This window comes from Athene cunicularia (genome assembly GCF_003259725.1).
Source record: "Athene cunicularia isolate RWA chromosome 1 unlocalized genomic scaffold, athCun1 chr1_part1, whole genome shotgun sequence".
Classification (NCBI taxonomy): Eukaryota; Metazoa; Chordata; class Aves; order Strigiformes; family Strigidae; genus Athene; species Athene cunicularia.
The window spans coordinates 68,947,267-69,019,355 of NW_020799091.1; the positions used below are offsets into that span (position 1 = coordinate 68,947,267).

General features: G+C 37.5%; 2 protein-coding genes across 3 annotated transcripts in view; one reads left to right on the forward strand and one right to left on the reverse strand.

The window, feature by feature from the left end:
* The first annotated feature begins 8,477 nt into the window (after positions 1-8,477).
* REV1 (REV1, DNA directed polymerase) lies at positions 8,478-54,964 on the forward strand. Its single transcript, XM_026848548.1, has 22 exons — positions 8,478-8,589; positions 9,400-9,532; positions 11,281-11,449; positions 17,588-17,737; positions 19,503-20,224; positions 22,070-22,177; positions 23,340-23,456; positions 28,141-28,270; positions 29,237-29,365; positions 30,011-30,165; positions 32,516-32,635; positions 36,056-36,276; positions 37,267-37,439; positions 41,585-41,687; positions 43,600-43,756; positions 44,115-44,317; positions 46,858-47,091; positions 51,207-51,227; positions 51,522-51,848; positions 52,022-52,181; positions 53,010-53,112; positions 54,542-54,964. The coding sequence occupies exons 1-22, from the start codon at positions 8,533-8,535 to the stop codon at positions 54,651-54,653; spliced, it is 3,804 nt and encodes a 1,267-aa protein (XP_026704349.1). The 5' UTR covers positions 8,478-8,532; the 3' UTR covers positions 54,654-54,964.
* Positions 54,965-58,421: 3,457 nt separating this feature from the next.
* EIF5B (eukaryotic translation initiation factor 5B) overlaps positions 58,422-72,089 on the reverse strand; it is a 43,751-nt gene continuing 30,083 nt past the window's right edge. For both annotated transcript variants that reach the window (XM_026842132.1, XM_026842122.1), the window contains exons 13-26: positions 71,386-71,493; positions 71,134-71,244; positions 70,191-70,258; positions 68,919-69,060; positions 67,380-67,511; positions 66,551-66,733; positions 66,274-66,435; positions 63,792-63,923; positions 62,366-62,497; positions 62,183-62,259; positions 61,903-62,067; positions 60,814-60,952; positions 60,102-60,263; positions 58,422-59,212 (exon numbers count right to left, since the gene is read on the reverse strand). In XM_026842132.1, coding sequence (XP_026697933.1) covers positions 59,105-59,212; positions 60,102-60,263; positions 60,814-60,952; positions 61,903-62,067; positions 62,183-62,259; positions 62,366-62,497; positions 63,792-63,923; positions 66,274-66,435; positions 66,551-66,733; positions 67,380-67,511; positions 68,919-69,060; positions 70,191-70,258; positions 71,134-71,244; positions 71,386-71,493 — 1,821 coding nt within the window. In that variant the 3' untranslated portion in view covers positions 58,422-59,104. The remainder of the gene's footprint in view (positions 59,213-60,101; positions 60,264-60,813; positions 60,953-61,902; positions 62,068-62,182; positions 62,260-62,365; positions 62,498-63,791; positions 63,924-66,273; positions 66,436-66,550; positions 66,734-67,379; positions 67,512-68,918; positions 69,061-70,190; positions 70,259-71,133; positions 71,245-71,385; positions 71,494-72,089) is intronic.

Below are 72,089 nucleotides of genomic sequence, written 5' to 3' on the forward strand. Positions count from 1 at the left end.
AGTTTTATGTTTTCAAATACTATAGACAGCTAGATGTAAGGGCTTGAAGCAAGACTACCCAACTCATATACTCATCTCATTTATTGTTTCAGATACTCAAGTCCGAGAGCGAAAGATAATTTCCTTTTGGTGATTGACAATCCATTCACTGTGTTGCTATTGAGAGTCTTAATTCCGCAAGCTATGCTTCTTATTCTGATTTTACTTAATGGATTTTATTCTGGAATCTAGGCATTTTGAAACTGACATAAAGATTGTGTGTGCTAAGTCCCTTTGGTGTCAAAGCCCCAAAAGAATATAAGTGCAGAAGAGAAATAACGAAGCCAGTTGCTGAAGTCTGCAGAAACTCGCCAGTGTATTGCGGCAATAAGAACAGTTGTATCAAAGAGTTTATATTTGAACTAAAAAGTGAATTGAGCTACATGATTAAATAGAACAATGAAAATGTATGAAGAAGAGCCACTCATCACTGAGGTACTCTGAAGAAGGGGGGAAGCTTTACAAAAAAATACAGAAATGTTGAAACTGAAGCCAGAGTCTTCTGTGAGCAGAGGAAAATTCAACCAAGTTAAACCACTACTTGCGACAAGCTCTAAATGGACTGTAGCTGCTTCTGAGTGTTATTCCGAGAGGGGAATGAAACACTGACAGTTGGTCTCAAACGGAATCTGGCTTGCCATTTTTCAGAGAACTAACCATCTCAAATGTCATGTATAAAAGCAAAGAAGAGTATCTCCTTGAAAACAGATTGCTCGAAGCTGGTGCAGACTGTGCAGTGATGCTGTTTTCTGTATCTCGTGCTCATGGTTCCCTAAGTTGTGACAATTAAAGCAATCATCTGTCCCAGACTCCAAGTCAGTTGTGAAGAGGTCCAAATACTTTTGTCCTTCACAGCTCTCATATAAATGGTTACATGCTGTGCAACTGCTTTAGGTGATTGTGATGATTTGCCAGCAAAAGAAATGTATATTTCTTAGTTGTTAATTGTATGTAAAGTATTTAGTTCTTGATGTTAAAGTAAACTGATCTGAAATAAAGACCATTTTGAGTTGAAAAAATAGTCCATTTGGAAACTGGATTAGTTTAGCAAAGAGTTTCTGTGTCTCTTTCTGCGGGAGTGATTGAACAGAAGGTCAAGAGTATCATTTCTGTGCTGTCAAACTCAAATGCAAGTATGCATGAAACACAGTTTTAGAATAGTCATCTACACATAAGGAGTTGATTCTGAAGGACTTGGGTTTTTCCATGCTTTATGTGGGTTGTATGGTATTTCACCTTTCTAGCAAATGCCATGGATGTTCATTTTTTAAAAAAATACTATTTCTAAATTTCTTTGTCTAATATTTCTATTTGCCCAAGATTTTAATGATTGTTCTTTCCTAATTTATACTCTTTGGTTTACTCAGAAGAGATAGGGATGGTGTTTGGTGTTTATGGGGACAGATATTTTTCAAGTGGTTTTTCAGTTTATTTAATTTCTGTTGCTTTTAAACATCAAAGATTGAACTGTAAACTAGAGCTTGATATTATAACATCAGGTGCTTGTAGTTAGAAGTATGGGCACAAGTGGCCTAAGATGGGGAGTAGTTCAGTTTTAACTTTCTTTGAAAACTTACTGGGTGGAAAAGGGTAGCCTGCCGCTCTTGTTTATTGGGGAGACAAAAAAACGTAAGCAGGGCTTGTTAGGGGAGAGTAGATAGCTCATTGCAATTCTGTATCGACATTTACACCACAGTTGGTAAGTTATAGCTGTGACCCTAACAGTCAGTTTCTAGAAATGGCTAAGATAAGAACAGTCCCATCCATTCCTCTTTTCTGGCCTGTCTGCTTTGGCTTTGTGTGATGCTCTTGTGAGTCAGCTTGCTGAACTGACGGGAAACTACCCTGTAAAATGATGTCAATTTTCTATTGATCTAGTGAGCTGAATTGCACATAGCACCAGTATGAACGTAGGGGTCATGTGAGTTCAGAGGTAATGTAGAAGTTGGGAAGAGGGGATGAAGCCTTTTAGGCCAGCAGAAGTTGAAGAGCAGAACCATTCCTTTTTGGTGGCAGTCAGCCATCAAGTTGGGTCAACCATCTTTTGAAACTTCACCCCGAGAGTTTATTTCCCACCTAGAAATTCAGTTGCTTTGCAACGTACTAATAAGTTTATTTTAATATGGAAGAGTAGTGTTAACTCCGAAGTGTCTTCAGATCACAGGCATTTAAAAATACAGTATCTTAAAAAAAACTTCTGAACTATCTTTTTTTATTTTTAAATTTTTTTGATGGATTCTGAACTTTCCAATATGTGGTAGAAAACAGTTTTAGACCCTGTAGGCAGCAGCTCTTTTCCAGAAGACTCAGCCAAGAATAGGACTCTGTTGTGCTGAGAAATGTGTAAACACGTAAGACAGTCCTTTCCTCAAAGAGCTTGCAGTCTAGTGCCAAGTAGAGTGGTGAGTTTGATGTGGGAGCTGGAATGCAGATGCATGAAACTCAAACAGGCCACAAAATACCCACTTGGTGGAAACAAATTTTAAGCCTTTCTGGTCTGGGATGGATTCAATCTGCAGTTCAAGCAGAAGATTCTGATGCTCATTAGCAGTGGCCTGAGATATCCATACTTCTGTTAGCAGTAGAATTACACCTTCAAGAGTAATGCTTGTGGTGTTTGAATATGTTAATTAAATCAACTTCTTTTGCATTAGAGGACATTGACAGGATGTTCACTGGGGTCAGAAATGCAAAATAACTGTTACAATATGTTATACTTTCACTCAGCTTTTAGTTATTTGAAATTGGATTATCTGGATTAAAGTTGAGTCACAGTACAGCCTCATTTTGGTTTTGGAAATACTTAATATGCTTTCCTGTAGTGCAGAGCTATAAAGTGTATATTCTGCCAGATTCAAGTTGGCTACTCGAAGAGGCAGCAAAAATGTCACTGCATCATATACCTGGAAAAGGGAATGCTGAAGAGTATGGCAGAGACAGCTCAAGTTTGGGCAGGGCTAGTACTGACCTGGAATTAAAAAGCCCATTGAGGATCTGTGTTCACTTACAGAGTCATCGAGATACGTATTCTGCACTCCCAAGCATTTCTCCCTGTAATGCCTGTGGTTTTGGTCTGGGTCTGTCTGTTATCTGTGTTATCCCAACTGTCTGAGATAATGGAAAGCCACTTGTCTTACAACCACACCATCCTGAATTTAAAGTATTTTAGAGAAATAACTTCCCTGCATCAGGTGTGCTATAGATGAGATTAAAACAAATATTAACATCAACATTCACATCTACATTCCTTGGTTTTGATCTAAAATCTTGTAGTTGCTGTACAACTCTTCTATACACACAGACATGTTTATAGAATTCATAAAATGTAGACTTAACATTTCATTTCATTACCTGATCTGTAGGCTTTGATTAACAATCTTTAGTAATAGGATTAAGTGATTGTGGATTGGGAAGTATAATGCTAGGCCATTATAGCAGTGCACAAAGAGATGTTACATATCTTTTCCTAGTGTTTCTGAGCCACCAGTCATGTACAAAGTATCACAACTCTTAGTTTCTCTTCTAGCTTTAGTTTTGAAAAGGATTGCCCAATAGAAATTTGAATTTTCAGTTAAATAACCCTATTTTCTAGAATAGTAAGATTTTACGATTTGTATGTGATCTACAAAGAGATGCAGGGCCAGTTATGTTAATTTTGATAACACAAGTTCTTGACTTTTTTTTTTTCTTGAAAGGTTGTTTTTCTTGCACTGAAACTTGAATTCTATTCCTAGGATACTATTTCTACCTTCACAGGCTTTTGTGCAGTTTCAGAGTTTGTTGGGATATTTTTTTTCTTAATTGCTGAAGATTTCTTTGTGTTCACAGGTCCAGAATATGAGCATTTCAATTTTATTTAAAAAGCTTTTATCGGGGCAAAGGGTCACTTTAGCTTGTCCTTCAGTCTCTAGAGATACCCTGAAAACTAGTAACTATGGTGGTTCATTTTCACCGAGTCACTGTGCATTTGTGCCCTTGAATTTGTGAAGAGAACACTGTTTTGAAACAAGTTATATACCATAATAACAAGAAAAATTAATTCTTTTCTGAGATTGGCCTGCTTGTGATGGGTGTTTAATTCCCCTGTCTTGATTCCCCTCCTGCCCCCACTTCAGGGGTTCTTTACATAGCATTTCTCTTACTCATCCCTTCATCATGATTCCTATAGAGGGAGAGTCATGTCATCCTTATTATTTCTTATTTCATGAACCGGTGAGCATGTTTCAAATCTTGCTTAAATTTTCCTCTGATTTAATATATCCTGTGCAAGATGGCTCTCATGCTCATTTGTTCCTTAGGTTTCAAAAAGGCAGCTGTAGTTATCTTCATTCTCAAGGAAAAAATCGCACTGTAAGCACAAGTCTTTAGCAGTGGGGATTCTCTTTAGTCCAGAAACCTTGATTCATCATTCAGTTCCTGGAACCACAAAGGGAGAAATTAGCTCCCAGGCTTTCATATCAGCATTAAGAAAATAATCCACAACTCTCAAGACTTGAGCCAAAGGCATCTAGTAATCACTAAAGTACCATGTTCCTAACTTGTGTGTTTAGAATTTAAGTGGACTGGCGGAGTCAAAAATGACATCTGCCAAGGAAACGGTAGATCATTATCAGATGTTGTGAGCAGGTATTACAGACTAGCTTCTCTAGTTTTGCAGGCTCTAGGAAGTCAACTTTTGAGCAGTTGATATGTCATGTTTTTAATACACTAATGTAGTTTTGTTTTTCTGATTTCTAGTTTTAATCAAACTAGGACATACCTATGATTTTGATTGGCTCCGCTGGTTGTGGTGTTCTGATCTAATGGCTTTTAGACTAGAGATCTTTCCTCCTCACCTGTGTACTAAAGAAATATTAAATGTGTTTCAAGGTTTTAGAAAAGCTTACCCTCATGAAGGCAGTACTTTAGTTTATCAGACATTAGATATTTTAGTTTAAGCAAGAGGTCGTTTATATCAGGGTCAGCATAACTACCTATCAAATCCTATCTTCTCAAGAACTTGATGTTTGGAATAAGTCTTTGTTAGACTGATGTGATTACTTATAGTGCACATTTCATACAGTCTTGAAGGTTCTTTGGTTTGGTTTTTTTTTTCAGAGTAAGAGCTTCTTTTCATATGAGATTTTATTTTTGATAGACTTAGAATCATAGAACAGCCCCGATTGGGGGACTTCAAAAGACTATCTAGTTCAGCCTTTCATGGGTGGGGAAGCCTAGAGGAGCTTGCCTAGTACCTTGTCCAGTTTCAGCTCAAAAACCTCCACTGATGAGGACTCTACTGTGTCCCTGGGGAGGTTGTTCTATTGATTGATAGTTCTCACTGTAAAAAATTTCTTTCTTATATCAAGATGAAACCTCTCCTGGTGCAACCTGTATATACTGCCTCTTAACTTCTCTGTGTGGCCTCTTCTGAAGAGAGACCCTCTCCTTTTTGTAGCCACCCTTTAAGTCTTTGTCATCCTTTATTAAGAAGGAGAAAGGGTAATCAATAGTTAAAATTCTGGTGTCTCTTATGAACTCATACACCCATACCTATAGTATCTAAAAACACTAGATGACATTTTAATGTTTTTCTTGAACTTACACTTTTCTCCAAGAACTTCTTAGCCAGAAGTGATAGATTTGAACTACAGTTGACTTCAGCTAATGGAAAAATACAAATTTTCTAAATGAAAGAAACCATCTAGCCATTTCCAGTATGTACTGGCCTTTAAAGGAAAAAAGTCAATTTTGTATTTCATGTGGTCATCTGGCTAATCTCCTCTCATTTTTCTCACTGCTTTGTAAGAGTTCTGTGGTATCTATTAGGTATAATTCAAACCACTGAAAATTGACCTCAGAAAGCACGATGTCTTGGAAATTGGTCTCTGGGTAAGAAACGCAGGTACCTGGAGAGAAAATTGAACATACTGAGGAGGGGTTGCTTTGTTTCAATTATTGGTGTAGAGTTCATCTCCTTGACATGTGATTAATCTTCATAATTATATACATGTGTAGGTTATGTATCAAATTAAAGCAACTATAAGAAGAATAGAACCAGGTGTATCATGATCTTCCTGTGTTTGCAGAAGTCCTGAAACACAAACCTGAAGCTTGTCTTTTCAAGGTGGTTATACCCACTTTGACTATAATTCTGTGGTTGCCTAATTTGTCATATTTGCAGCATTCCATGGAAACGATCATATTTATGAAAACTTTCCTGCAGCTGTGCCTTGTTCTGCAACCAGACTTGCCTGCAGTCCAGGGTGGTTTATCTGGATTTCAGAGTATACCTACTTGGTAGCTGTAGAACAAAAGGGGTTTAAGAGACCAAAAACTAGAATTCAACTTTCAGCCAGGTTCAGAGGAAACAAAATCGTAATGTGACAAACGAAGCAGTCTCCAGAACAGTGCAGCAGAAGGCCTGCATAGGAAAATGGACCAAAATGCATTGTTATCTCAATCCACAGCTGTATGTGCTTTCTGGTAGGCCAGAGAGCTGTGCTCCGTTACTGGACGACACTATGGATAGCCCAGAGAGTAGGTATCTTCTCAAAAGTGGACAAGGATGAAAAAAACCCAGTTGACTTCCTTCTGTGTATTAATGTAAAAATTAAATACTTAATAAAATAAAGGTGACTGGCTTAAATTTTCCTCCTTTTAGTTTCAAAATCCTATCCTCACACTCTTAAGAGCTGATAACACAAAGCTGATAGCCCTAAAAGACTGTCACGGTCCACTTGGTGGACTCATGGTGGACTCATGGTTCATTTACTATGATCTCAAAAGTACAAAACTAAGGTGACCAACAACAAAGGGAATTGTATCAATCAAACAGTGAAACTTTATTGTGTTTCCTTTGAAACGGCACACGATAGAGATGGGTGAAAGAAAGAAGAAAAGTAAAGTTTAGTTTAGAGAGGAGGAAGAGAGGTTATAGCTACCACCACTGATCTCAAGAAGTCCTGGGTCCAGCTGATGCTGTGTTGTCAATCATCGTGATCCTTGTGGGGAAGCTTCAAATTTTCGTGGCCTGGAAGTTGTCTTTTATGCATAGTGACACAACTGGCTCCACCTCTGCCTCAGGGATCTCCACCCTTCTTCAAGCGAGGCTATCATGCATGCGCAGGGGGGAGTGTCTGAGGTGTGGCCAGTCTCGGAAGCAGGTAGCCTTCAACCAGGAGGTGTCTTTTGGTATTATAATGAAACAAAGTTCGTCTAAAGTTCATGATTTCTTCATCTATGTTATGGCAACAGTTGCAATCCATCCTTTTTGACAGTAGCTATGCAGTTATCTCTAAGGACTCTGGCCAGGTCCAGGTCCCAAAGTACATCAGAACACTCTCTGTACCACACAGTTCATATTCCACTCTCAGGATTGGCAGCTGTGTTTCAAACAGGCCATTGTTGGGTACCCTACTGTCCATGTCCCCAATGACAATGTTGAGACAATGCTGATCTTCTGACCGACTCTTACAGTGTTTTTATCAGTGTTTTTATTTAGGTGTTTTCATTTAGGGAACTGGTTAGAGTAGAAAGTGAGAGATGTAATAGCAGGCAGTGACCTCATGATCTTACTACATCATTAATCAATATTTTAAAATCAGCGTTACAACAGCTATAGTTAATGTGAATCACTTGGGTGTAGTGAGCAATTGGCCACAGTCCAAAACACTTATTTTTCTCTCTACCAGTTCTGTTCTAACCAACTAATAGCTCATCTGGGGACACTGCTGTGTACAGCTCATGGTCCGGGGATAAGTGTCTTGCACTTATTGCACAATTTGACTGGTTGGGTCTATTTGTTTATTATTTATTAAGCAGCATGAACAAACAAACAACCCAAAGAAACAAATCACAACCCTAGCTATAGATCATACTAGATCATTTAAACAACTGGCTTTTCATTGACCATGAGATGATGGCCTTTGGGTTTTTTTGCTTTTATGTGATGTATTGTGTTGGAGCTACAAGTGTTTGGATTTTTTATGATTATCTGTAAATCCACTGGTGAGATTAATCTTGTCTCTAGTACCAGGAGGTGTTTGCCTGTATCCCACCATGCAGATAGGATCAAATAGGAAATAAAAGATTGTTCCTGACTTGGGTAATATTTTGCAGGAAAGGTAGCAATTGTATTTAAGAATCTCTTATTGCTCCTTTTTTGTAGGACATGTGTGATGAACAGGAAGAATTTAATAAATTGTAATGGAAACTGAACATTGTAATGAGTTTTTTGTTTTCTGGGTGAATAGAACAAAATGCACACGTGTGGTTTTGATACATAGCAGCAGCTAGAGTATGCATTACTACAAAACTGAGGAACTGGGGATTTATGCAGTTTTTCATTTCTAGGTTAACCATGTAACTCATATACTTTAGTGAAGTTCATTGAAAAACGTAACCTTTGTGATCACCTGTAGATGGCCTGTAATGCATCATTGAAATGCCACTGATGATAGTACTAAACATCTAATTGATCAAGCATTGTTCTTCCCATGCAGAAGCTTCAGTATGAGGCGGGGTGGATGGCGGAAACGGGCTGGCGATGGCGATGGCTGGGGAATATGGGTATGTTCAAAACCAAGTGGTTTGGTTTTATTTTTAAGAGGTAAATGGCACTGTTGGTTAAAAAGGGTTTACAATTTTATTATATATGTTAAAGGTATGGTATACTATAAATTAAACCCTTTCGCTTTGCTTGAAAACACATAATTAAGTTCCAAAGAAATTTTTTTAAATTACCAGGTTCTGAAGTCTTTGTTTACAATAATCCATTAAATTGCATTATTAATAAGTACAGACCCTTGAATAGCTTTAAATCACCATTTTAAAATTAAACTAAAGAATTTTAAAACTGTTTATGGTTGTCTCCAACATATACTGTGTAGCTGGACAAACAATAACTGAGGCACCTAATTTACATAAATATTTTTGATACTGCTGTCTCATGTATATTTAAGAACTGAAAATACATGGAGCTTAATGAATATTTCCTACATTGTTTCTTTAGGCAATGAACCTCCAATTTAGCATCCAAATTTCCATCAGTCCCTTACTTCTTTTTTCTTCTTTTTGTTCTATAAAATATTTTATAAAGATAGAATCTTTTTCTTACAGAATAAGAGAAAAGAAGTATGAAATAAATCCTGCCATGTTGGTAACAAGATGCTCTTATCTTGTAGATAAGAATTTAGGGTGAAGTATTTGCTATTTTTCATTTGGAAAAAGAATATGTCTTTTGTATGTCAACCAAAATAAATTTGAAGGAATGCTGCTTGCCTTTCCAGTCTTGTAATTGATCAGTTCCTGTCTGTAAAGGTTAGAAAATAAGACTAGCATCATGGGGTTTGTTTTGTTTTGTTTTAACTTAAAAACTAGGGCGGATACATGTCGGCAAAGGTTAAGAAATTGGAGGATCAGTTCCGGTCAGATTCAGCCATACAGCACCAGAGGGATGGAAGCTCATCAAGTATCTTTAGTGGAGTTGCCATCTATGTCAATGGCTTTACAGGTGAAGCTTTTATGTTTTTAAGGATCTGTTCTGTTTTGTTCTAGTGTCTGTTTACCATCCTGAGTGGAGTAAAGAACGGTAAAACACATGAGTTTGCAGCTAAGTAAATACATAACAATTACTGTATATCTTTTGTATATTATGTTCCTTTGTGCTTCATGATTAAGGTTTTCAATATAATAATTGAGTTCTGCATATAAATATTACTTTATTAAATCATTTACATGAATAGTCACTGACAGAAATAGGAGTAAATTCTTTTACCTTTCTGCGATCTTATTATTTGAGCTGAAACCTTTTAACTTCCTCCATACTTCTACATATTTAAATTTTTAGTTTTCCAAACTATTGATGGTTGGAGTGTATGCATTAAATTTATGTTTGGGTGGATATGTTGGGTTTTTCTTGCTCAGAGTGGTGTAATGCTTGAGACAGCAAACCCGTTAATAATAGAAGGAAGAACAAGAGGAGAGGTGAGACATATGTATTCATTGTCTGTGATGGACTGATGGTGCATGTTAACCGGAGTAAGATTTTTAATCTACCGTACTTACGTTCATATTTCTCCTGGGTTCTGTAAAGCACCTTAATAACCTTTTTGAAACTTCCCAGAAGTCTTTTTCAGGGACCTATGCCAGGAATGCTGTGCCTGTTACATACCTGATGCATACAGCTTCTATGATACAGAGCAGTGCTGGTTTGAGCACAGGGCTCAAACTGTCTGAAAAAGGTTAAGGTGGACAAGTTAAACTATTAGTACCTCTGAATCAGTTATTTAATACAGGCAGTTCCCTTCGTGAAAATCTAACATTTGCATATTCTTCAAGGTACTGCTTCCTAAATAGAGCTCTGCAAGGTGGTTGTTGAACAGGCTGGAGTAGGAAGTATAACACTTGGAGAAAATGTGTGCTATTTTTAGTTAAAAGTTAGAGGTATAATCAAGTGTTAGAAATCTTCTGAGGGTTGCCAGTAGGCCGCTGGAAGGAACTGTAACTATTCTTTAAAAAATTTTCTTCCTTCCTGTATTGATAAATATGGGGCTTTTAGTATCTTGTGCCAGATTTTTTTATTCAAAACATTCTGCTTGTGCTGACCCAAACCTTTTGGTGCCAGCGTGACACCAGTGCAGAGGTTTTCTAAAAGCTAAAACTTTGTCTTTTTTTTTCCCCACCTTTGCTTGCAAAATAAATAATCTTTTTAGCATGATTGAGGGAAAAAGAAGAGATGTTAGTTTTTAAGGTATTCTCTATTCTCTGTAACAATGCAAGAATAACCTGGTAAGAAAGGAATGAGTTAACTGCTTCAGTAAATCAGAAATTGTATAGAAGGAGTTCTGTGCTGTTGCTTAACCCTTTTGATATTCTTTTCTATTACTTCTGGGTATAAAATACTTTCCCAAACTCTGGTGAAAAGATAAGTGAGTTAATCTAATATTATGTTATATTGATGTAAAGTGTTTTTTAATAGATCTACTTGAATATTTTTACACATCCCCTCCACTATGTAATGGAATGATCCTCTGTAACAAGTAGAATGTTTACATTTTGAATCAATCTCTTCAGAAACACAGTTTTCTACACTTACTAGAAATGCTTTTCTGATTTGTTCTTTGAAGAACTTGTAAGGTTTTTCAGGAGAAAAGCAATGGTTGGCACTCTTTCTGATCATAGCATCATATTTCTCAAAGTTGTTTTTCTTACTCTATTTGCTGACACAAAACAGGAATATTTCTGATTTTAATTTTATAGATCCCTCAGCTGATGAATTAAGACGGCTAATGATGTTGCATGGAGGCCAATACCATGTGTATTACTCCAGATCAAAAACAACTCACATCATTGCCACAAATCTTCCAAATGCCAAAATAAAAGAGTTGAAAGGAGAAAAAGTAGTTCGGCCAGAGTGGATCATGGAAAGGTAAGTGTAGGTCTACTGCTTTTGAAGGTTTCTCCTTTTGGAAAAAAAAAAAAAGACGAAAAACTTCGAAAAACAGCATTATCGAAGATTGCATTTTGAGATTATGGTTTAGTTTGAAATAAATTATCCTTGCAACAGCTGAGTGAAAGTACTACTGTTACATTGGAGATATGCATCTTAGTGATTGTTCCTTAGAAACTTCACTAAGAACTTTCAGAAAGTCTCAGGCATGTCAGGAAACAGAACGTTATCCTGTTAATTCCATTTTATAACCAATGAATTGACCAGCCTTCATCTCAGTATGTTTAAATAAGTACAAGGTCATTGTTTTTTAACCTCTTGCCTTGTGCATTGTGTAAGTTTCATTTCATCTGTAAATAAAGAAGAATGTCAATTGAAAAACATTTTCATAAAATTGAAATGAATTCATCTAAACATTTATTATGTTGCAACTTTACAGCAAAACAAAAACAACATTTAAAAAAAAAAGTTTTACTTACAAAGGATTTATGTTCTTCAGTTCCTCTGTATCCTGGAATGCATAGAAGCAACTAAAGTTGTCCTCAGGTCCTTGAAAAAGATGATAGCATGGCTCAGAGCAGTTAATCTGGCTTGCATCTGTCTTATTCCATCTGAGGAACCCATGGGAAATAGAACAGGCAAAAATACATTCTGGAAATCATTCTATCAGTGTCGTGCTAGTCTTAAGTAGCCTCTTTCCTAGATGACCAGCAGAAACAGGCAGGGAACTGTTCTGCATACATACTTGTAGAAACCTATTTGCAGTTGCTATTTCCAGTTTATTGATTTTCAGTCCTTTGGATTCGGCTGTTTCACATCCTGTATCTTTAAGGTAAAATTTTTAAACTTTAGGCAGAAATTATAGGTTCCTCAGTTTGAAAAATATTTTAGGTACATTTTTTAAACAGTTTTAGGACCTCACCCATAAGTTTAAGGACTTGGAAAACTGGTGATACGTGTGGTTTTATTTGAAAGATGGGGCTGTTTTCACTGATGCCATTAAAGGTGGTTATGATTTTAACCAAGTTGGAAAAATTGATTTGTATACATTCAGTAGAGACTTGCAGGAACCTGACGTATGAAATCTAAAATTTTCCTTATGATGTCTTGTGTCTTCTGCATCTCCTGGTTCTGGAAGGTTGTACTGTAGAAAACGTCAGAAGAACTGAGTATAGACAGATAAATGGGGTTGGGCACAAGGAGACAGGGAATTCACTGTCTCGGTAGAACAGGACTTGTGTCAGAATCTGGAATAAAAGCTAATTTCACAACACTGCATCATTTTTTCCCTTCCTCAACAATATTGAAGAACACTCATTGGTTAAATACTCCATCTCTGTGTATGGAATACCAAATTATGTTCTCCTCAGTAGATCAGGTAGTGAAAATCAGTGCAGTGGATACAGAGATTCCAAATTTGTTCAAAATTCATGTGCACATCATGTTAGTGCAATATGATGGGTTTGGGAGTTTTTTAGTTTGGTTAAGCGTCAGGCCTAAAATGTTACTGTCACAAATTGCTAGTAAAGCAGTGTTTTTAGATCTTCAGTCTTGCCATCCAAGGTTGCAAAATGAAAAGGTCATTTGTCTGTGGAGGTTTGATTTATTTCTTTGTGTGCACACTTTATGATCTAGTCCTTCATTATATGATCACATGCCATCTTTTTTCACTATGGTACCTGCCACATTCTCTTCACAGAAAAGATAGAGTTGAGGTTGTAAATTGTTAATTCAGTGACTTGTTCTTTGCTTCCTGTCTCTGTAACCCTGCATGTGCTGCATGTGTCTAGAATTCTTTGCTGATAATGGAATGAATAATTAATTCCTGTCTTTTATTGGTGCTTATCACTACAGCATCTGTCTGCGTTCCAAAGATTAATGAACTTACCACAACACTTATTACAGTGGCTATTATTTTCATTTTTTGTTTGAGAGCCACCAAAAAGACATTAAGGTAAAACACAAAAAATGACAATAATTTGGAATATGCCATGTGAATGATGTAAGATCAGATTTTTCGTAGTTAGTTATGAAAAGATGGTAAGGTGTATGTTGAAGTTTATTGCTGCATTAAAAGCTTTCTGTATTCTGAACTGTGAGCATTCTGAACTAAGGTCTAAAGGCAGACTCTGTAAATCTGTTGTTAAATGCAAGTAGCTCTAGAATTTTTGTTTAGTTACCATCACATAGAGATCAGGCAGTAACAGTAGTGGCAAAATCCATTATTGCAGTTTAATGTGTGATTGCTTTAGTGACAAAATCCTTCTTTCTGCACTCTCCTTGTTGCATGTTTTAGCTATCTCTCCATTTCTGCAACAAATGGAAAGACTCAAAGGCAGACCTCCTTTCTGAATTTTTCTTCCTTTATTTGAAAAATATCCAACACAGTTATGTAGCTTGGAAAGGTTGTTGTGCATGTCCAGTGAAAGACAAACTAAAGTGATCCGAGAACTTCACTTTCAAATTTGAATATTCTTTTAACAAACATTCTTTGACATTCATAATAAAATCAGTTTTCAGAGACTGAGGATAACTAACCACTAAAATGAGCTACCAATAGAATTTGTGGATTCCTTATTTTGATTTTTAGATTGAGTGAGATCTGTGTTAATCTAACACAAATGCGAAGAAAATAGTTTAAAATCATTTCCTCAGAAAAACAAAAAATTAATCTGGTACATCATACTTAATTTCCTTTTTCTGATGAGGATTCAGAATGCAAAATGCTTGAATAAATAAAAGCTACCGGTCTTAAAATAGTACAGCTTTCAGAAGAGATAACACGTTATTTTAACACAGTACTTTGTTTTGGAAACTAGTAAAGCATTGAAGGGGGAGGAGATGGCTTTTTATAGCTGTACCAGAAGCAAATGGAGCAAGCCTGCTGTTGAATGATGGGGCAACCTCATGACAAAGGATATGGAAAAATTTGAGTACTCAATACTGCCTTTTCTTCAGTGTTTAGTGGCAAGGTCTACTTTAATGCCCTGAAAGCCTAGTGGCAGAGTTTAGAGAAAGAAATGCTACCAGAAGTATAGGAAGCATAAATTACAGTTCACTTAAGGAACTGTGACATCCACAACTCTATAGGACCAGATAGAATGCATCCAAGGGAGCTGAAAACACTGGCTGATACCAGTGCTACGCCACTCTGTCATCTTTGAAAATTCATGGCAATCAGATGAGATTTTCCAGAAGACTAGATAAAAGGCAAATGTCATGCCTGTATTCAGAAAGGGAAAGAAGAAGGATCCAGGGAACTGCACTGTGATCAGCTTCACCACAGTCACTGAAGATTATGGAAGATACCTTCCTGGAAACTATATCTAGGGTGACAAATCATGCCTGACCAGCCTGGTTGTCTTCTGTGGTGAGATGACTGGACAACAGGAGAGCAATAGATGTCATTTGCTTTGACTATAACAGGGCTTTGACACAGTTCCCCATTGCATTTTAGTCAAATTTGGGAGATACAGTTTGGATAGTGGGCTGCTAGCTGGGTGAAGAACTGCCTCAACTGAGTGGCTCAGACAGTAGTGGTCAGTGGTTCAGAACTGAACTAGCAGATGGTTACAACTGTCATTTCTGAAGGGTTGATACTGGGGCAGATGCAGTTTAATGTCATTGTTAACCATGTGGACATTGGTGATGAGGTGGAAAGTACCTGCAGCAAGTTTGTGGATGACAGCAAATAGAAGGGAAGTTGATATACTGGAGAGCAGGACTGCCCTTTGGAGAGTCTCAACAAGCTGGAGAAATGGGATGACAGAAAATTAATGAAATCTGACAAAGTCAAATGCAGAGTCCTAGATATGGGACAGAATTAATTATGTGCAATCAGACAGTCTAGGGACTCACTGGCTAGGACACACCCTTGTAGGGAGCAGCAGTTGTGCCCTTGCGGAGATAAAGGCTAACATCATACTGGGTTGCATTCGCAAGACTGTAGCCAGCAGGTCAAGGGAAGTGATTCTTCCAATCTTTTTGGCACTTCTGAAGGTACATCTGGAGTTGTGTATGATTTTGGGCTTCTCGGTACAAGAAAGATACTGATAAACTGGAGTGAATTCAGAGGAGAGCCACCAGCATGAATAGAACCTGGAACATGTGATCTATGTCAAAGAGACTGAGAAAGCTGGTTTTGTTTTACTTGGACAGAAGACTAGGAGGGGATCTAATTGTTGTCTTTTGTTACCTATATGGAGGTTGCAGAGAGTATGGAGGCAGATTTTCCTTCAAGATACACAGCAAGAGGGTAGGAGGCAGTAGTCACAAGTTGCAACAAAGAAAATTTTGACTGAGTATAAGAAAAAGATTTTTCTCAGTGAAAGAGAGTAAGCAGCAGAAAAGCTGTCTAGAGAGGCTGTAGAATCTCTGCTCTTGGAGATCAGCCCTGGACAACCTGATCTGACTTTAACGATAACCCTACTTTCAGCAGTGTTTGGACTAGAGACCTCAAGGTCCTTTCCAACATAATTTTTTAGTGATTAGGAATTCTGTGATCCAGGGGGTGTAGAATGGGCAAAGATGTTGAATAATGCATCTAAAATAAGATTCCTGTTGTTGCATCTTAATACAGTTTTAAAAAACCCCAACCAAACCAACTGTGCATTGATCTAGTAATGAAACTACTCCAGTAGCTAAAATCTTAGCCTGAACAAGTTCTTAAATAAATGTGGGTTTTTATCATCTTGAAGTTGCAGTGATGATTATGAAATATTACCTGGGTGGTTATGCACCCAGGTTCACATGGTGATATGAGAAAGAGTCTAACCAGTCATTCCAAAATCTAAGTTGCTGCATCACAACTTTCTGTACAAGAAAGCTTTGGAACTTTACCACGTGTGTTTTTAACTCTGTTTGGCAATGTTTAATGCAAATGATGTTGCTTTGTGAATGCTATGTATTCATGTATCAAACAATATTTAATGGATATATTTTTAGGGCTGTTTTTACTATCCTATTCCCATAGAAACTTTACTAGGTCTCTACATATGTGCCTAACTAGTTTTAATTTATCTAATTGGGAAATGTGATCTCCCACCCCATTCTTCTCTAATTGCAGCAAGAAAGCTCCTAAGAGCTTTTGTTCCACTGTCCAGCTCCCTTGACAGTAGCAGAGATTTGAGCTAGTTAAAAACCACATATACAAGAGAAAGCATTCAGGTGTTGGAGAACAGAAAAACAGTACCTGTCACTGAGCTAAATTCTCTTTAAAAATTTGAATCCAATTATATCTTCAAAACTGAACACTGTTACTAAGCTTCTTTGATATGAGAGAGGTTCCTCTGCTGTTAAGAAGTTTCAGCATCTCTGACCCAGTGTCCAGTATGAAGAGTTATATGAAGAAGAGGTGAAGTATAGGCTGGGGAGACTGTTACCTCTACTGCCAGCAACAGGCATTGGGGTGGAGAGGTGAAATCATGCTGTGGTATATTTTTGAGAGGATTCCACTTCAAAGTCCATGACTTCTCTAAGGAATTTAGCAGTTATTGAAGTATAATTGCAGTTTCAGTGGAAGAAGAGGGAGACACAGTGGAACACATAGGACAGAACTAGAATGATTGTAGTAGATATTTATGGAAGGTTTATTTGGAAATTATTCTTCTGTCTAGCTTTCTTCAGTGAATTTTCTTACAAGAAGGGGTATTTATCCTTTTGGAATGGAAAAAGTAGTTCCTCTTTAATACTGAACCACATCCTAGCTGACTGACTTCTTTCAAATTCTGCCCAAATTTGATTGGAACACATGCATTTGCATTGTTCCAAGTTAAAGAGCTCAGTCAGCATTGTTCAGTTAGAATAACCTCGACCACTCACCAGGGTTTTTTGACCGGCATTGTTTATTTTGGTTTTGAAATTAAATATTTGGGGTTTGTGTGTGTCAATTGTAGAATAGAAATGGATGTAGACAACTGACCAACACAACTGTGCAAATATGTTTTGTAGTACCAGTCACTGCATCACAAATTACTTTTCAGTTCAGTCCAGTTAGTAGTGGGAAAGGGGAAGTAATAGTTTATTGCACCTGAGATATTTTTTAGCATAGAAGGTTGTGGGTGTTTTTTTTAAAATGTCTTAAGTAGTAACCTGTTTCTTTTTGTTTGTTTGTTTCAGCATTAAAGCTGGACGTCTCCTCTCGCACATTCCATATCAGCTTTACAGCAAGCAGTCTGGTGTTCAAAAAGGTCTCAACTTCAATAGCATATGCAAACCTGAAGATGCCGTGCCAGGTCCAAGCAATATAGCTAAAGATCTCAACAGGGTGTAAGTGTTTCTGATCTTGTAGTGCAGATGCTAATCATTCACCCATAATGGGTTTGCATTTATAACTATATAGCATTTTTAAAATTCACTTCAGCTTTATAAGAGGGAAGCTCTGAATCACTGAAATTTAAAAACAAGGTATTGCTGTATAGATAGTTAAGGACAGAATTGCAATTACCTTGACTCCAAGCCTTGTCTCTAGTCTTTGGGCCACACTTTGCCTGGTAATGTGACCTGGGAGTCCTAGGATACAGCATATCTATATGGAGGCTACAGGTATACATTAAAGGATTCTGACTAGTGACACTGAAAAGTAGGTCTTTATTTTTAAAAAAAGCTGGTATGATTTGACTACGTTTGTTAAAGGTGCGTAGGAACAAATGTAAATGCATACTAGTTGTTAAGTTCTTTCTTTAGCTTCTTTTTGAAAAACAGTCACAGTGTACCTTATGTATCGTAACACCAAAGTTTAAGTCACACTTCATAGAGAAGAGGGATTAAAAAATCCAATTACAATATAAAAAAATTATCTTCAAACAACTTGAGAAGGTAATAGAACAGAAAATACCAGCAAAACTTTTAAACTGACAGAGAAATTGGAATTTGGAAAGAAACCTTCCACTTGAACAGATTGTTCTGTAGATGTTTTTAAGAAAGTTCCTGCATCTTTTTCAGAAGCACATATTTGTTGTTTAGAGGCAAGAGTCATGAAATTATAGAATGGTGAGGTTGGAAGACACATCTGGAGGTCATCTGGTCCAATGCTACTACTCAAACAGGGCCAAGGATACTGTACAAGATACTGTACTTTCTGATTTGTAATGGTGATCTGTGTTCTTCCACAGTCTAGTGATTTATTTAAAAGCCAGTCCTGTCTAATGCTGAGGAGACTTTACCACATGAGTGGGGTTTGTCTATATTTAGGAAAAATAAAACCAGTACCACAAAATTAATATCCTAAGCAGTATTTCTTACCCATATTTTCAACAATGAGTGATACAATCGCCATCACCTCTTATTATTGCATTGTTAATGTTTTTAAATGGGAAGAATGTTCAGACTTCCCAAAATACCAATTTAGTCTGAAAAGTATGAGTTTACAAGCCTGCCCTACCCACTGATACTAAATATGTACCACTGGATATACCGCATTCAGCTGTGCAGCTCCTCAAACATACTATATTAAATAGAATTTATGATTCTGGTAATCTTAACCAAATTGTTGTCACAGTTAATTGGCTTTCTGGTTTCACTGGTATACAGGATAGCTAATTGTTTCCCACCCTTTTTTTGTGTACTTAAGTTGGAAGTGATGGTTGGGGATTTTTTCAACAGATCAAGAGTATGTACGATTCTTGAAGGCTTTGGTTTTAATTCCACTTAGGATTTGTCACAGATGTAATTTTTTGAATAAAAGCTTTGCCTCTACACTGTCAAGAGTAAATGTAAATTGCCAGTTCACTTACGGCAGAATACATTGTTTTATATGCTTGAAAGATGAAAAGTAGTTTGGTTGGGTTTCTACCACCTGGTAGTGGTGCATTAATAATACACCAAGTGTGTGAAATCTTTTGTACAGCAATAGAATTCTGTGACATTGAGAGGACATGGCTCATAGTTTGAGATAATTGTCTTGAGAATGTGAAAACTACTTTAAATATAAACTGATAACAATTAGGGAGATAAATACTTAGCACTTGAAATGACCTGTTAATGTGCCACTTTGTTTGAAAGATGCGGTATTAAATAATCGTATTTGTTACAGAAATCATATTAAAAAGTGTGAGATGGAAAACGAGATCACACCGAATGGAATAAGTAGCTGGAATGAAGAAGAAGAAGAAGAAGAAGAAGAAAATGACGTTTTTGGATTTACGGAGCTGGAGCAGATCCTTCCTGGACGGAAACAAAATGGGATTCAGTCTCGCAAAGACAGCACTGCCATTTTTAACGGACACACACACACTTCTACCAGTGCCTTAAAGACACAGGATTGCTTGGTGCCCTCTGGCAACGGTGTTGCAAGTAGGTTCTCTCCAGGCCCTTTGCAGGAGGAGGGGAAGGCTGAAAAAGGCATGGTTGACTTTAGAGACTGCACAATGCAGCAGTTGCAGCAAAGCAACAAGAATACAGACTTTTCGTGGAATCCACATAGGACTATGAGAAATTCATCCTCGTCTTCATCTTTGCACAGTAATGCTAAAATAAATGGTGCTCACCACTCCACTGTTCAGGGGCCTTCAAGCACAAAAAGCACTTCTGTACCTACTCTTAGCAAGGCAGCTTCCTTGCCTGTGTCCAAACCTTCAGATTGTAGTTTTATTTCTGACTTTTATTCACGTTCAAGACTGCATCATATATCAACATGGAAGTGTGAATTGACAGAGTTTGTCAACAGCCTTCAGAGAAAAAACAGCGGTGTCTTTCCAGGAAGGGAAAAATTAAAAAAATGGAAAGCAGGCAGGTCTGCACTTAAAACTGACACAGGTAGATACTTGTTTAAGAAGGTTTATGTTGGGAAGGTGCCTTATATCTTTGTACATTAAATGTCTAACTAAGTAGGTTAGCGTTCAATATTCACATTACAGTCAGGCTGTCTGGAAAAGCTTGATGACTTTGATGTGCTGATCCAACTACTTTTGGTTTTGTTTGTTTGGGTTTTCCTAACTTAAAATGTGACTTAATGTGATACTCTGATCTATATTCAATTCCTTCTTGTAGAAATAATATTCCTGATTTTACCAAGATATGTGGATTGATCAAGTGAAAAAAATAGTATATATATCTAAATACACAAGTCTGTACTTGCTGTATGAAAATCTAAAGGGAAAAAACAGAAGAAAAAACCTTTCTGCTTATAGTTCAGTGTGAAAATTTTAAACATAGTAACATGTAGAAGTGAACTAGAATCTACTTTTTTTTTTGTTGTTAATAAGAGTTTTATATACCTCTGGGTCTGTTTAAACGAGTAGAAGTGTCATATGAGACTTTTGAACCTGGCTTGTGACAGAAGAGAAATGTTTTATGTCATTATATCAAGGGCCAAAATAAAAAAATGTGTCATTCATGAGAGGCAAAATGTTACCATTATAGATCAAGTATTTTACATCTTTAGTATCTCTCATTTATAGTCTTATTCAATTAAAAAGCTAGCACTATACTATCAAAGAAATTGTCTCTGTTTTGCTGTAAAAGTACTCACTTGTAATCATATGAAAATATGCTTGACTATAAATTACTACATCCAAAAAAATTTCTGTCAGATAAATAAACTGATTCTATGTTTGTGCTAGGACACCACAGTTATAAAACATGTTAGCTTACAAACTACCTTAATGTGGGGGGGGGGTTTCATCAAAATATGGTCTAAACTAATATATTTTTATTTTCTCTTTGATTGGGCCTAGAGTATTCAAATAGTTAATGGCTGTGTCTCAGGTGATAAGTAGCAGCTTCTTAAGCATTAACTTGATCACTTGCTTTGTAAATATGCCCTTTTTAAGACAGTCCTTTTTTCAAAAAGTTACTTAAATGGTAAATTGTTAACAATAAGGAAACATTTTTTTGATTATTCAGTAATTAACTCAGATGTTAAGCAGAACAATTCACTTGATCTATCAAAGTATTTTTTTCACTGTTACACTTTATGCATTGTTCAAATTAAGATTTTGGGGGAGGGGGGTTTGGTTAGATACAGCCTCCTGGTAGGACAGCAATATGGACATGCACTTGAACTTCTAGAATACTTGACACAGGTATTACTAGTGCTTTAGGCATGTGAGTTTTTCAGTCTGGAGCCATTTTGTTTATCTTTGCTGGATATTTGTGTGAGTGTAGGTACAGCAATGACAAAATCCTATTGCGTGGGAGGTTTAAAACTAATTTTGGTGTGTTTCATGAAGAATTAATGGTAGCTCTTAGTGCAGCTAAACTTTTTTTAATCTTTTGGAACAGTATTCTGATTGGTGAACAAACAGGAGTAAGGTTCTCTGTTCCACATTCAGTGTTAACATAGCAAAATTAAGATCCAGTTCCCACAAAATGCATTAATCTCCTTGGGTTGGGGGAACTTGTTAGGGAGAAGGTGTTAATTATGAGAAAATAAAATAGAAACTTTTAAGCTGATGCACTGTTTAGTCTGTTAGTCTACTATTTATTTTTACATTTCTCTGAGAATTTTGTAAATTTAAATATCTTCTTGGTGAGAAGAAACAAAAATCTTTATAATTTAAGGTGGTAAGAACTTGATAATAGTCCTTGATGACTACTGTGAGTAGTACCAAAATGTATAAATTAGGGTTCAAGTTTTCTGTTGGTGTATCTTCATACTAGGTAATGTGTCTGTTGCGAGCTCAACCAAGCCACAGAGCTGTATAATGCACGTGGATATGGATTGCTTCTTTGTGTCTGTGGCTATCCGAAATAGACCAGATCTCAAAGGTCAGTATTTAATTCTACATGTTACAGTTTACTCAGTTAAGCCTTTAAAAACAAAGCCAAACTTTCACACTTACAAAATGAACTTCACATGTTAATCTTTTTATTCCTGTTTACTTTCTCACAATCCAAAAGGAAGTGGAAGAGAGAACTGGAATTCTCCTTGCTGTCTCCTTTCACTATCTAGAGAAAAGAAAAGTAAAATCTGGAGTAACATTCTCTGTAACATTGCACATATCTTACTGAGACTTAAATCTACCATAATAGAAATCAGAGCTCAAATTCTAGTTGTACCAAAAGTAGATTTTGGTCACTGTGTTTAAAAAAAAAGGGATATCCTAATAATTTTCCTGAAGTGATGGAAGGAGCTTTGTTTTAACTAGAAAAGTGGAATGTTCAAGGTTGAGAATTGTCTCTTTGCCTGATGCATCTTTTTCAAGGGAAATTTGCTTCTCCTGTTTGCTATCTTACACATGAAGTACTACAAGACCTGGAGGCTTAACAATTTAGTTAGCATTTAGAAGTCTGAGTTGTGTGATCATCCTTGGGGCATAGGAAGAGTTAGTGGAGCTCCTTAGCAAGTTTGGTGGGTTCTTTTACAAGTGTACCATTTAGAAGTGGAGATACTAGTTGTTCTGTGCAAACACTGAACTTCGGTGCTGTAGAAAAATTATGGAGGAGTTGATATTACTAAAAAGTCAAAAGTTTACTGAAGATTTGATTTTGTACAGTTAATTAAGTGGAAGCGAGTGTGTTGTTATGCGTATACTCTTCTAGTTTACTTAAGCTAATAAACATGATAAAGTATTTAAAATTAGTACAGTGTTTGCTGTGTCTTAAACTAATGAATCATTAGGCATTGGTGAAGTTTCACAGCTTCCATCTATACTTTTTATTAAAGACAAACTAGTATGGCTGTATTTTTATCTTTTAAAAGCTTTTCTTTACATGTGACTTCAATTAAAACAACAAATTCATAGTCACAATGCAAAGTCACTTTCTTAGCTGTTTCCTTCTTAATGCTGTAAAAGTATATAAGCTTGAAAGAAAATATAAAAAAATAAAGCAGACATGTTTATGATCTCACCTACTGTAGTTGTGCTCTTATTAAAATGTAAGTTATAGATGTTGACTTGTAAGCAGTACATTCATTTCTTCTCCACAGGAAAACCAGTAGCTGTTACTAGTAACAGAGGTGCAGGAAAGGCACCACTGCGCCCTGGTGCAAACCCCCAGCTTGAACAGCAATATTATCAGAATAAGCTATTGAATGGCAAAGCAGGTACAGATAAGTCTGTTTGTTTGTTTGTCAGTATGTTTTTAAATTTTGTTATTGAAGACTTTTTCTTAAAGCTATTAAAAAGTGTGCAGTGGATAAATTTGTTTAATTCATGTGGGGAATTTCAGAGAAGAAATAGCTTTGGACAACATGGTGCTCTGTGGCCTCAGTAATAACATGCCACTGTGACTACAAAGTTAGCTTTGCTCAGTATCGTGAATTATTTTAGAATAATTTTAGGTTTTACTGACTTTCATTGAGGTTGAGTATAAGATACAATGTTAAGTAATTATTTAAAACAGGAAATAAATACAGGTTGTCTGGGATCACTTTGTTATGAATAAGTCTATTATACAGAAGGCTACTAAATTTTTTTTACTATAAAAGTAGAAATGACAATACATGGCCAGTGAGAAGTTCTTTGAAGTTGGGTTCTGAATTGCGTGTGTACATTGTATCTGTGACCGAGAGTTAATTTGTGTGGTCCTTAGAGCATCTTAGGTTTCTGGAAAGTCTGTGCAACTTCCATGAGTTCTGTCTCCCCAGTATTTTGTTTCTTCAAATCCAGGGCATCTGTTGTAGTTTGAGGATTCCTTACTTGCCTGGAGTAATTTAGAAATTTGTTACTTTCTGTGTCCTCAAGTAGTACTATACTAATATAAACAAAGCATACTTTTATTAACATGTTTTATTACTATTCTACTGCCTGAACTGCATTTAGTATGAGAAAGTATATTGCCAAACATTGGCAACTTTGTTCTCTTTTTTTCTCCAACAGTCTGCTTCATCACCTTGAAGCAGTTTACCACAAGGTTTTAAAAGGTGCATATACAAGGGGCAGCTGCTATTTAATTTCAGTTTAGGATTGGAAGTGGAGTTTCTCCTTAGTCCCTTGCATATGCACTTTTTACCAACCTTGTGGTAGCAGGTATGTTGTTACAAAGTTTACACCTCAGTGAGTTATTTTGTTGATACAAGAGGTAGAAAAAGACAGGTTGTTCTTCCATGGTTGTTTCTGAAATATTAGTACTTAAAAAAAAAAAAAATCCCTAATAAATTCTGCCAATTTTCAAAGACATTTGGAAACAAGGTATTACAGGAAGTGATGCAATTTTATTTGTCTTTTTGCTGTAGTTTAAGAACACTTCAAAACTGAGGTAGAATATGTTTGTGGAACCCACTGGCCTTTAACTTTTTCAGGACTTCTCAGGATGCTCCAGGCTTAGCTTCTGCTGTGTTGTTTGCAATGCCATATAAAAGTGCTCTACAAAGATAGCTGTGTTTTTTATGGAGTTGGATTTTCTGTAGTACAGCTTGTATATGAACTATTTATTGGTAGTTCAGTTCTATACAGTGACTTCGTAACTTTTATTAGGACGTTACACTGGATGAGGGGGTGACTTCATACAATCAAGTGACATTTGGAGAGTGGGGCAGTTAAATTACAGAAGTTTAGGTGATATCTAGCAAGTTCTTTGTGATTCATAAATTCAGTGGTATCTCTTCTACTATATTTACTGCTTAAGGGTATAGCAGATTTCAGCCTCATTGTGTAACAACTCAGTTTCTTACTGCAGCAGCTTTTTCTGGATATCTGCACATTCATTTCTTTACTTCAGCATCCAATCTCACTGGCTTGCACACAAGGCAGGCCTCTTTCTTTCTTGATACTTAGACTGATTGTGCAACCTATTGTTTTAGTGAAAGGATTTTTTCCTAACACTCTTTTTATAATCTCTCATTAGCTGCAGTTCATAATATTTTTTAGTCTCTTTATTAATTTTTATCTCCATATACAATAGTTTTATCAACAAAAAATACAACCTGTTGTTTCTGCTTGCATTCTCATAAGTATATGGCTTGTCTTCCTTTTGGGGAAAAGAAGTTACAGTTAGTTGTGGTCTTAGATGAAAAGGTGGAATTGCAGGCGAGGCTTTTCTAACATCATAGTATCTTAGAAAGCGTATATGACACACTTCACGACATGTGTTTAATTGTGCCGTGCCAGAGGTAAATATGGTCCGGTAGGCACATGTATCACATGGAAAAGTACTTTTTTCTAAAATACCAAAATACAGAATGCTAAATTATGCTGTTAAACATACACAATTCTGTTTGGAGACATGTTACATAAAAGAAATGAAAAGGTAGTTGGGACCAACTTTGAACATGAACATATTTTAACATCCATGCTTCAACATGGAACCCACTTCATTTTTTGATGCTTCAAGCTTTCCAGGCTGTTCTCTGATTTTGCCTTCTCCAACTCTTGCTTATTAGAAAAAATGTTTCAAATTAAAAACCAACCAAACAAAAACCAAACCAAGCAAAAAATAAACAAAACAAAATCTTTATTAATTACTTTTGAACAAATACTTGAATTCTGCTACTTTTATCTTTTTTTTTTTTTTTAAATTACTTCTTTAGTGATACTGGTTCCTGCCTTTGATCTGCATTGCTAGACAAATATCTAGTGTCAATAGAGTCTTGAGCCTTTTATGAAATACTTTCTTTTTCTTGTTTGAATTCATCCAAAAATGTATAACTTTTAAATTTAAAAACTTGCTATCACTCTCACCCAAAATCTCCCAAATTGGAGATAGCCTTTCTGGCTAGTAGAAATTACTTCTCTACATACATGCCATCTTTAACATTCATGTTCTAAAGACAGAAGATTAACATATGTTAATCAGGATTCATAGTTTGGGGTCTCTTTTTCTATGGCCAGGATGCCCAAGATGTGAATGTTTTCTAGGCTTCCTTTCCCTCAACCCTAGTATCTCCCTTTTTTCATTCTAAAGAGCAGCAGATTTTAACCATCATATTAGTCACAGATTTATTCTCAGCGATTTCTTTTTCACAGACTTGGGTCCTGGCCTCTGATTTCTCCATCCGTTGCTCCACATTCACCATGTGCCTGTCTAGTTTCCCAGCTTTTGATGAGAGGTTCTCTACCTTGCCTTCCATTGAGGACAATGTGTTCTGCATTGCCCTGAATTTCACATGAAGTGACTCCATCAGCTCATGGGGGGATCTGCTCTGCTGCGATGTGGAAAAAGTCAACGAGTCCAATGAAGATAGACAAGATGACAGCATCATCTCAGGCCAGGGCACAGGAAGGCATGGACTAAAGAAATTGTTCTTGTCATTCTTATCTTTATTTGGGGCATAATTTTGCTCTAATTTTCAGTTGTAGACATCTTAGGTAACTTACTGAGCTCATCATACATTAAAATATATAAGACATAAAAAGGTGCACAAATTTAGCAGAAATTCTGAATAAAAGCAGGTTTTCACATGAGTCAGGTTCTACCCCTGCTGTCTCCACTCACTCATTACAACGCTTTCTCTGGTCTGATAACTGGTCATTTGTGCAGATAGCACCATGTTGCCTTTCAGTCAGATTGTCAGTGTGTAAGTTGTTAGTAGCCTGAAATATAATTAGGCATTGTGGCACTCTGAAGAATACTCCTTTTTATTATATTACAAAGGTATATGGTATTGAATAGACTACAGTAATGAAAAAGAACTATAGCATACATATTGGATTTAATTTTAAGTTAATAGAAGCTTTTTGTCTGCATGATACCTTGTTGGTTTGATTCGCATGGGAAGTTTGGGAAGGCATGGTAGTTTTTGCACCTAGCCATTTTTTCAGGCTGATGTTTATTTAGAGTATAGGCCTGTGTCTTTGAAGGTTTACGTACTGTGAAAACTCAAATAGAAAGGAATAGAAAAGGGTTTACTTGATTCCAGTATTCAGAGTCATGGATTTCTGTTCTAGTACCTAGTATGCAGTGGGCCTGGAGGACTCTAAAATTTAGTTAAGAGCTTGCAGTAGAGTTTTATAGAATTAGGGAAGGTCTGTCTCATTTTACATCTGGGGTTGCAGTATTTGTAATTGTATCATTTTTATCCAAGATAAAATTATGGCGATGTTTGAAAGAAGTTGACATATCCTAATAAGAGAATTATTAGAAAGTAACAGCAAAAGTTTTGTCAATTAATATCTCCAAAGAGTATTAAAGGAAATAAAAGTTTCTAGCTAATGCTTTTTAATTTGAGCTAATCAGCATTCTGGTTATTTTACTTCTTTAAAATCACTCTGTGTTATCTAGATTATTAGAAAAACAGTTTTAAGTAAGAGGTTGTAAGTATGATAAAAAGTGGGTTTGTATTCTGAATTTAATTTCTGTGTTATGCTGGTGGTTGTGCTTTTTGTAAAAAGGAATATAGCTAAGTGTTGTCTTGTTCAGACAAGCAGTTAGTAAATTTTTGTCTTGTGTTTGCTTACAGGATATAGTTCTAGTAGTTAGCCTCAAGTGTTTGATCGTTTTTATTGTAATTAAAGGTAACTGAGATCAGTCTTACTTTACAGTCTGCAGTGTGGTGTATGCAGTCACCAACAAGCTGCTGTCTAGTAACTGTGGGGAAAACAGACACAGAATTTTTCAGTAGCTTAATATTCTTTTCAGTAATATGTACAGACGGGGGGGGGGGGGCTGTCTGTCTTTTTTTCTGGGCCATGATATAAATCAATACAGTATTACGAACCTCTTCATCAACAGGTAGCAGTATAGAAATTGTGTAAAATAAACCCCATAATTTTTATTTTATTCACATTCATTCTGTTGAACTCTTAAGAAAAATGACATGAACCCAAATATAAATATTATTTTCCAAGCAGAAATTAGAGTAGCTGATAAGCTGGACTCACCAGTCTGGGAGCATCTGGATTCCACACACGTGAATGGAGCTGACTTCGATCTCACTGTTCTGTCCATGGCTGAAATAGCTTCTTGTAGTTATGAAGCCAGGTAGGTAAAAGTTACCTATCAGGTTGCTTGAAAATCTTAGTTCTTAGATCAGTTGCTTGAAATTTATCTAGAGAGTTATTTTTTATATTTTCAAAAGTTGTAGTTAAATAGTTGTTGGAATTTAACACAAGGTTTTCCCTATGGATGCTGCTGCTTTTTAAACACTGCTTAATAGCTCTCAGCCTAACCTACATGTAACTTGAAACAAAGCATATTAAGGAAAACCTTATGCCATTTGCTGTGATATTGTTGATTGCATAATTATCTTCACTTCTCTGTGTCAAAGTTGCATTCTTTTATGGAGTTAAGAACACTTTGTTATTGAAGGTTTTAGTTAAAATGAGACAGTAAGTGTGATACATAAAACCATTTCTTGCACTGATTATGTTGAGCATTCCCAATAACATAGCTTATAAATGTTCAGAGTATGAAACAACTTGTTATAAATATAAGCACAGTTTTGGAAATAGGATTTTGTTCCCTGATGATAACAATACTCCAGAAATTATCCCTTCATTGGAACATTTCTCAAGCATTCTGGGATAGGTAGGATTATATTTGTGTCTCAAAAACTTAGAGTTTGTTTATTACAGGAGCATAATTTTGTAAGCTTGCACAGTGGATTGTAAGATCCAGTTACCTTAGTCACTGTAGTGTATATGTGTGGTTTTAATTTGAAACTGAAGGTAGCAAGTAGTGCTTTCTGGAGACTTCTTTCTCTTTAAGAATGTTCCCATTCAGGCTGTCCATACTGCATGCCTGAGTATTATACAGCTAATTTAAATACTCTATTTGCAGGGGTTTTTTTTTTACCTATTAAGTTTCTAGCAGTTGGACTAAATTCCTTCTTATTGATAATTCATTCTTGTGGGAAAATATAAATACTTCATTTGGAAATACTCCATATTAATTTGTAGAAAAGTTGGTACTGTGTTTATTTGGGGTTTTTTTATTATTTAATTTTAGACAAGTTGGCATAAAGAATGGAATGTTTTTTGGCCAAGCAAAAAAGTTGTGTCCAAATCTACAAGCGGTTTCATACGATTTTGATGCATACAAAGAAGTTGCACGGACAATATATGAAATACTAGCAAGGTAACATGTGCTGTTTGTTTACATGATCTTTCATGGTAAGGTTATCTAGCATATTTTATTTGCCGCTGCTGAATGCCATTATTCGATTTAGTATTTGCATCCCTGTGTTACTCTTCAGCTTCAATAAAGTCATTCCTATTTGACAACTTCCTTTTGTAGTATTTTTGTCATTTTGAGCACTGTGCTTCTTTTGATCTTGAAGCCAAATCCTGTAAACAGTCAACATCTGATTTCTAAAGGAGTCATTGTTAATTTTTTTACTGATTACACTATGAGAAGCAGATCCCTGCTTAGTAGTGAGATTCTTCCAGGAGGTTTTTTTGAGTGACTTAAGAATGGATTATTGGAGTAACTTCTATTAGAAACTACTTTCTGGTTTTAAATGCACTTTGAACAAAACCGGAAATTTGTATTCAGCTCCTCCTCCAGCTGTTCCTTTAAAATCATGATGCATGTTGAAAATAGTCCTACATTAGTCATGTTACTGTAATTTGCTGGTTTAGCATTTTTAATATGTAAGTGATGTGTGATACAAAATAAGCAGGGAAATGCCACCACAAAAGGAAGACTTTATTTGCTACATATTTGTTTTAACAGATGGTGAGCTGTTGCTGGTGTTTCACCTCCTTTACTTTGTGTTGATAGCTATACTCATAACATCGAAGCAGTCAGTTGTGATGAAGCACTAGTAGATATCACTGAAATCCTTACAGAGACCAGACTGACTCCTGATGAACTTGCAAATGCTATCCGCACCGAAATCAAAGCTCAAACTAAATGCACTGCTTCTGTTGGGATGGGTGAGTACCTTATTTCATTTCTATTTACAAGAAGTGCCTACTATTGTAAGGTGTGTCAAAGCTGTCTAAGATTGCTAAAACTCTTAAGTGTTTGTGTGATATGGAATATATTGCCATTTAAATTAGTGTAAATAACAATGCAAGACAATCTTCATAAGGGGAAAATTTTAAGCAAAAATTTGTAAAATTGCTATAATGTCTCCTTTGTTATCTGAACAGTATGCTAAAATCCCATCTGTATGATATTCTTACATTCATTTTTATAAAATGCTGCTGTATTTTTCCAGTAAACAGAAAAATGAGCATGGATTCTGTTCCTTATCAGAGATAGCAGTAAGAGTTTATGGGGCGTCATGATTTAGCATAATTATTAGAAGGTATTGAAAGCAAAGATTTGTGTGATTTGTACTAGGTATTGTATATGAAATCACACATCTGAAAATAGTTCCTTGATTTCTTTTCACTTGTCCTCTTCCTTTCTCCTTTGTTTTTGTCTCTAATCCTAGGGTTGAGTAAATATACTGAGTGTATATAAGTATATGAAATCCACTTGTGAGACAAGCTGAAGTTCATTAGTCTAAACAGAATTCTTTATTTCTTCTGATATCATAGCACAGAGACTGTAATTCCCTGGATTCCTGTTTGTGTCTTGTTTTGACTTGAAACACATTTGTAATCTCTTATATGCTTATTTAATGTGTTTGTTTTTTCCATAGAAAGAGCGGAATTAGTTTTGAAAGCATTATTTCTTAGATACAGTTCTTAGACCGAATGAAAGAGACAAATACCTATGAGCATTTCTTTTTTTCTAATAATCAATTTGTGTGAGATATTGGAAAATAATTTTGGTATCCTTTCTAGAAATTCATATGGTAGGTACACAGCAATGACTTTGTCTCTTCACTTATAATTCATCATTAACCAAAAATATCAGAGGAAACAATTGTATTATTACATGAATATAGAGATCTTACTTCAAAAACATGATCTGCCAGAAACATACATCTTGTGTAAGTGATTTATATGTTGCCCAATGGGAAAGTTGTACCAATATAACAAAATGTAAATTTTAGTAAATACTGTTATACTATTGAGATCTCCTCGCAACACCGTTTTCTGATTAGAGATAAATTAAAGAAGGACATGCTTATGCCAGTTGAATAAATTTAATTTTTACCCTAGAGATTTTAGTGGCTAAACTAAACTGATTTAAGCAATGCTAGTGAAAGATTAAACACTTATCTGTAAACATCCTGTATCTTGGTTTCTTGTTTGTTAAGTGAGGTATTAGTTTTTTTCCTGCTTTACTTCAGTGTTGAGGGAATAATACATTGCAGGAGGTAAATCACAGATTTGTGGTATTAGAGGCTATGTTGGTATGTTTGATAGGTAAGAGGATCAGAAATCTTCAGTACACTATAGACAAAACGTGGACCCCCAAAGTTAAATAGGAGATTGAATGATGAATCTGTCATTGTTTCATCAATTGAACCTCTCAGGAGAAACAGTGCACATAAAATTCTGTTACTGTTCTTATTAACTAAAATTTTAGAATAGACAAAAAGAATGTGAACGTAGGTGGGAGGAGAAGAGCAATAGTAACACATAGTGCTGTGAGTTGTAAATTCTCTTGACCTTTTATTAGTTTGTTTTAGCTTACAACAGGGTGTTTGAGTGGTAGTAATTTATGTGTTTGAGTATCATTTCAGAGATATTACTGGCTGGGCATGAATAAGCCAATAAACAGGGAAGAAAAAATACTGAAATAGGTCTTGTTCCCACCGCACTTTATGAGTGCACATAATAATTTAATAGATCATTGGATTTTTTTAGTGAATACTGAGGTCCAAATATTAGCTTAATTCCAGTGTTTCGCATATGTTTAATAGAATTGTCCCTAAGTAGTATTTACGTTGACCACAGCAGATTTTTTTAAGTTCTGAAGTATTAAAATATTACACTTCTAAATTTTTTAGCCATTTGCACTTGTTTATCTGTACCTCTATATGTGTAGAACACAGCCAAGAGAAATAAATTCAGTGTTCTTAGTGAAGTGTCCTGCACTTACTTGTTGGTTGGTTTGGTTTTTTTGGTGGTTTTTTGTTTTGATTGGTTTTAACTTTGCAATTGCAGTTACCAGTAGTTACACTGCTGTAATCACAAGAACTGCTAGCTGGTATTTTGGAAGTATATACTGCAAATGTATATGAATATATTTAATTAAATTAATTGTAAAAGATAAATAATTTGAGAGTACTTTCTGCAATTTTTCCTTGGCTGTTGAACTGCGGTATTCTACTTGAAAAGACAGAATTTGCCACAGACATACTTTAAATTGTTGTTTTTACAGGTTCCAATATTCTGCTGGCCAGAATGGCAACTCGTAAAGCAAAACCAGATGGACACTATCACTTAAAACCTGAAGAAGTGGATGATTTTATCAGAGGGCAACTTGTTACCAGTCTTCCAGGTACTCCTTTCATTTAGAGGACATTTTGCCTCCTGATATTAAAACAGTTACAGCTAAAAATCTGTGGTCTGGATCAAACAAGATCAGATGCTATTCCATGGTTATGATCCAAAAAAAGATCTACTGATCTCTGAAATTTCTGAAGAGAATCTCTGTGACCTTTTTGTGTCTTTGAGAAACATCTTTTTTAGAAGGAATTTTACAGATTCACACTGCATGATCTAAAGAAGTTGTTCAGCATTTAGTATGTTATACAACCTTACATTCTTTAATAAAATTATTTAGATGAGTCATTTCAAGTGAGTGCTAGTTTGCTGTATCATGATGAATGTAATAAAATTAGTAATATCAGGTACTTATCACTGAGAGAGGCAGGGTTTGCTCAGAACTGAGAACAAGTCCAAGAGAGTATTCTTTCTAAAAAGGAGTGTATGAAGTCAGGATTTGCAAAAAACAGCACAGATGCCATAATAGAGAGTATATGAAAGGAAAAAAGGAGAGAGGAATTTATTTAATATCTGCTGCATCTAAGAAACGGAGAGATTTCCAAAAGAATAAGGACAGGAGGAAAATTAAGAAAAAAAATTTGGCAGAGAAGTATGTTACTGAACTATAGTTTCTGCTTTTAACATGAGCCATATTAGAATGGCTGATAAATAGAGAGGAAGGTGGAAAGTAAGGCTACTGTGGGAGTATTACCACTGTTGTGCTCTGCATCCAGCTATAGACAGCTTTTGGTTCTGGTAGACTTAGAATATACTTTAGGCATTTATTACATAGGTAATTTTTTTTGTGTGTGTAAGGAACTTTAGTTAATGGTATGCTGCAAACTGTGACAAAATATGTTGATTCTTTTAAAGAACAACAGGTTTGTCAAATTCCAACTCTTGGCTAGTTGTCTGAAGAAATTATTGTGACAATTATGATATAATTTGCAAGCATGAACTGTTTGGCAGTTTCAGCCAAATCTTACTGAGAGATATAAGTTCGAGTGACATAATGTTTGCACAAGTTTTGTGAAAAATTACAGCTTGACAGAGGAGAGTGATCCAAATTGGTACATCCTTTGAGGGACAGGCAAGCAAAATTCAACTGTTGTACATTTTTGGCAGTAGTTCTCAGTCATCATCTGTATAGCCAGAGTATATGTTTTCTGTCATGTGGACATAAGAGAATCAAAATCATAGAGTCACAGAATGGTTTGGGGTGGAAGGGACCTTAAAGATCATCTAGTTCCACCCCCCCTGCCCTGGGCAGGGACACCTTCCACTAGACCAGGCTGCTCAAAGCCCCGTCCAACCTGGCCTGGAACACTGCCAGGGAGGGGGCAGCCACAGCTGCTCTGGGCAACCTGTGCCAGTGTCTCACCACCCTCACAGTAAAGAATTTCTGCCTTATATACAACCTAAATCTACCCTCTTTCAGTTGAAAACTGTTTCCTCCTGTCCTGTCACTGCAGGCTCTGGTAAAAATTCCTCTCCACATTTTTTATAAGCCCCCTTTATATATTGAAAGGGTGCAGTAAGGTCTCCTTAGAGCCTTCTCTTCTCTAGGCTGAACAACCCCAACTCTCTCAGCCTGTCCTCACAGGGGAGGTGCTTCACCCTCTGATCATCTTCGTGACCCTCCTCTGCACCTGCTCGACCCCCTCTTTATGTTGGGGTCCCCAGAGCTGGACATAGCCCTCCAGGTGGGGTCTCATGAGAGCAGAGTAGAGGGGGAGAATCACCTCCATTGACCTGATGGCCACACTTCCCTTGATACAGCCCAGGATACAGTTGGCTTTCTGGGTTTTGAGAGCACATTACTGGGGCCTACCCAGTTTTCCATCCACCAGCACTTCCAAGTCCTTCTCAGGGCTGCTCTCAATCCACTCATTGCCCAGCCTGTTTTTGTGCTTGGGATTGCGCTGGCCCACGTGCAGGACCTTGCACTTGGCCCTGGGTGAACTTCATGAGGTTTGCACAGGCCCGTATCTCAAGTCTGTCAGGGTTCCTGTGGATGGCATCTCTTCACTCCAGGAAGGAGAAAGCTGGAGGGGAGGAAAGAAGCATTTTTGGCCTACAGGTTTTAGGGAGGTTCTCCAAGGCATAGCAGGATTCACAGAATGATGGCAGAGAACTAGAGTTACTGTGCTGGGAGAGTGATAGATGGTAAGGACATATGGAATAGACCTGTATGAAAACAGGCTTTATTACATTTTTTTACTGTTACAGGAAAATACTTAAAAGAGATATAAGCTAAAGTGTTTCCTGGCATGTAACTGTATTGTATTGTTATTCAGTACTTTAGTAGTATAATGTGACACAGTGCAAAAAGTGCTAAGTGCTCATTTTTGCTTTGTATGTTAGTGATAAGCTGAGCTCAGCCTGCATGTGTACACATATATTTAGTGTTAAATGTTCAAAATAGCATTTTTCTCTAAGAGAAAAAAAAGAGAAGGAAAGCAAAAAATAGATAGCAATAGACACCAAAATGGAAAAGAAAATAGCTTACATAGACAGATTCAAGTTTACTCAAAATCATCTTTTATGTATCCCCTACCATGGCCAAACATAATTTACAGCACAGCACCATTTCTCTTTGGCATAACTTGTAGGAGATATTTTTCCTCCAGAAAATTATATAGTACTGTGCTTTGACTTGAGTATTTTAAAGTTCTTGGAATTCACTTGCATGTTTATCATAAAAACTTTTTACTGTTTGTGTCAATAATGCCACCTAGACAAAGAAACAGATTATAAAAGATAGAAGCTGATTACCTGAGATTGACTTTGGTAGTGTAAACTCTTAGGACTAATATTTTTTGGAAGTAACAGACCACCTCTCGAAAACCCAGAAATATATTTAAGTTTATCACACTTACATATGTGCCGTTGCCATGGATACCTACAATTTCTAGTGCTTGGCAATTCAAAGCACAAGTGATACAGGTATGCTATCACTTCTACTTGAAATATTATTTTTCTACCTAGGAAGCAGTGGAACAGTAGTCAAAATATTTGTTGGTGTTCTTTTAGATTAAATCACTTGTATACAATGGAAAAGCATATTACATGTTGGACACTTTTTAGACTGAGTGTTGTGGTGTTCAGAGCTATATACACTGTAACAGGCAGTACCTTGTCAAGAAGATTTGCAAGCAGGAGTCATTCACATTTTACCAAGAAATAAAGAAACATGCTGCAGTATGACTTCTTAAACTAAATATATGAAACAAATTAAAGAAATACAGGTGAAGACAGCAAAACTTTCCATCTGAACCATGTTCTGTTGAGTGGAATTTTTTTTAATGGTGTATATTTATTTATTAATTTGATAGGACCTAGTGTAGGTTTAAAAAGACAAATTTTATTTGTTCAAAACCTGACTGGCTCTGAATTGTGTAGCATTAACAGAACTAATTGCTTATGTTGTTAGGAGTTGGCAGGACGATGGAATCTAAGCTGGCTTCTTTGGGAATTAAAACCTGTGGAGATCTGCAGTGTGCTTCAATGTCAAAACTGCAAAAAGAATTTGGTCCAAAAACAGGACAAATGCTCTACAGATTTTGTCGAGGTTTAGATGATCGACCTGTTCGTACAGAAAAAGAAAGAAAATCTGTTTCAGCAGAAATCAACTACGGAATAAGGTTTACACAGGTAAATTCAAACTTACTTTCTTTTCTGCAATGACTTCTTTCAGCTGTAGAAGAATCTTCTCATATTCTGATTATTTTCACTTACACTTTGATCTGTTAGAGCACCATCTTAGCCACCAAATAAAAATGAGGAAAATGAAGAAGTAGGAGACCAAACGATAAAATGGGAGGAGAGACTGCAAAAGTATTGGACTGAAAAGAAGCTTGCACAAAATTAGCTGGCTATTCTGCATTCGGTATACAAGTCTCATACAGAAAAAGAGAACTGCAGTAGGTTTGTCAGCACCTAGCATTCTCTTTCATTTAAATGCTGATTATTCAAAGATGCCAGTGCCCGAAACCATCACCAGCTGCTCCAGTGAAACATTTTTATTAGTCTTTTTCCAAATATTGTATGGGGGGAGTGTTGTTGGCAAAATTGTGTTAAAAAATAATTCAGCTTTCTGTTGAGAACTTAAGCATTTATAGAAATTGTAGAAAAATCAGTTTGGGAGAGAATTCATTATGTTGTGTAGTCCAGCCTTTTGCTCAAAGCAGAGGAAGCTTTGATCAGACCAGTTGCTCAGGACTTTATCCAGTCTGGTGTTGAAAATCTCCAAGAAGAAAGACTGCACAGCTTCTCTGAGCAACATATTCCCCTGCTTGACTTTCCTCATAGTGAAAAAGATTTTCCTTATAAGCCTGTCTTCTAGGTGTGTGCTTAAAGTTAGACTTGTAATTCTGTGTTGGTGTTTCTAAATACATTTTTTTAAAAACATTTCCAAAAGGACTTAGTATTTCCTCCTTCAGCATTAGAATAGGAATCTACCATCTCACCTGACTTCAGGGACCTACAATGTAAAACAAACCACTTGAAATTAAGTAAGACCATCACCTGTGAGTCAGCTTGCTCTTTGCAGTTTACACAGTCTGGATTGCATTCACTCTTAATGATTTATCTTCAATATTTGAAAACTAGTAATTATCTAAACATGTTGTTTTTCTCTTTCAGCCTAAGGAAGCAGAAGCTTTCCTTCTGAGCCTCTCAGAAGAAATCCAACGCAGACTTGAAGCTGCTGGTATGAAGGGTAAACGATTGACCCTTAAAATTATGGTCAGAAAGGCTGGGGCGCCAGTGGAGCCTGCGAAATACGGAGGTCATGGAATCTGTGATAATATCGCCAGGTAACTATGCATGGAAAAAAGAATGGTCAGTAGTAAGTGTGAGCACACTTCTGCAGGACGACAAGCACCACAACAGACAGGAAGACATAAATTTTAAAGGGCTTGATACCTCTTTGTCTATTTTTCAAACCTGCACTGAAATCAGAAGTAGAATATTATTATCAAAATTAATCTGTGTTTAGGATGTACATATATGGTCTTTTGGTCATCGACATGGAGTGTAAATCCCCCAATGACAAAAAAAAGGCACATTGGAAAGATAGAATAGGAAGAGACTAAGGTGTCTGAATCAGAGAGAGAACAGTTTTAACAGTCATCTTTTGCCTTTTTGTTTCTTCAAAGAGAAAAATGGGGGAAATTGAAAAGTGTTGGAGCATAGAAGAAATAATTTGTGGTTTTCAGAGGAAGCAAGAATGGAAAAGAAGAATCTGACTCCACAAGTGCATTCTTTTTGGTTTGAAATTGCTGTCTTAAGAGAATGTACTCTTGCCTCTCTCTGGATGCTACTTAAAGTCTTTTAGTGAAATATTTTCAATGAATTATTGTGACTATCATTTCTCTTGGTAGGGAGGTACATTTTTTTCTCTTCTTCCTTTTTGACTAATAATCTGTAGTTTAAGGTTGCTCTTATTTTGGTAATAGTCTCATGAAATACTAGCTAATATAGGCATTTGATATTTTAAAGGTTTTGTCTTCAAACAGTATACATATGCACATGTATATTGTTGGTATACATTTTTTCCAGCTTGCTCAATATTGAAGATTTTTCCTTTTGCAGTACTTGTAGAAGACATTTACATCCTGCACTGTGACACACATGCAGCAGCATTTTTATTTCTTTCAGTGACCAGATGAGCTGAAATGTTCTTCTGCTGCAAACTGTTCCCTTTCCCTAAGCTGTGTAGTGTTGAGTACTTCGCTTTTTCTTGAAGGGGCTTTCTGCTGTTCTTTGATAGGTTGTTGGTCATATGCTGATTGTGACAGTTGGAGTCAGTTCTCTAAAGAAAATTGCCTTTGTACTTGACAAGGATGTCTGATCAGTACCATTCTCCTTCAAGTCTCGAGTGCATGGGGACTAGGCCAGTATTGACAGAATTACAGAAGACTGAGAGGCCATTTTGGATTCTGAAGATTGGAGCTGGCAAATCAGACACCTTGGACTGTAGTTGTCCATCTTAGTACAGACAAGTTTCTTTGCGTCAAATCTGTCTTTCCTGTTGTTTCACCAGTAAGTGTGCAAATAATATTTTTGGTCCTAGGCAAGAATAGACAATGAAGATCTGAAGTGGAGCTAAGACAGTTGAATCTCAAAATCTCAAGGTCAGAGACTGTGTCCCATGTTTCAGCTGTTCAAGAAGGCAACTTGTACATGTCTCTTGCCCCTTCGCAGTTACATTTTTTCATATAGTCATAAGTTCTTCATCAGAAGTGCCTTTGTTTTCTTGTGGATCATTATCAGCATAATAAAATCTCTTTCTACTTGATCTTAATGCAGCGCTGTTGATCTCACTGAGATGCTACCTGTGGTGGTTGCCCACCCCTGGAGAAATAGGATAACCCAGTTGCTCTGCCTGGGTAGTCAGTTGATAGGTGACTGTCAAAGGAGTAGGACCTTCAGCTTCCACAAGCTGTGCTGTTACTTACTCATTATTTATTTCTGATTCTTCTTTGTTTCTTATTGTTCAGCTGAATGATCTTGACTAAAGAGTTTTTTAATATCATATTTATTTATATGCTTGCATATTGAAAGTGCAAGAATGAAATCTAGGCATAGAGCATCATGTAGTTATGTGCTGTTTCATATAAGATTGTCTCAGAACCTTCTAAATACATGCTTATTCTTCAGCCAGACACTTCTGTATCAAAGTAGTTAGTCCTTAGGTAAAGGGATGATCTTGGCTTTTATGTGAAGGTGTGTTTGGCATCTTCAAAAACAGGTCTTTTCTACTTTTCCCTCCATCTCAGGTTGTTGTAACAGATGAATCCCTCCTGAACTGAAGGGTCATTTGCTCAGGGTTGCTGATAATGGAAAAGGTGGCACTGTTCTTTTCAGTGTGTTAGAGCTCAGCAGTAGGGTTTGCATGCATAGCATCTGTCTCATATTTGTGAGCTTGTGACATACAGTTCAGCTATATTAAAAAACAAAAATTCACCTTTCACTAACAGAAGCTTGTCACCTTTTGGGACTGGTAAATCAAGAAGAAAATCCATCAGTTTATACTTTTGTCTTCTGGCTGCCCTGAGTTCTTTAAGGTGAAGATTTAAGGTGAGGATTAAGGATGTGTTGAGATAGAGCTTTATTCCTTCTTTATTGGAACTAGTGCCAGACTGCTTTCTCATGAATGGGTCATTGCTTTGGACCTCATGTCTGTGGTCAGGTGTGCTAATGTACATGTGCCCTGAAATTTCCCTAATTCATAAAGTCCTCATTAAGGTAAGATCAGGGGGCATGCAGGGATGCTAAATTGTTCACACATAGCTGAAGCAGTTTGGATGCATGGATCTCGTTGGCAGTGTCTCTGTTTCTGCTTCTGGCTTTACTAATGAACTTGGCAACTTCAGTCAATCCAAATTATGCTATTTGGTGATATAGGTGCTGTATTTCTGTCTTTGTTAGAGCATTTCTGTTCAGTCCAATGTAAGGCTTTTTAGCAGCAGCAGGGTAAACTGGAAGCTGCATCCAGGCATATGGATTAGAATCTCAGGGTGGTGTTCCCTCAAGTGTGCTTTCCTTACAGACAGCCAGGTTCCAACAGTTTGGGATTATTTACTGCACCAGTGACCAGTTTCTCTCTTCAATTTAAGATTTATAGCTCATGACCCATTTCTTGCCCCTTTACCTCACAGGTGAATGAGTTGCTATGCTTTCTCATCCTACAGATCAAGATTCCCTAGAATGATATTCGTAGTCTTGCAAAGGATTCAGACTCACAGACACTCTTAAAATCAAATTCAACTTCTGAGATGTTAATGGTATTTTTACTGTGTTTACAATACCATGTCCTGGTAGTACAGGATAGACTTTTGTAAAATACTCTTCTGAAATGGTGTGTACCTTTAGATCCATCTTGCATTTCTCCCTAATATTTTGAATAGTTGCATCTTAATGGGGATATTGATCTCATTTTTCTTAAAAATGTTAACGTGTAAGGCTGAAAGAGGTGTTCTTATCATTCACAGCAGGAAGGTTTTTCTTTTTCATATTGGCAGAACAAGACCTTTCTGGAGATCACTTGGTTGTTCCTGGTGGTTTCTGACAGATTCAAAAATAGAGTAAAATTTAAGGAGACACTGTCAAAGTGTTTAGTAAGTTGTCAGGATTGCACCCTGTGAAAACACCAATATAAAACTTCCTTTTGTCCATAGAGCCCACTCCATCAGAGTTAAAACTGTATCGGTTACCTCAGTGAGAAGCCTTTACATCGTTAACGTACATTTCATTAGCCACCTGAAATTCTGTCCTTACCTGTCTCAAATGTTAGGCCATTAGAGAATCCAGAAGTGCCAAGCACTGCTACTGCCTTACTAAGCTCTTAGGTGGCAATTTCTGTAACTCATAACCAGGTAATTTTGTTAAAAGCTGTTACAGAAAATTGCCCACAGTGCAAGAAGTGTATTTGGAATGTTGTTTAAAGTTGCTTACCATTAATCTGAGTTCTTTGTTACTTTTAATCCACATGCCTATATCTGCTTCTCCCTCAGAGTTCACTCTGAAACTCTTGCTTTAAACGTTTGACAATTTACAACTGAAATAATACTGAGGAAACTGTTTGTGAACCAAACTTGAGTGCAGAATAGTGCATCAGTGTGTTTCTATGAGTACTGTAAAGTGAACCATTTTTGTCTGGCTTCAATATATGATAGATCATGTATATAAATACATACTGTATTTGACAAGTTAATGTGTGGACCACACACTGAGAATGTTCAATTAGCAAGTAGTCTGTTTTTTTTCTGTAGAACATGCTTAGTTCTAAATACCTTCAAAATAAAACCACAGAACAAAAAAACAGTGTTCAGTTTCTGTATGCCAAGAAATTATGATCTGTCTTTCTTTGAGGTCCTCTCTGGAATAAATACAGAATTGTTGTCTTTAGGATTTGTGAAAGTTTCCTTTTTAACCATACTTCTTTTATTCTTTGTAGAACTGTGACTCTAGACCATGCAACAGACAGTGCAAAAGTAATTGGGAAAGAAACTCTAAACATGTTTCACACAATGAAACTGAACATATCAGATATGCGAGGGGTGAGTTAATGGGAAAACTGAAATTTATTCTCTTTATCAACCTTCTTTGTTGTCTTTCATAAATTTTCAGTTCTCCAGGGTAGACGATAACCAAACTTAAGCAAAAGTGTAGATAATACAAAGCTTATGTAAATTAGGCTATGCAATCACACTATGTTTTGTATATTTACCTTTGTAAAACATAGTTACAAAGCCATAAAAAAAAAAAAAAAAAAAAGAAAATTTTATTGTGGTATGGATTAATCCATAAACTTAGCCTGAGGTAGCAAAGTTAGACTGTATCTTCTACAGTTCTATTAGCATGTGTAAATTTTACTTTGTCTTAGAATTTTCTGTCAACTTTTGCATAGTTATTAGTTAAGTAACTAATATAAATACTGCTAGTAATGCCAATCAGAGATACAGATTAGAGGAGTTTTTGCTCCAGACTACAAGCCTTGGAGCCAGAAAAGTTACCATGGTTTGCCCTTTGTTTGAAGATGAATTGCTGGATCTTTTGAATCAAGGTTTATTTTAGAACACACTTGCTCATCTCACTGGTTTTGTTATAGCAATGTGAACCCATGATAAGACTGTTTTGGCATCAGCCATTTGTTACAATGGAGCACAGAGGCTTTCTAAAACAAACCTGCATTTATTGGTCATCTAGATGTACAAGTAAGGGGTTGATTCACATTGTGGCCTTGCAGTCAGCTCCATGACCTGGGTTTCTTCTTAGAATTGAGGAAGCATTTGTCATTCTCTCCCTGTCTTTTTCTAGTTTCTTGTGTGTCTTTGGTGTCTTTCCCGACTTCTTACATTAATCTATTTCACTTGATTTCTTCAGCCCTTGTTTTAGAGGATTATTTTTTAAAGTTGGTATCCCATGAGTGTTGCACATGTTATTTTGCAAAACAGTGTACTACTTCCAACCAGGTGGCTCTGTTCAGTTCTGGCAGGGCCTTTCAGTTCTAGATTATATATTAAAGTGCAGATACATCCAGGTTCCCTCGGTGGTATTCCTTTCAGCTGACTTCAGACACCTCCAATGTCAATGGCTTTACTGGAGCTAGTCCCTTTAAGCTTCATGAGCTGAGTCATGCTCTATGATGATGTTTTAATATCCCATTAATTACAACTAAGAAACTGTTAAACAAAATCCTTGCTATGTAATTATAGAAGAAGACCTGGTGGAAATACATACACTAGTTTCTTCATGCTTTCTGAGTCCTAAATACAAAATTTTAAGTGGGTTTTTTCCTAATAATTATGAGTAATTAGCAGTAAACTTGGATAATGTACCAGTGCATTCTTAGTTGGACACAGTTTTCTGAACCCCTGTTGATTTGGTATTTAAAAGTTAATGAAAAGTGAGGGTGTCTTTCAAAATGAGGAACACCTTATCTGAGAAAGACTACTTTCACCAAAGTAGTTTCGTCCATTGAGACTTTGCAAGAACTATGTCTAGAAGTGAAACAACATTATTTTTCTCATTTGTAGACTGAAGTGATGGATTTACTATAAATTGTCCTCAGCCTCAGAAAAAACGTACCTTTCTTGTATGGGTAGCCAGATTTAATACTAATCACTTCCTGGTCAGTACTTCTATATTTGTTAGTGTCTAAAGAAATTTCATAATGAATGCATTGTTTCATGATCCTTTTGACAGCACTTTTCTATATCAGAGAAGATGGTGTTATCTCTGTAATTTCTTAGTTGTTGGAATGTGGTGGATAATCCTGGGATTTGTTTGGAATGGTTTTAATAGCTATTTGTGTGTATTTCAACATACTTTTCTTCGTTCTCTCCCTCACCCACAACAGGTAGCCAATTTCAGAGAAGGCAATGCCATTATGAACAAATTACAGATTAAATTTTTTTTCATTTTTTTTTTAAACTTCATAAAATGAATGTATAAATGTTTTGGATTTAGGTTGGAATTCAGGTACAGCAGTTAGTTCCCATCAGTAAAACCACTTCGACTCACTCAACAGTACAATCTGGACACTTACCTGGCGGATCACATTCAGTTATTGACCTTTTTCATGTTCAGAAAGCAAAAAAGTGCTCAGAAGAGGAACATAAGGAAGGTCAGTAAGCTTTGTACTTTGCATGTGTGATAATGATCAGTTCTGAAGGACTCCAACATAGATTACCTTTTGGAATACTTACTCAATATTATACCAGTAGAAATTATTTAACATAAACTTGTAGAGAGCAGGTTTTGCGGCTGCAAATGAAAATGCTACGAATGAAACTCTGTATAAGGTTATTTCAATCTTTCTTAAAAGTTAACAAAGGATACTTTGAAATAGAAAGTGTTATAATTATGCTTTATAGAGTCTAAACGGTTTAGCAAAGAAAAGTGGAAATTAGCTTCACTATCTTGACTCTTCAGAGTATTTTTAACTATTAGATGATCATTCTGTCTTTTTATTTCATGTCTAGTGTTTGTGGCTGCTATGGACCTTGAAATATCTTCTGATTCAAGAACTTGCACTTTTCTTCCATCTCGCGGTACCCATGTCACATCTGGTCTCAATTCTAATGTTAACAACACTGAGTCTGCTGTCAAATGGAATGGCGTGCATTCTCCTATCAGCGTAAAATCCAGGCTTAATTTGAGTATTGAGGTTCCATCTGCTTCCCAGGTAAAACTTCAGAATGTAAAACATCTGCAATATATTGTAATAACTTGGGATTGTTTGTCTTATTTGGATAGCGCAAAAAAAGTTACATTACACTTTTTTAAAATAAAAAGAGCTCTAGTGGAGTACAGTGCGCAGTAAGAAACTTACTGATGCAAAACTATTTTGCCTTAATAAAAGGATTTTTTAAAAGCAGTTATTTTTAGGCTAACTCAAAAAAGATTATATTTATTCAAAGGAAAGAAATTTAATTTTCCAGTATCTTTTTCCCTTCCCATCACTTGCCAAAGGATTACAATAGAATAGGAATGGAAAAGATGCCGAGGTTGAAATATTAAAAAACATTACCTTCCACAATCAAAGCCCAGCGCCTAATTGAAAAAACATGCAATAAACTTTAGTAAAGCTTCCATAAGAGAAATCAGACACACTCTATAGTTAATGCTCAGTGTTTACATGATTATGATATGATGCAGATTTGTAAATTCCCTTTTCTTATGTTATCTCTTCAAAATTATTTCTGATTAGCTTAATCACTGACGAGTGGCTCAAGAAGAATTTTGACAAGTACTTTGTGTCATTTTCATGAAGACAGAACTTTTAAATGTTTTCTATCCCTCTTTATGGAAGCGGTATTCTTTGCCACAGATGCCAGTAAATGATAATCAGGTAGTCTTGTCCACATAATTTCTTAAAGTCATGTATTCTATACCAGTCTTCAGATTACACTATAAATCTGTCTTCAAGCTGTAGAAGGAACCGATCAGCAACTAGTCTTAGATGACCTTGTACGCTTTTACAATGGCTGTGCTCTTAAGTTTCTGATTAAAAGAATGTCAGAATTGTATTTGGATTTAATTATTTATCTTCTCGTGTTTTTTCAAATTTTCTTCAATTAATATTGAAGCTAAGATGCACATAGCATTTGTAGAGTATATCACCTTTTAGATGAGAGAAGAAAAATGTTTATTTAAGTAAAATCTTTCTATGGGGCTTGGGGTTTCTTTTGTGTGTTTTAAGAAAGAGCCTCCTTATTTCTACCCCACATGTTATTCAAGCAGACATCTGTTAGAAGGGTCTGCTGTGAGGGAGCTGCACTGAATTCTGTAGGTATTTTAGGTATAAGCAAATTTACATGCTTTTCTATAAAAATCCATATTTTTAATTGCTGTAATTTAAATCTGTAAAAGCATTTGTTGGTGTTCTGTTAACAGATTTCCCAAATACTTAATACATTTTTAGAAACGAGTTATGCTTTTGGCAGAAAATATTTTCTACCAATACCCAAGCTAGCTCAGGATCTAAAAGCAACCTGACTGAACAATGTGAAGCTCCACACACTCAGTTTCTGCTATAGTAGGAGTACGTATGAACAAGCAAAAAATGCACTAGCTGTGCAGTAGAGTTCTTAAAGATTTGGTGACCTTATGGCATATTTTTCTTTCTGCTTTACAACCATATCATAACATGGATACAATACAGAATTTGGTCCAGGAGAGGAGTGCTGCTGAGAATTAGTCCCATACTGCTGTTTGTGTACTGTGTGCTAGGAAAGCAACAGCAAGATATTTTGCATCTGGGATTTCCAGAAAATGTTTATTGGAGTGTATATGTAGCAAATATGAAATGAAGGAACACAAACAGAATGTAGAATAATAACTGAAGAGATTAATAATACAGATAGCTTTCATCAAAACCTCTCAGTTACCATAAGGCGAGTAGCTTTTCACAGATACTTGTAGTTCTTCTCTGTAAATCCAGAATCTGGTCATAAACTCCAAATTTTCTTCTTAAAGGTAAAAGATAAAGTTTTCTAACACTGCTATGGAGTGTCATTTAGCAGAATTTACAGGCAAGCATTGGCATTTATCTACATTGTTTTACTCAAATTTGTGAGAAAAAAGATGCTGTACATCTGCTTGTCAGTTATATTCATTCTGTCACTTGTGCAGCCATCATTGTATACAGCAACTTCTAGGCACTGAGGGGTCATTTCAGTTTCAAGTTGATAATTGATGGTAAGTAGCAATTATGGGAAGCAAAAATTTGAATCTAAAGCTTATTTCATTATCAAAATCTATCAGGAGTCTGACAGTGTGCAAACATACATAATACCATTAAAGTAAATCAGTAACATATCCTAGAGCTATATAAAGAAAGAAATTGATTGCTTACTGCTTTCTAACCAGACACCAATTTAGTATTCATATCAACATGTTACCTGTATAGTTTGAACTCAGAATTTGAGTTTCCTTATCTCTAGGTAGTTGTAGAGGAAACCTTATATGTGATTTGTGATGAGAACACTGAACATTGCGAAAAGATAAAACTGAGCATTCATATTTACTGAACTACTTAGTCTTAAATGATATTTTTACATTTTGCTACTTCAGAGTATAACTGTCAGGTTCGTAAGTATGTTTGCTTACACATATGAAAATTATTTTTTTTCTAAATGTCAAGAACTGTAGAACTATTTTGACTAAAATCAACTCTGTTTTTTATTCCTTAGAAAAAATCTAAAAGCTTTCATATATTTGCAGCTAGATAAGTCTGTGCTAGAAGCTCTGCCGCCTGATCTCCGAGAACAAGTAGAGCAAATATACACCATTCAGCAAGGAGAGAGTTACGGTGATAGCAAAAAAGAGCCAATAAATGGATGTAACACTGCACTTCTGTCACAGCCAGTTGGAACAGTGCTTTTACAAATACCAGAGCTCCAAGAACCAAATACCAATATGGGAATTAATGTAATAGCTTTGCCAGCTTTTTCACAGGTAAGGTATTTGCAGTGTAACAATAAACATCAACTTTCCACCAATGGGAAGAGTTAACAGCTTTTTCTTGAGACGGCATTAACTAGAATCTCTGGCTTCCTGAAATTATTTATGGTCCTTTAATATCTGTTATAGAATGTGGTCCTTTTAATATCTTTTAAAAGTCTACTTTCAAATGTTACTTGATCTATCACATAGTATGATAGTATTTATTAAAGATCTGTAGTCACCGGTATGCCTATGTTGTTTAATGTGAAATCTCCTCATTTACACTTTGCTTTGCAATCCAGTGTGTAAATAGCCTTTTTTTCTGCATTGCAGCTGAGTTGCACTGCACCATAAGTCTGAAGCAGTCCTAAAATCTGCTTAGCTGGTCACAGGAGACCCACTCTGTTTAAGTGGATGTTTTGATGGTGTAAAGCCAACCTCTGCTAGCTTCTGTAGATGTGATTGCTCATATCATATTCCTGAGAGAAAGGCAGGGATGGATAAAAATCATGCCTATCTCCATAATTTTTAAATGAGCTCATATACAGCATGTCCAGGATGAGGAAAGTGCAAAGTAATTTCTCAAAATAGGGGCCTGAAGGGGAAGCAGGCAGCAGTAATGATGCTTCTAATGATATTCCACCCTTCAAGCCAAGATGGTGTTGAACAAATGTAGGGTAAAAGAAAATAAAAGAATAGAAGATCGGGTTACCCAGAGATAGAATATCTTGCATATGTATCATTTAAAATAGAGCAGTATTTTTATTTTTCTATTTGCTGTGCCATTGCTCCATTGCTGTTCTCAAATGAAGTGATATCACCTAATCAGATTCATGGATATTTGTGGCTGTTTCTAAGGCACAGTGCTGCCTAGCTGACAAAGTATCTAGAGAAAATTAGATAGAAATTCCTGACTTGTTTACAGTAAATAGTAGATAATGAATAATTGTTACTTAGAAGATGTGTGATCTATTCTACTACAAAAATTTCTTCACCTTGATTCAAGTTCAGTGATTCAAAAATGGTTGTGTCAGTTTTTATTCCTGAACTGCAAATTTGCGTTTCCCCTACGGAGGTGCTCTGTGATTAGTGTGTGAACTCTCCATACCCCAGCTGTTTCAAATTATGTAGTTCCCTTCATTCACAGGCAAGAGTTTATCTTGGACTTGCGTGTTAAATTACGCTTTCCTTTAAAGTCCACCCCTCCACTCCTGTTTTACCACTCAGTACTCTTTTCCAGGGTAAATTTTAACCGCATATGGCTTTCTATAAAAATTACATTTAGTTTGTGTTTTATGCTTTATCTATCTATTAGGTAGTAGATAACTGATTGGTTTTTTTATAACAGCATTACTTCTTAAAATTGTCATACAAATACGTAATTTACACAATCAAATGCACTGGTTTTCCTCTCTCTATTTCCTAATGCATTTCTTGACTCTGTTACTTGATGCAAAAGTGTCAGCTTAGCCAGGCAGCCTTTTTGTTCAAAGGTGTAGTTTAAGAAGAATTGGCTACTTCCTATTTATTTGTCAGGGATATCCATATGATCTATTTTAGAATGCCTTATGTTTGTACTACATGTTTTCTCCTGAAAACCGTTCAGTTTGCTTTATTGGCAAAAGAGGACTAAGATACACAGTTTTCATTTTCTGAGTTAGGTCCAAGTTTAATATATAGAATAATACAGTTGAACAGCTTCCTTAGGCTTGGCGAAAGAAAAAGCTAAAACCAGCTCATTAATACAGGAGGATTTTTTCCTGTGTTAAAATCAAGCATGAACTTAATTCAAAAATATCATCTTTGTCTAAATGTAGTTTAACACAAGGGTTTTTTTATTGTTAAAGTCTTTGTGGGAGTGCATATTGTATGAGCGCACACAGACATTTAAGATCACTTTCTTTCAAATGATGCCATGAATAAGTACTAATAGGTTTCAGGTATAGAAATATCGTGAGCCAATCCAAATTGAGTACTTTAGCTACATCAACTCAGCAAATGTAAATGATACCCTGCCATCTTTTTACAGCTTCATTAGGTTTGTTTTTCAACCCTTCATTCCTTTTGTCTGAACTGTTTTTATGACCAGGTGTCAAGTTAATTGGCTGATAGTGATTTATTCATTAGAAAACCTAGAAAATGTCCTTTGTTTGGGTAAGGTTCTCCCATAAAAAAGAATTCAGATAGGTTGCATTCCTTTTCATCAGCTGCTGAAGTAATCTTAAAATTTAAAAGAGCTGTATATCTCTAGCAGCTGAATCCTGCAAAAGCGTAGGATGCAAGAAGTAAAGGTTCCAGATGCTTAGAAATGAATGACATTTGTAGTAGCAGAGTAAATTACTGGTGACAGATTTGCACCTCATCCTTGCATTGTCTTAACATGGTATAGATTCCTTCTAAGGAAATTTATACAGCACATCAAAAGTACTGATAGCTGTATGCTTAAGTATACATGAATTTATAAAATTAAGAGTCTTCATAATGTGAACGTGATACAGCTATGTGAAAGCTATGTATGTTAGGATACTCTGGCTGTGCACTAGATTATCTGAAACTCCCAATTAATAAGTGTAGAATTCATATGAACTCGACTGGTGGCTCTTCTAACCGAATCTTTACATGTTATACTTTCAGAGGGCAATGATAGGGAGAATAACAAAAACATGTCCAGTTCCCTGTACTATATTATTTTTGCATGAATTATTAAGTGGTGTACACAAAACCCGGTGTTAATTCAGGGCCTCCCAGTTTCCTGACTCAAATGCTTGACCAGACAACACTAACCTTTTTAAAATAGTTTTATTAAATAAAATTTATGTTTTAAAAAAACCCTCTGGACTTAATTGGCTACATTCCACTACAAAGCTTTGTTCTGCACAATGTATGCAGTATTGAGGTTAGAGTGTTGCCATTTCCTCCTTTGATTAGTGCATATTTTGTGTGGTGAAAAATTTGTGTTGGCACATGGAGTTCTAAAAATGGAAAAAATGTGCTAGATTGATGAGTTTTTACGTGTGGGAGCATGTTCATGTTTATTATCTATAGAACTTAGACATCATACGTGTGAATAGCACAGCCTACCTTCCTTATACAGCATACATATTTTGGTTTAAAAAAAAGATCAAATCTCCATTGAAAATAGGAGGTAACTTTTCATATATATGCATATTGACATATAATAAATACTGTATCTCAGATAACGGTAGAAACTGTATCATGCCAACTGTATTTTAATAATTTTTGTTTGATTGTGCACATCTCCAGATTTTACCACTGAAATAAGGGACATTGTCCCACTGGGCAGATTTAATCCTCTAAATGATAGGTTGGCTTTTTTGAATTAGAATTTGCAGATTATGAGCTGAAAACACTGTCCAATAATACTGGGAAACTCAGAATACCAGAGTAGTCTGTCACTAATTTGCTACTTCACACACACAGTGGGGGAAGATAACTGATAATGCACGAAATTTTATTTTGTCTGTATGTGTATGGCAATTGACAACACAATTCCTGTCTAGAATTCAAGTCCCTAGGACAGTTGGAAGGGACTGTGTTTTTCTCAGTCGAACCAAGGGGTGGACAACTGTGGGAGAAAGAAGCGAAACCCTTTTGCACTAGTTCAAAATATGCGGTAGCTGGACTTGTGTGTCCTGTCCTTAAAGAATACGCCACACATATTTTGTTTGAGGAGCATAACAGCTTCCAGGAAATAGAAGTATCAAAAGAAAAGGAGGAACAAAAGTCTGATTGTCACAGTGTTTGAGTTTGGAAATTTGAAGAGAGTGTTCTCCGAGTTAGGCTTAATTGTGCTGTTAATGTGGCTGTACTGTATATCAGTATGTGAATAAAGTAGGTGGAATAAAGATGGTTAGTGTATTATAGCCCATAAATAGTAATTTTATAAAACGGTAAATGTAGAGTAATATTAAATGGAAAATTTTATGGTCTTTACAAGCTAAAGTACATGAAGAAAATATACAACATATTTTACAGTGTTTCAGTTATATCATGTATTTTTGCTTGGCATAAAATGTAAATACTTTTCTCATGTGAGTGATCAGGAGGAAAGCAAGCAGTGTTTCTCACTGGTAAAATAATGAAATGAATCTTTTGTTACTGTTCAGGTGGACCCTGAGGTTTTTGCTGCAGGGGGGGGGGGGGAGGGGGCTTTTTGCTGCTGGTTTTGTTGATAACCACTGGTGGGAAGTCTTGGCGGGTATCTAGGTGGGACAGTGTGCTGACTGAGGCAAAGCAATTTGTCCAGTAGGCTTCAGATTTCACCAGCCGTTCATATTCAAGTACTGAAATGCTTGATATTAAAAGGCTTATGAATAGTTGAGTATCCTCTGAGTACACTCATGTCTAGCAGTGCTTTTCAAATACTTAAAACATTGCCCATATCTAGAATGGCATGTGAATGTTAAAGCTGCTTTATCTAGGTTATGTTCTCCCAATTGATCCATAGATTTTTATGGAAGATACAGAGTCCCCCTTTCAGCAGAAGATTATTAAATTTTAAATGTATCAACCAGTGTCTATTCTTGTGCTTTTCAGTGTCAAAAAATCCCTTCCTACACCTGAAGCATGCAACAATGAAAAATAAGAAAAAAATAAGGAAAAAAAATCCAGTCAGTCCTGTAAAAAAGATTCAGAGTCCTTTGAAAAACAAACTCATTGGTAGCCCTGCAAAAAACATGCCATCTACATCTGGAAGCCCACAGAAGTTAATAGATGGTTTCTTGAAACAAGAAGGAACAGCTGCTCAGGTAACTTTTAACGGCTTTCAGTAAAGCTATGTCTGTTTTTTTAGACATAGTCTATGTTCACAAATGCAGCTTGGATTCTTTGCTCGATTCTTTACTAGACGCTTATTTATGTATATGTATGGTGTTACCATATTTGTCAGACTGAGTATTATCAACTTTTATGTTTGGAACAGACGGAGGCAGTTCCATCAACTTCGGATTCTTCAGGCCCACCAGCTCTGCAGCCCGAACAACAACCTGGTTCTTTCAGGCCACAAGCACCCAACCTAGCTGGAGCTGTTGAATTCAATGATGTAAAGACATTGTTGAAAGAATGGATTACAACTATTTCAGGTACGGGATGTCATGCTTGCGGTGATCCTGCATGCATCACAAGGAGAACTATTTTTTTCAGTAGGCTTTTTGTATTTTCACTCTTCCTTTCACTGGTTATTTTTCACAGTGATCTTGAAGTCTTACAGCCTTGCAATCTTGGACTAACTTGATTCTTCCTACTCCATTGTTTCTCTGTGGTTTTGCTAGCTCCTGTTTCTTGCTTAACATCAGGAACATTTGCCTGCTCTCCCTTCAGCCCTTTTGTCAGGCCCTTGTCTTGTGCCATGATGTTACTTATGTGGGAGAATCTCCTTATTTTGTCCAACATTTTACAACCACTAGGATGAAGGCTATTGAAAGGGAATTCCTCTTTTATGAAGATGTCATTTTAGAGGATTTAAAAATAACTGCTGGAAAGGATTCTAGAATAAAGTGCAACACCATTGCTAAATTGTGATTTGAATTTTTAACATTATGTGAAACAATTAGCAATACCTTAATATCTTGGGAAATCTGACCTGCGAGATCCTTTGTACCCTGGTCATTACTATTCTCCTAAGGGTTTCAAAACAGCCGTTCCATTCTAAATCACTATTTCTTTTCCCTTTGGTTAATATTAGCTTGGCTGAAGTTCTTACTGAAGAAGAGGTCTATGAGATATATTTCAAGACCTTGCAGTCCTTTTATGTACACAACTTCTGATGCTGGGGGAAGGTGTGGGGATACAGCAGTTGTCAGACTGGCCACGATGTGCTAACACTGCAGAATTTCTTTCTGCTATATTACAATTATTCTGTGCTTATAGTCTAACTATAGTTAAAGTTCTCTTTTTTTTTTTCATTACAGATCCTATGGAAGAAGACATTCTACAGGTTGTGAAGTATTGTACTGATCTAATAGAAGAAAAAGATTTGGAAAAGCTGGATCTGGTTGTTAAGTACATGAAAAGGTAGCTTAATTGCTTAATTTGTAACATTTAAACTATTTTTGTTAGAATTTCTGCACTAGATGCTTCAGTGTGAGGCCATAAGCCCATTAGACATTCCATTGATGAGTATAAATGTTTTAAACTCAAATGTTATTCAAAAACTGGGGGGAGGTGACACAAGTTGGGCTGTTAAAAGAGGTAACTTGTGAAAAATTATAGTAGCACTTCTAGACAAAGGATAGAGCTTTTGTCAGCATTGTCCATCCTAATTTCATTCATTTTTCGTGTCACCTAGATCTTTCGATTCATCTGATTTCATTCTCCTGCTGTTTCTAGATCCTGTCTCACCCCCACCCCCAATCTATTAAATCCTTCTTTATTATGTGGCTATTGTGCTCCTATTACTCTTTCCATGAGTCAGGACACCCAAGTTCTGTTGATGACTTGCTTACTAACTAATACTTAACTATGGAGCTCTGCTTTCTGTGTCTTAGTTCTAGAAAATATCTATTTCACAGAATTAATGAACACCCAAAAGACTACAGCAATGTAAAAACATCACTATGCCTTTGTGTAATGGGATGTCTTTAGGCCTCAGAAAATGCAAAATCCACAGTGCAGCTTACTTTTCTGTTGCATGCTGTGTAGTAAATTCTGTAGAAAACTCTTCAGAAAGCATCATGTCCCGTCCTGGTCCCTGTGTGTGAGATTTGCACCGATGGCAGCGTGTCTCTCCAAAGCCTGGTATCAAGCGTAGGACAAGGAATCAGGAGTTGGATGACACACAGTTGTCCATATGATATTGATGTTGGGTCTTCCAAAGCTGTAGGTGTAGGAACCCTCTGCTCTCCTGTAATAGTGATCTAGAAGGGGATTTTGAGAGTACAGAGCTGCTTTGTTTTTCTTGGGCATTTCTTTAATTTGTTTCTCATAGCAGCAGAACACTAGCGGTAGCTCGTAGCTCTCTGTGGGCCTCCATGATTTGGTTCCATTTTTAGCAATAAACACAGTATAGTGCCCCCAAAACCAATTATTTTAATGTCTTTATTACCTCCGGCATTCTTTGGAAGAAAAAAGTAGCCTGTGTGTTTTGGGGTGAGGAAGGAAAGATCAGGATCCAGAAGCTTGCCAGTTCTGCTTCTTCAGTATGAAGGTGGTAGGAGGTCACCACTTTAATCACAGGCTTACAACCCCTGCAATCTGCCAACATTTCCAAGCTGGTGTGACACCGTCCACCATCAGAAATTTCACCACTGAATGGCAGAGGCATCTGAGGCATTAGGTGAGACTTAGTATATTTGAAGAGAGAGCGCTTTACCAAGATCAACTCAAAATACCAGTCCTAGTGAACTGTTGTGATCTTGTTTTCCAGTATGAGACCAAAACTTACTGTAAAAAGGACCAGTTCTGTAATGGTAATTTTGTCCCTCTTCTTCGTTTTCCCCTTCAGGTTAATGCAGTCATCTGTGGAATCAGTTTGGAATATGGCATTTGACTTCATTCTTGACAATGTTCAGGTAGTTTTACAACAAACTTACGGAAGCACATTAAAAGTTATCTGAACGTGTAGTAAAGAGCTTGATGAGAGCCTGGAGCTCTCTGCTAGCTGTGCCATAAGTGCTTGTGAGGTATTTGCAAAGTGCATGATAGTAATGCCCTGAGTTTTTATAATTTCAAATTTCTTTTTAAACAACAAAGTGTTTTGTACATTTCTTTTCAGAAAGTGCCAAATTTGTCAGTATTGCATGTAAATAATTGTGTTAAAATTCTTTTATTGTAGTATAGAATCTATTTACAAAATGTTTGTTTATAAAGTTTTATGGATTTTTACAGTGAAGTGTTTACAGTTGTTTAATAAAGAACTGTATGTATATTTTTGTACTGATTCTATTTTGTGATGCTTCAGTTTGAATATTATAGCTAACCCCTTTTATTAAAGCTGCACCTTTGATTCATTTCACAAAGTTTTAGCCAGTGATCCAGCCTTAACACACACAGGAGAGGGCTGTACATCCACCTGGCTGCTTCTTGTTCCTTTCCACTGACTTGATTACAGATTTTAGGCTGAGGAAGGAACATTAGCTCATTTTCAGTTTCATTCTTCAAAGACAGAAGCCAGCGTGGCCCAGCCCCTCCCAAAGTAGGCACAGCGTTAGCTGAAGCCTAAGTTTGCCCTGAGCTGTGTTTAGTCAGGGGTACTGTCGCCTCTGGAGAGGGAGGAAAACAAAGGGATATCTTGAAACAGTTACCCCAAAGCAGAGCTGTAAAGGAGCGAGGGAGGAGCTAACGTAGAGCACTGTTTAAGCCTGTGTCAGGCCTCTGCATTTCTCCTACTCAGGATAGAGCTACATTCCACTCTTAAAAATACTGTGGTTCTCCTCAGCTAGGACATGTATTTCTGTTACGCAACATAAGAGAGTAGGTTGTAGGGAGTAAGTGAAATAAATAGCTCTGTCTCTTTGTGCCCGTGGTAGGGAGGGGCATACTTACATCTCCAAGGTTTGTGCTTTGAGCAAGTCTGCTTTTTCCAGCTGTACACCAGCCCCCTACAGTCATATTTGGCCCGAGGCATTGAAGCAAGGCTGTTCAGGTGTCTGGAAAGAATGAAGACCAGTTGGAAGAAAACCCAGGTGGTAAATTTTCTGAAGGAAATCAGAAGTACCCCACATCACCCTGGGTAGGCGTGGGCCCACCTACGGAAGTGAAATGTGGAACACAAACTGGAGCTAGGCCCAAAGCAGGATTTGCACCACCAGTTTAACCGGAAGTATCTCCACTGTCACAGGGAGGAGCAGCTGCACTCAAGATTAACAATGCAGCTGGAGCACTCTGCGCTCATGCCCCAGCCAGTGCAGGTTAGAGCCGTGACAGCACTTTGTAGCTTCAGGCTGTGCCCTGGCTTCCCTGGTACCGCCCACAGCAAGAGGTACCAACCTGGCAGCCTCCTGCTGTCTCCTAAAGGAGGGAAGGGCAGTAGGTGTTGCTTCCTTTGACTTTAGTAGAGCTTTTCAGATTATCCCCTCTAACATCCTCATAAACAAGCTGATGAAGTAGAGGCTAGAGAGGGACATGAGTTGAGAACTACTTGGGCAGGCAGTCCCAAGCAGTACCCACAGAGTCAGCACCAGTTCCAGTCCCCTTCAACACCCTCACTAAGAGCTAGAGGACAGGGCAGAGCGCTCCTTCGGCAGGCTCTGCTGCTGACGCCAGTGGCCAATAGGGGCAGAGGGCTGGAGCCCTCTGGAGGCCAAGGGCAGCCAGCAGCCTCCAGGGCTGTGTGAGGGAGGAGCTGGCTTGTTCCCCTCTGCTCAGCACTGGCGAGACACACCTGGAGGGCTGGCTCCCGTGCTGGGCTCCCCCGAACAGGGACATGCAGAGCAAGACAACAGGGCCCCAGAGTTGCTTGAGGGAGTGGAGCTTCTCTCATAATACAAGGAGAAGCCAAGAGAGCTGGGACTGCTCAGCCTGGAGAAGAGGGGCTGGGGGAGCTCACCCATGTGTGGAAACACCCCATGGGGAAATTAAGGAATACAGAGGAGTGTCTGTTGCTGTGGTAGCAAGGAAAAAGGGCACAAAACAATCAGCACTGATTGGTACAAAATGTTCCTTTTCCAACCCCCTGGAACAGGTTGTCCACAGGAGTTGTGGAGATGCTCCAAACCCAACCAGACACAGCCCTGGGGAACCTGCTCTGCCCACACCCACCCCAAGCACAGGGCAGGGCTTGGACTTGGGGGCTGCAGGGGTCCCTTCTGACCTCACCCAGCCTGGGGTAGTGATTTCTCCAGCTCAGGTTAGCCTGTATCTCTAACTGCATCCAGCTGTCTACATAGTGTCTACAGAGAGAGGGAGCTTACTTGAATTGATTAGGGTTTACTAGGTTCTAGCTGGGGGACTTCAGAGCTCCTTTAATTGCTGCCTTTCCTTTTTTTTCCCCCATTTAAGAAAACAGGCATGATAACTCCCCATGCAGAGAAGTGTATTTGCTGAAATTCAGGCAAGAATTTTACCAATTATGTCTCATGGACACAGCTCTGGTTTTGGGAGTGCTATTCAAGATGTACTTGAAACTAGCATCTTCTTAAAGAAAAAGGACTCAAAGTACTACTTAATTGAGTAAGGTTATTGGTAACTATTTTCACTATCCCTTAGTGATCCCCACTTCAAGCCCTTAAATATTATATTCAACAGTTACCTGCTTCCTCAAAGCCTTTTAGTGAAAGTATTTCCCAAGTTCCTCAACCTGCAGTTTTTACCTGTGGGAAGAACACCCTTCCTCAGACGAGGAAACAAATCAAGAATACATCAAGACCACAATGTTTGATATCTGAGTTCTTAAGAACTTCTTTTATTAGTGTAGTTTTCACGATTGCATAGTTTGCAAAAGAAAATGATAACAATTGAATGCAGTCTCCTCACTGTGATCACCCCAGTGATGTGAATTTGCACCACGCCAACCATACTGAAAAGATCTTTTTCAATGGCAAGTTTAACAGACCCAAGAAATTCCATTAAGTTAAATTCCATTGCCAAAGGAGGCAAGTTATTAAACGTTCCTTTGTAATGGAGTCCACACAATCCCAATTATAAAATTCAGATTTTTTCCAACAAAAAGTAATCTGACAGAAGAAATCTGATCAAACTGCTTATTGCAAATTAAGTTCTTGTAAATATTTTAAACACTAAAAATTTCAGCTACATGAAAGACCATTAGCGACTGTGTTTCAGCTTGTGCTTTTGAAAAGCATTTAGCTCCTCTCGACATGAGCTGTGGGTTACCAGGAGACTACCTGATTAGGGATGCAGCAAGCTGTTGTCCTAAGGAGGGAACCACAGGGGAAGGCAGGTAGGAACAGGCCGGGATTACAGACTGACTCCTGCTCATCACAGCCATCGTCAGCCCAATGCCTCTTGAGCTGGTTCAGTCCCACGGTGTCAGAGGGCACAACAGCTTTGATGGAGGATCGAAAGTCACAGCTCGCCTGCGGACAACTGTTTGGAAGGTGCTTACCCCAACTCCGAGCAGCAGCTGGACAAGAGATGCCACCTCTCAGGTCCTCCCAGCAGAGCCTTTCGGGGGACCGTGGCTTGCTAACTGCCCCGCCTGCAACTCCGGTGCTTCGGGAACGTGGTGAGAGACACAAGCCACCGAGACCAGCACCGTGCACTCCGCAAGGGGACATTAAGCCAGAGGCAGAAAGGCCTTTACTGGAACGCGCCTCCGTTCCTTTGCCAAGCAAAGAGCGGCCAGCCTCCTCCTGACATTTCCACCTCTGTCACAGCCCATGAAGTGAAGCTGGGCATTGAAGCAAACTGTAAAACAAATGGGCTACTATGTCCATCTCCTTTATTTGTGGCTCTGCGTTATAATGATTACAGGTCAACTTTCATGAACTGTACAAGCAGTAAAAGGCAGCCAACTATGCTTTACATCATTGTTTCACACAAAGCAAATACAGAAATACCCAACTGCCTAACTGTCTATTTAAAAAAATGTCTATAGGCACAAAGCAGAAGAATGTTGGAAAAGAGAGCCAAGGGAAGAGGTATGCATAAATAAAGAAGTACTTCTTACATCAAAAATGTCCCAAGAATCACAAAGTCTGCAGAAGCTTGGTTAATCAAATACTGCAGTACTGATCTCATCAGTATAAAAGTGAAAGAGCTTTAGTTCTGTAATAAAAATTCAATTTCTTTTATTTTGTTTTGGAGAGGGACAGGAAACAGGGTGGAAGGAAGGTGTAAGAGAAGGGAGGGCAAACTTTAAAACAGCAGCCAGTATTAGGAAGGGCAGTAGGAGAGGTGAACAGGCACATTGGAACCATGGGAACATGTAAATTGACCACTGTCAAACCAGTGTAAATTTCTTGGTTTCTCATGGAAAACATTTTACCCACATATTTTCCTCCCAAACATATATCCAACACTGTCTTCAATATATGACTTTGTTGGTAACTTCTAGGACAGGAATAGCGCATTTATTCCTGCCTTCTCGGTGCTGTAAAAATGTTATCTAGATGATTTCAAACACTTTCTTCAGCTCTACTATAAGCTGCCAGTCAGACTTCTGCATTTCATCCCTGAACCAGTCCTTCAGAGCGTCGATGGACTGACGGCTGATCTGCAACGCACAAGACAAACCCATCAGAAACACACACCTGCATATTAACAAAGGCAGCTTTTGGTGCATCAAAAGCAATTAATCTGAGGAAAGGGCATCAGTCTGCACAGCAGGAAACATTGTCCTCCGCCCAGTTTTGCTGCTGATCTGCTGTATGAGCCCTCCCATCCGTTCCCTTCTCTCATCATGCCTCATGCGTGGTCTCCAGAGACGGCAGAAGCACTGACCATCTCCCATCTGTGCACAAGCAGGAACCTGTGAGCAGCGCGCCTGCCACACTCCCCCCAGGCCCACGCACCAGGGTGGAAAAGTCCCTGTGAGTACACACCCCCTGTTTGTGGGTATGTGCCCCAGCATGTGTGGGGCAGAGGGTGTCTTACAGTAACTAAAGCAGTTCGGAGCCTGCAGAACTGTGGCTTTGCTTTGACAGCAGAAATCTGAGCATGGGATCATCTCGTCTAAGCCCAGTGTTCCAGAATCAGAGCGACTAAAGTATTGCTATTTGTCACACGATTTCAGAACCAGGCAAACACAATCATGCCGTAATGCCACGGGGGCCTGCTAAGCCACTTGGAGCACTAGCTACGTACAACAGCATGTGAAGAGCTAATTTAGTGTTTTACCCCCTCAGGTGCAGTTAAGCTGCAAGGTATTTTTAGCTGCAGTACATCATCGCCTCAGTCCTCTTGAGGGGCAGCACTACTGTGAACCTCAACACAAGGCTCCAGAGAAACTTGGCTGCATGATGCCACACACAAACTGTTTTGAGTGTCTGTTAGTCTGCTGGAAGGTTCCTCGTGTATGTTTTTCAGGCTTCATGCAACATTTCCACTTCAAGCAAGCTACTGCTACGTCATAAGCCCTCTCCAAAAATGCATGTTGCTTTTACCTTGCTGACGAGGATATCTGTTGCTTCAAAGTGTCGTCCATACATTTTAGGCGATTCACCAGGAATGGGTTCTATTTTAACACATACTTCTTGGCCTTTTTTTGCAACCTCCACTGGTTTATGGTTTATTTCAATACTTGTAACTATTCCAATTTCAACAAACTGTAACACAAAGAAGCAGCTGTAATACAGAACATCTCTGTCCACACACACTTCTCTAAATTCCTGTTTAGGGATTCCAACTGGCTCGTGTGAAGTACTGTGCTAAGCGGAGCAGCCACCTCAGAACTGGCACAGCAAAACACACAGCACTAAGCACATTGTATGGCAAAGGGCGGCGACATTGATTCATCCACAGTTCACCTGGGATATCAATTCATTATCCCTTAACATGCCAGGAGTTGGCTTCCCCGCCTTGCTCATTACTTTGTATGTCAGCAGAGGAGTTGCTTCGGGGGAAGGAGGGTGGTTGGCAGGCAGACAGCCCCCAGCCATGCTTGCTGGCGGGGCCCTGCGGCAGCCAGGAACCACACCTGCTACAGGCCTCAGCTCTGTTCCAGCATCACCAGAGAAAGACTTGATCTAGAAGTCTGAACCTCATCTCCTACCAAAACTCTGTGCGCTGGGAAACGGCATGGAAGCCTTTCCTGGTGCATCGTCCCAGCAACTACCAGGTGGGTCAAATGTCCCCTGGGAGGAGGCGCTTACTTACGTTTTTGCTAGGTACGCACATGGGAGTCCCCTGCTTCACCTGGCCAGCCTCCACCACCACACCCATCACTATTGGGTCACGAGAGTTGAAAATGAACTGAGGAAGTATTTTCATCTTGCAAGGAAATACTGCTATACGCCTGGAAGATGACAAAGAAAAGGCATTTTAAAAATAAATACTGAACGGCATGCACAACATTAACAGTTCTGCCTTCTCCCACACTTATTGGGCATTTATTCTAGGAGCGTGACTTGGGGATAAATCAAGCAGGAAAACACTTTTCCAATCTTGCTAATTCTAGTCAACACTTGATCTTCAAGAACTATAGGGAACAATAATCAAGTATGGCTGGCATGGATTTTATTCTGACTGGCTTGGGCAGTCAACTAAGACCAATACCAAAGGAATAGAGATTTTGTAGTATAATTAGAATCTCAGAAAAGCACAGGAATAGAAATATTGCCTCAACCCATCACAGGGACTCCAAAACTTCAAGATTCTTGTTTGCTGAGTGAATAAAATGCATTTAAATGCTGAGGTATACAAACACAAATTAGGATCAGTATGAAATTAAAATACACTCATTTATTTCATCTGTCCTTACTTTACTGAGGACCAGCCAGTGACATAGCTTCCAAAAATTAATTTTTGGTCCCTATAAATTTTTAAATGATTGCATATTCATGTTATTGCAGTCAGAATTAAGCCCTGTACAGTGGAATTGCATAAATATGAAACAGAAGCCAAATCCCTTCAGTTTTGTTTTAATTCTGCAAGTCTAACCCATCTGTCACAAACTAGGAGCAGAAGCCAAGTATACAAAGCAAGTGTTAATAAGAAGACTCCATATTACATGACAGTTTTAACTAAATCTTATAACTGCTTCACAGCTCTCACCCTACTAAGCCTAATCCCAGATGTAAACAATTAGACTGAAGTTATTGTCCTGTCCTCTTCCTCTTTTCCTTCCTTCCCATTAGAACTACATGCTAAATAATATGGAAACAAGAAGTTAATTTCGATTTCATTTATAATAAAACAATCAAGAGACACTTGGGAAGCAGCCAGAATAGGACTGCTCTTACTTACTTGAATTCCTCTTGTTTCTGTTTTTTGTAGTCTTGTCTATATTTTGTGAAGGCATCAAATAAATGATAAATTATTTCAGCACTAAAAATTCGAACTCCTAAACTATCAGCCATTTCTTGTGCATCACGTTCAATCCTCACATCAAATGCTAGAATGACTGCGTATCTGTAAGTAAAAACAAGTCAAACGCTTTACTAGACAGACCACAGAACTAAGGAGGGGGCCCTCCTGAAACACCGCCGTGCATTAAGCGACACAGTAAAGCAAAGAAGTTACTTACTGCGGGTCATGCTCCAGCATCACTGATGCCTTCATAACATCTTTTTTATGGACCGGACCTATATTAATTCCTGAATACTGTTGAAAGGGAAAGCCACATCAGTCAGTCACTAATCTTTCAGAGTTGGAACAGTTACCAACTAAAATGCAGTAACAGCATCAGATACAGCACAGAAGTACTTACTGGCACTTCTGATGTTTTAAGAAATTCAAGTAATGCTTCTAAAGAGCCTAAAGTAGAAGCCTGGACATAAACACCTTTCTCTTCTAATTTGATTGCATTCAGTGTTTGCTTCAATTCATGTATTAGTTCATCCTTTAGGAGAAAAATAAAAAAAAAAAAGAGAAAGAGGCAAGTGTTAGTTTTATTGCTATTTATGCCTCAGGGTACAAAGTCTTCTTATTCATGAGCTGCTGAAAGTATGGGAGAGCCATACAGCTAGGCACCAACTTACAGACTTGCAGTATAGGCTATATACAGCCCCGTGATACACTGCTGCTTGCTTCTGGCATTAAAAGAGTCCAAACTGAACCAGACTTGAGGCTTTTGCAAGAAGATGATCATATAAACACAAAGCAGATGCCCATCCTGGGAGTTTGTAACATTTCTCTGCGGACTACACATCACTCTGCCCAGCACTAAGTCTCTACTGGCAAGACTGAGCGCACACACGCCCCGCAGTGTGTGGCAATACCTTTGGTTGCCTAACTGAAGACCAACAATAAAAGCACACTCCTAAATCCACAAGCTGGAAAAGGATTCTGAATGCTCTTTAGTTCTAGGTACAGAGGATGCAAGAGCACAAGGCCATTTTCCTGCTTTCAGAAGTTAAAAACCACATTTAAGAGCCTGTGCTTTTAAATGCAAACACTTCATCTTTTCCTCTGACAGACAACTGGGTGTTGCCATTTACTTTAAGCCCTCACATATCTACTACTAGTACACTTCACATACGTGCCCATATATGTACCCAGCAACAAGGTCTCAATTTGGAGAACCTGAAAGATCAACCTTCCTTTAGAAGCAAAGATAAGCAGACAGCAGGCTAAAGTAAAACCATGGTTAAAAGTAAACTATTAACACATGAGTTTCCTATTTAAACTAACTTCCCAACTTCGGGCAACAGGAACATCTCATCTGCATTTTCGTTTTAGGATAGCTGTGGTTTTTTCCCCTGCCATTTTTAAAACGCAAGTTACAAAATAGATCTATTACAAAAGTCTTAAATCAGTTTTGTAATTCTGATAGTTTGAAGAACTCCACTAGCAGATATCTGCCTAATGTAATTGAAATATATGCATATATTTCACAAACACCGAATTAGTAATTAATGTATAGTCATACTACAGTATGATACTTGTTTTCAAACCTTACTCTACCAGCAGAGACACCCCAGCAAAATATCGGGGAAAAACTAAGGGTCAAAATATTAAAATCATCACCACACTAATGCTGCACATGGGCACAAAGCTACAGCATGTTACTGTAACAATTTTAAAACACAACCAGTTACTCACATACTGAGCTCTCAACATTTAAATGAGTTTCAACACCAGAGAACTCAGTTATCCTCAGCTTAAGTGTCTTACTTCAACATTAGTCATCTCACCTTGAGGACTGGGACTTCATCCTCTTTGTGAGCTACAAGCAATGGTAAACCAGCCAGTGTTTTTTCCAAATCTTTCCCAAGAATCTTCACACCTTGAGCAGCAACAACTTCTTTGTGCTTTTCATACTGGTTCTGAAAAGGATAAGACACACTATCAAAGAGTTCACATGGATGCTACACAGCAACACAAGGTAGTGCTGAGCAACTAAAGAACTTGCCAGCAGAGAGCACAGCAGTGAAGTCCAGCAGCTCCTATCTTTCATCAGTGATTTTTCTCCACTTTGCATGTTTCAGTCTGCATGCTCCTCTCCCTTCAGATACCCCCATCCTCCCCTATTGAGAGGAGCAGGGCAGGAGAATCAGCTGAAAACAAAGGAGGCAGCCAAAAGCAAATATATATATACTAGAAAGACCAAGCAGTGATAGGCAGCTGCTCACTAAAAAAAGAAAACCTCACAAATTCAGCCCCATGGGGGGGGTTATGTGGAAGATGCCGACAGCTCAGCAGATGCAGCCCAAGGCTCTGGGCAGGAAGAGCTGTTAAGGTCTCCCACTGGAGGCCTCCCCCATCCAGCCTTCCCACCTAGTTCCATGCCGGATTACTCAGATGCTCCTCCCCACCCAGGGGAACCTCCGAGATCTCTCCCCACTCAGAGTATGGCTTCAAGGCATCACAGAAGAGGTTATTTCCTGAAGACCTTTAAATCAACATTTGAAGGATTTTCTGGTTTATTTCTTTTGTTTAGGAGCTTCCCCATCCTTTTCTTGACACCACAAGGCAGCTTCCTTCCTCAATTTTGTTCCTGCAAGCCTCTATTCTTTAGTCCTCCACCCCCAAATTTGGGTCTTATTTCAAGGATGACAATTCCCCATGAATGGGCTGAATTGAAACCTATCCTCATTTCCTGGCCAAAACCCCAGCTCCCCTAGATCCACTTCCCCAGCTGAAGGCTCCCAAATCCATTGTTCTTCATCATGGTGCTGGTACCCTGTGGTACTCCATCTCCCACCAAAGTGTGGAAACTCATCTGAAGACCTTGTTGATGGCAATGTGGGATCTGTTACGTTGCTATGCAGTCCCACAAAAAAACTTCCATCTCAGTTTTCACACACCAGTTTATCTTTGGTTTTAAATAAAGGGAAGCAGACAGAAGTGCTCTCAATTCATTCCTCACACTACCAGCATACATTCAACAGCTTCCAACAAAGCAGAGAACATAACCCAAGGAACATCTATTTTCCTTTTGCCACTTTCTAGACATCAGCAAGTTATTACAGTAAAGTTGTGCTCCAGAGCAGGAAGCCTGACTTAAGATTCTCCAAGGCAACTGTCCTACCCCACAGCTAAGAGTGCCGCACACACAAGTGGAAAGAGGGACTCTTTTCTTCCTCTTCAGAGCAGGTCAAGCAGCTCCTGCTCAGATTCCACCTCAACACCAATACTGCATCCTTCAGTGCCTCTGAGGCCACAACAGTCTCACAACTTGATCACCATGGCAGAGAGAACACCAACATCAAGCCCAGTCCCAGCAGTCATCAGTATGACTTTACAAGAGTATCTAAGTTTGCAGGAACTAGATTAAACACAAAGGACTGCAGTGGCCCACAGGGACACAGTTCTCCAATGAAATGAAGCACCCCACAGTTGTCTCTCAAACTCAATACTAGTTTTCCACCTCTAAACCAAACCTTTGAGGCCTGTCCTATTACAGTCACTGAGGTTATCTGTATGGTTTTCTTTGCCTTAAGCAAAATCTGTGCAGACCATTATTCCTTCCCTTTCAAAAAGGAAAAAATCAAAGCAGCTCTTCTCACCATCTTTGAATTGTATTGTATGGATATTAGCGTATTAATGGATTTATTAGCCTTTCATTTCTCTGGCTCTCCTCCTCCTTCCATGGAAAGCAATACAGACAGGTTCTCAAATTCATTGTCTCTTCCCAGTCTATTTAAGTCTGAGGCAGAAAAACCTCCAAGAATCTTAAAAATGGCAAAAGGCTGCAGATTCTGCAGAGGTCCTGGTCATCGCCACTCACCAACTACTTCTACAGACTCGTTTGTTTCACTTTTCTCAAGTATAAGTGTATGGGGGTTTTGTTATTAAAAACACACTTTTACTAATATATACTTCAACTCAGAAGTCACTGTACCAGTACACTCCAATTTTTATTTAAGATGGGCATCTCCCTCTCACACGTAGCCCCGTGCCTGAATCCCGAATTAAAGCACACATCTTAATCCTTGCTGTAAGGAAACTCCTTGATCCTCCTCTTTGCCACAGCTGTAACAGACACACCAACAGGTATATACAAGCACATTCACAAGAGTACCAGATGTGCACTGTCTTCCCTTCCAAGTCATCCTTAGATACTGCTAGTATAACTGCACTGTACTACATTCTTGGTTTTTATAAAATACAATTTCTTTTCTTTCCTGATGCTAAATCTACTCTCAATGTCAATATGCTGACCAGTTTCCATACCTTAACTCGTAGCTCCTTCATCGGAGGCGGCAGCAGCAGCCCTCTAATCTGAGTTACTATAGGACCTTCTACACCAGGAACAATAATGGTGTCTCCTTCTTTCAGGCGTCCATTTATCAAAATAACATCTATGGTCGTGCCCATGCCTGGCAGTGCTTTAACCTGAACGAAAGGGGAAAAAGTTACTCCCTATTTAAGCACTTCAAACATCTTTTTTTTTAACCAGGAAGAAGGGAGTAAGGAAGGGAGAATTTTCTAGATGAATTCCATGAATTACCTCCATGACTTGAGCTCTCAGTTCCTGACACTCAGCTAGTCTCTTGGTCAGCATAGTTTGTGTTAGCTCAACGAGAAGAGCTATCAGACTTCCCATGCCATCCCCTGTGTGAGCAGAGGTAGGTACAAGAGAAACAAAAGTGCGGGGGTCCTTATTTTCATAAAACAAGGCAGCATTCAAGCCCTGGAATCAGGATTAATAGTTATATAGGGAAAAACATATATACACATCAGTATTAACAGTAATATTCAACCCCAGGCAATTACTATTGCATTTTTTAAATACAAATTTTAAGAAACATTGCTACTGACAGTACGTTACAGAAGACGAAGCTTCAACCCACACTTGGGAGCAGTACGGAATAACTCTACAAAGCTAATTACCACATCTAGCTTCTAAACAGTACTGTATGTTGCCAACAGAAGTTCCCAGAACTGATGTGATTCATGCCCTGCCAGCATCCAAGAGAACAAGAGACAGATGGGATTCTCCCAGGCAATTCCCAAAGAGAGAAAGAATAAGAACAGAAAACTTAATCTACTATTCATGACTCCATTGACCACCCACAGCAAGTAGCTGCTACTTTTCTCCAAACTAGCACCCTAAGGATAGAGCAGGGAAGAGAAATTAATTTAGTAACAACAAACTTTGGCTTATCAGAGGTAAACACCAAAGTGTTCGGAAGAGATGTGACAGTTTTCTTGATATTCCAAGTTCTTTTGTGAAAATAAAAAGAAAAAAACAACACCCCAAAACAAAAATCCATACACAAACCACACCATACCCTATTAGCATTTTTGTTAGAAGAATCTTGAATATTACAGCCTACCTGTTTTGCAAATTCCACTATGATGGCTTTTGCACGTTCTTCAAATTCATCTTTTGTATTCTTTTTCTGCTTCTTTAAGGTGACAGCTACATCTGTATCTGGACTTTTTTTCCAGTCATATAACCTATCAATCTTGAAAATAGAGTAATATGTCAACTTATGCAGCTTACTAAAGGTCATCTTTATGCTTATGCCACATCACCTGTGAGATACTTTACCAGACATAGCTATAGCTGTTATAGTTATCACTGTTTATGTATTTACACAATGTCAGACAGTACCTCCTGACAGCAATATTATTTCAGGTTTTAAAGATTTAAAATACAGTAATCTAGGTTCACATAAGGAAAGTTTATATACATTAATTACATCAAGTTAAAGTTAAAACATTTAGAAGAAAGAGACCCACGTATAGCTTCACATACACAAAACCCCCAAACATGAAGGGAATTTTTTTTTTTTCCTGAAAAGAGACTGTACTAGTTTTACAAAGAATTTTTTAAAACTTAGTGATGAATTTGGACTCTTTCTCATGTTGCTAGAGAAGGGATCACGGGGGAGGTGTTCAAAAGACACAGCTGCATACTTCAGAAATACTTCCCTAAGTAAGTTTTCAAAGCAGGACAGACTTAGGCCAAGAAACTATTACATTTGCTGTACAAATCAAAACTACCATCTTTAGAAAATTTATTATAGCCTTGTCAAATAATAGAACTATGAACTGAAATGCAAGAACTTTCAGCTAGTTAATCTCATGTTCACTGTAGGCCTTAACACCTCTCTATCCAATAGCTTTTTTTAAAAAGCAGATGCTGTCAACAATGAGATAATGGCCTCCCCAGTTCCAACCATCTTCAATCTTAATGCTCGTTTCATTTTTTTAAAGTATACTGCAGTTTTTAGACTGCACATGAATACCCTTCTGTAAATTCCCTGTCAGCATGTCAAATAGCATCCAGTCATTGGACACAAATAATTTCCTTATAACAATTCATATAAGTCATCACAAACAGCCAGCATAATTTCTCATGTAGAGGATTTCTAAAAGCAAGGCTGAAAATAACTGGCTTTACCATCTAATGTTGTAGAGCCTAAAATACTTCCCACCAGCAGTCAACTTGACTATTCCATGCGCTTAAAAGCCAGCTTATCTTCAAGTCAAACTAACACTTATCAGTAGCTAAAATAAGCTCATCTTTCAGTTTTATCAGAAAATGCATACAAATCCATTTAAGTAGGTGCAAGAAAAAGAAGCACAATGGAAGTACAAATTCCAGAAGTGTGAACCATACCTAGAAGTTATATAAGATAAAGAAACTTAATCAGTAAGGACTCAGAAGAACAGAGATAATGTTCTGCAAAGCTCCTGTAAAGCCATGAGGGCATCAAGGACATGAAAAATGCAGAGAGGATCTAAGAACCACTGCTTCAGACTTTACACAAACAATTCAAGTTCATGGAAGAAACCAAAAAATTGTCAGATGCCAAATACACCATTAGATTAGAGAAACACAGTATTGGAGTAAAAAGCTATCTTACCTTGTTGAGAGCTACTATAAAGGGGCATTTCTTTGATTTCAACAGATTTATTGATTCAATTGTCTGTGGCTCCAAACCATGCATAATGTCAACTACAAGTATAGCAATATCACAAAGTGAACTTCCTCTATTTCTTAGATTGCTGTGGCATTAAGAAAAAATAAAAATAAAAAAGTCAGTCATGTAGCAAAACAGAAATTTAATTAAAACAATTACAATATCAAACTTACACTGACCAACAAAAAGCTAAAGCTGATCAGGTAGTTCTTTCCTCAAAAATGTAAACTGTATCAAAAAAATAATTCAAATCACACTGTAAATTCCATTTAACAGAATATATTAGAGTATGTGTAAGCAAAAATAAGAAACTATTATTCTCCTAAGAGTTTCTATTACTGTATTTTTTACAAGTTGAGACATGTTTTGATTTTTTTTCTGAATGAGACTTCAGACAGTTACAGTGAAATACAGGAATGGAAAATCTGAACAAGACAGTTTATTATACAATACTACATAAACAATAAGATTATCAGACACCTTTGGTGCCAAACAAAACCTGGCTAGAAGATGAAGCCCTGTAAGTGATATGATGCCAAGAAACTGATCAGAACATTACCAAGTACCCTAAGACATGACATTTCAATGCTTGCAAGAGGTTTACATTTAAGAATGTCACATCAAATCTTAATCTTTCTGTTTGGAGATTTCACCCAAGCACTACCTCAGTAAGTAGTTATATGTATCATGTTTTAAACTTAAAAGTCGATTTTGTGGCTTGCCTGCATGCACTGGTGTTCCTAGACAGCATGCGATCTCTGCTAAGACTCAGCTGATTTCCAGTCTTACAAACTCAGTTACCTTCACTGGGACAATGTGAACTGGAGGTTAGGACAAAAGTTTTAATTTTTCAGAGCAGAGTACTTAAGCCACCTGAAATTCTCACCTTTTCTCCTCCAGCTAACTCTCTGCTTTCATCTTTCCTCTTACACTAACTGTTAAGAAAAAAGTTATTTACATGCTTTTTCAGATATTCATGGCTCAATTGTCATGAAGACAGAAAACTGATCAGATATAAAAGGCCAGCGATTAACCAGATATAGAAAGCACCTGCAAACTAAGCAAATCCATTTATTCCTCTACTTTAGGTTGTTGGGGTTCTTTTAAGTGAGAAGAAACACAACGGATTATGCAAAGATGTAGCACTTTGTTAAAAATATATGCGGATGCTTTAGCCATCACTTCTGGGAAGTACTATATTGTGAGAAACATTACCTGAAAGACTCATGTCCTGGAGTGTCGATTATCAGCATGCCTGGAATTTTTATGTTCTCTCTGTCAAACTAATATTTCAAAATATTAGCCATCTTGTAAAGATTACACAAGAAGGAAAAAACCCCCAAAACCTAAGAGGTGGCAGCGTTACTGACAGCCTTTTCTTCAAAAATCAGATACATATTTTAAGAAAGGGCAGCATCCTCCATAAACCAAATCAGACAAAGCTCATTTCAGTATAAAATAAATTATGCAGCACATTCCCCTAGATATCAAGTGGCCATAAGCTCAGCTAAAATTGGTAAGACAAGACAAGCCTACATAGGAAAAAATAGTTCAGACTAGTGAGATTTATCATCCTGGTTTTGAAGATTTCCTTCTCTCCACTGACTTTACATTTATAATAAATTAAGTGAAATCTTAGAAAAAGCCATCAAAGTTTTTCAGTCAGCTGCTGCTGCAAGAAAAATAAGATGCAGTATCCAAACCAAGCAATACAGAACAGTTACTACTTCTGTAACACAATAAAATTCATCACTCGAATTGGCCCAATTTCAGCACACGTAATAAAAAGGTAAGGTTTTAACAGAAAATATACTCAGTAAATTTTAAAAAAACCCTCAATTTACAGACAAAATATTGACAAATAAGCAGTCTATGTACATAAGCGTACTGTCCAGAACAGAGTAAGCAGTATTTATGTATTTTTTCTGAAGAAGTGGCAATACATTAACCAAAACCAAATATATCAATTGAAATGAAAAATGAGACAGTCTCCCCTTTTGGGGGGTGGGGAGGAAAATAGGAATTAAAAACCAATCAACCTCAATATTAGAGATGGGGGGAAAAGTACAGCTGTCCATGTCAGGAAATCTCAGAGGCCTTAACTAGTTTACATTTCATATTTTTTAAAAAACAGTCTTTGAAGTGCTATAACACTTACATTTTTCACCATCTTAGTTTGCTCGTTAATAGCTTCAAGGGGAACATTAGTCGCACCAATCTGCTGAGTAATACCACCAGCTTCACTGTCCTGTACATGAGTATGGCGGAGCTAAAGACAAAGAAATCCGAAATACTTACATGTAAAAGACTGAATTAATCTCCGAGTACACTTTAATTTTTCTTTTTTCAACCCAAACCACACATGTATAAACAAGATGCACAGGCAGTGCTTTCACAATCCACATCTTACCTTATCTAAAATTTTGGTCTTGCCTGTGTCTACATGCCCTAGGACACAGATAACTGGTGCTCTGAGCTTTTCAGTGTTCATATTTTTGCTGTTTTCAGCTCGTCGCTTCTACGTAAAAGACAAAAAAACCTGGTAAGTATAAACCAAAAAACACAGCTCACCTCTTGACTTGATACATATATAAAACAGAGTTAACTCTGGGGCTTGAATTTTCAAGGTAGTTTGACATCTGTCATTCTTCTTTTGGCAAATCAAAAACTGACAACCAACAGTTAAGTTTGGGTGGTTGGTTTTGGTTACAGCCTAGCAGGTTAAGTTATTATATCCACTAACATGTAGCTTTGTTGAAGGTGTATCCTGAAGCAGCATCTTGGGTAAGAAAACCAAGGATATTAGCAGCCACAAAAACATTGAACAGTTTAGAAATACACCTTTTAAAACTCTGAAATATTTATCTGTAAAGGATAAAAGCCTCTTTCTCCAAGAGGGAGAGAGGTGAAAGGAAGCGACTGGAGTGAACATTCTTTGTGATCAAGCTTTCTAAAACCAAATACTTCGTCTTCAGGCAAGAAGAGGTATTTTTTCTTAACCCAGTCTCTGGACCTGGCTAAGTATTAGCCATGACACAGCCATCATTTCAACAAATACGGTTAAAAGGCTTTTCAATTAACTGAAGATTAAGGTGTTGCTTATACAACACAAGA

Excerpts from the sequence above, each read along its gene's own strand:
- REV1 (XM_026848548.1), top strand. The coding sequence starts at position 8,533 with ATGAGGCGGGGTGGATGGCGGAAACGGGCTGGCGATGGCGATGGCTGG. Across the intron at positions 9,533-11,280 it reads CTATGTCAATGGCTTTACAG|ATCCCTCAGCTGATGAATTA; the intron begins GTGAAGCTTTTA and ends TTAATTTTATAG. Across the intron at positions 36,277-37,266 it reads ACGGAATAAGGTTTACACAG|CCTAAGGAAGCAGAAGCTTT; the intron begins GTAAATTCAAAC and ends TTTCTCTTTCAG.